At 33.7% G+C, this 72,089-nt stretch overlaps 5 protein-coding genes across 9 annotated transcripts; 3 read left to right on the top strand and 2 right to left on the bottom strand.

Moving 5' to 3' along the window:
• Window positions 1–3,748: 3,748 nt before the first annotated feature.
• Window positions 3,749–7,550, bottom strand: LOC147393612 (TraB family protein). 3 transcript variants are annotated; one of them, XM_086456933.1, is made up of 7 exons: window positions 7,086–7,550; window positions 5,978–6,093; window positions 5,781–5,890; window positions 5,633–5,707; window positions 5,365–5,475; window positions 4,532–4,627; window positions 3,749–4,191 (listed from the first exon to the last, which is right to left on the bottom strand). In XM_086456933.1, exons 1-7 carry the CDS (start codon window positions 7,499–7,501, stop codon window positions 3,925–3,927), a joined length of 1,191 nt encoding a protein of 396 aa, XP_086313059.1. In that variant the 5' UTR covers window positions 7,502–7,550; the 3' UTR covers window positions 3,749–3,924. The 3 variants fall into 3 exon arrangements, with proteins under 3 accessions (XP_086313059.1, XP_086313060.1, XP_086313061.1); XM_086456934.1 differs by having other exon boundaries at window positions 5,978–6,106; window positions 7,086–7,224; XM_086456935.1 differs by having other exon boundaries at window positions 5,781–5,869; window positions 5,978–6,106; window positions 7,086–7,224.
• An 11,613-nt stretch (window positions 7,551–19,163) lies between these two features.
• On the top strand, window positions 19,164–20,266 carry LOC147393611 (ethylene-responsive transcription factor ERF027-like). Its single transcript, XM_086456999.1, has one exon. The coding sequence runs from the start codon at window positions 19,195–19,197 to the stop codon at window positions 19,891–19,893; it is 699 nt and encodes a 232-aa protein (XP_086313125.1). The 5' UTR covers window positions 19,164–19,194; the 3' UTR covers window positions 19,894–20,266.
• A 22,436-nt stretch (window positions 20,267–42,702) lies between these two features.
• LOC147393610 (dehydration-responsive element-binding protein 1B-like) lies at window positions 42,703–43,659 on the top strand. The gene has a single exon (XM_086455443.1). The coding sequence runs from the start codon at window positions 42,822–42,824 to the stop codon at window positions 43,503–43,505; it is 684 nt and encodes a 227-aa protein (XP_086311569.1). The 5' UTR covers window positions 42,703–42,821; the 3' UTR covers window positions 43,506–43,659.
• A 337-nt stretch (window positions 43,660–43,996) lies between these two features.
• LOC147393609 (5'-3' exonuclease family protein) lies at window positions 43,997–53,250 on the bottom strand. Of its 3 annotated transcripts, none has more exons than XM_086455440.1 (8): window positions 52,909–53,250; window positions 52,643–52,819; window positions 50,113–50,283; window positions 47,903–48,084; window positions 47,580–47,826; window positions 47,328–47,463; window positions 46,320–46,795; window positions 43,997–44,481 (listed from the first exon to the last, which is right to left on the bottom strand). In XM_086455440.1, the coding sequence occupies exons 1-8, from the start codon at window positions 53,101–53,103 to the stop codon at window positions 44,212–44,214; spliced, it is 1,854 nt and encodes a 617-aa protein (XP_086311566.1). In that variant the 5' UTR covers window positions 53,104–53,250; the 3' UTR covers window positions 43,997–44,211. The 3 variants fall into 3 exon arrangements, with proteins under 3 accessions (XP_086311566.1, XP_086311567.1, XP_086311568.1); XM_086455441.1 differs by having other exon boundaries at window positions 46,320–46,792; XM_086455442.1 differs by having other exon boundaries at window positions 50,140–50,283.
• Window positions 53,251–67,515: 14,265 nt separating this feature from the next.
• On the top strand, window positions 67,516–71,496 carry LOC147393608 (UDP-galactose/UDP-glucose transporter 2-like). The gene is made up of 7 exons (XM_086456520.1): window positions 67,516–67,871; window positions 68,510–68,538; window positions 68,635–68,836; window positions 69,466–69,708; window positions 69,819–69,920; window positions 70,837–70,944; window positions 71,062–71,496. Exons 1-7 carry the CDS (start codon window positions 67,746–67,748, stop codon window positions 71,296–71,298), a joined length of 1,047 nt encoding a protein of 348 aa, XP_086312646.1. The 5' UTR covers window positions 67,516–67,745; the 3' UTR covers window positions 71,299–71,496.
• Window positions 71,497–72,089: the final 593 nt, after the last annotated feature.

Genomic DNA, 72,089 nt, shown 5'->3' with positions numbered 1-72,089 from the left:
AACCGTAGATAAGTTGCCTCAGGATACACAAGAAAAAGATTTATGATTATGCGTGTCCCAAGGTAATTGATCTATGATTCTATGAAGGGGTGTTAGAAAATCATTACACTCACTATGTGAAAACTGGAAAATTCGACATAAAATTTTGATAAGCCAAACCCCATGAATTTTAGAAATTGAATTTTGACGGTTTAGGACCGTCGAAATTCTTGATATTCCCAGATTTGACAGCTTAGAGCTGTCAAATTTCTCTCATCCTTCATTAATTTGATAGTTTCAACCCGTCAAAAAAAAAAATTGACAGTGAAAAATTTAACGCCAATTCGACTTCTTGATCCGTCAAATTTGGGTTTTTTTCACATTGTGACTATTTTATATATATGTAGAGAATGACAATAGAAAATCTTACTGAGAGAAAAACTCTACGTCATTAAATCTACTCTTAATCTAATATTTTATACACCTTTTTTTTTTGTTAATGGGGTTCCAGACCGTAGGCCCAACTAGTAAGAACGAGGCAATGGACTCTTAGAGCACCATATCTCACCCAAATCCCTTGGGTACATACAATACCCCACAAACCACAAATACCAGATAAGTAGGGAAAAATCCTTGTGCGTGGCCAACGAGCGGGTTTGAAATCCAGACCTCTTCCTTTTTTAAGGGATGTCTTGGCCATTGTGCCCAATGCTCATTGGTTGTTTTATAAACATTATTACAATGCATCATAACATAATATGGCATTACACTTCAATGTTAATATATCTCATTTTGATGTGAAAAATTAAGATATCCTTTTAAGAAAGACTAAGTAAAATCGTATAAAGTATCATTACTCATAAATAAAAGTGCTTGGATCCTTAGAAACTGTATTATGGTAATGAATAATTTAATTAAGGTGTTAACATATCTATTTTAACTTCTCATCTTTTTGTGAAGTAGATTTTCAATCACCTCTCTTAGATTTTCGTGTAATTTGTTTCATAATACATACTTCATATTTGACTATTGAAACAATTTGCATGTCTAATTCTTCTTCCGTTACGTTTGTCTCCGACTTTTAAGGGAATAATAAGCTTTCACCTAATAATAATTTCTAAATTAAATTTTTGATTGTATTCATGGAATTTTTATTTTCATATAATCATTTCATTGTAGTCTAATGTCCAAAAGCTGGTGTCTCAAACACGTTGCTATCATACACTTGACACACGTGTGTCTAGGTATAACACTGATGAGCACCTTGTTAGTTTTAAATTTCGTCCGAGACCAAGACCATGATGGCTCACCCGAGTCATCTCGATATCGTCCATGAATGAGAAGGATAGATAAGGCACCACATAAAAAATATCACAAGACAAACAAGATGACTCAGACGATATTTTGGAAATCTTGGTTGAGTCAGTTAAACTTGTCCAAATCAACTGGGATTTTGTATATTTTAATTAAAATAATTAATTTTTTTAAAATTTTTTAAATTTATTATCTAAATAAAATATGATTTTATGATTAAACATTCTCTGATCCACCTAATTTATAATTATTTTCATCTAAATATATATACGAATAAATAATTTTAAATAGAGTTAAATGGTTTGTCTCATCAGAGATGATGAGATGACTCGTCTAAGACAACTCGGTCTCATCCATGAACGAGACAAGACGTCAAACCAAGTTTTGAAACCATGGTCATACATCGAGTGAAATAAAGTGGCAATATCAACTTCTTTTGACCTGATTATCGAAGAATCATGAAATCATGATTATTTCCAAGGGATTAATGTGATCTTAGAGATGGGAGAGAATCTTATGATGTAGTTGTTAAACTAATTCTATTATCCTTTACTGGTTTGCAATATCATATTCTTAAATAAGACACAAAAACTAATCATTATAAATACCTCATAAAGAAGAAAATTTTAAAACTAATAAGAAAACTTGGATTTTTAGGAATGGGAGGTGTTCAAGGAGGCCGACTTTGAAGGAACCCTCCTCGTTATCAGACATGTGGTGTTTTGCATTTATTTCACACCCCTATATTTCCACCAAAATTTGAAACACCTCATTAGAAATGTCACGTGTAATCCAATGGAGAGGGTTGCTTCAAAATTTTGAAGTTGGCTGTCCGCTTCAAAGTTTTTTCCGTATTCAATAGCCATATGCAAAACCAAACATTGCCCCAAAATAATTTAATGAATTAACTCACAAAAGTGGTAAAAAAAAAAAAAAAATTGAAGAAAAACTTCTGATTAGAAGTTTGGACTTTTGAAAAGAGTGTTCATACTCTAATTAGAAAGTCTTCACTCGATCAATACACGGCTGGCGTGTTACAGACACAGAACCATAAATCTGTTTTATTGGGATACACAAATGCACATCTTTTATAAAGATGTGCATTTGTGTATCCCGAGAAAACAGATCTATGGCTCCATATCATTAACATGTCAGCCGAGTATTGACCGAGCACAGACTTTCTAGTAAGAAAATCATTATTCTTTTGAAAAAGATGCCTAAGATTTTTATTTAATTTTTTTTTTTTTTCACAATTATTCTTCAACTATGCGTCTTTCGTTTTGATAAAGAGCAAAAAGCCTTAAACAAAGCTCGAATCTGTGTGGGCTCGGTTGGACCTTGGAAAGATCAAGCCCGATAGAGGTTTGGGCCGGAAAATTCAAGCCCGATTGGGTTAGGACTCAACGAAGCCCAGCCCCAACACACAGTTTGACAGCCCTACTGATCGTTAGAAAAACCTGTGCTTTTGACCGTACATTCGATGTTTTTTCAAACATAGTTGAAGATTTAAATGTCCAAGAGTCCAACTAGAATGATCTTCAGCATCCACGTTTCAAAACTCATAAATTTACTGAGTGTTTGGATGCAGGAATTGCATATGCTGATTAGGACTTAAAAGGGGTCGGATTTGGACCAGATATGAGTACATCCATATCCAAATCCAACAAGCTAAACCATATCTGAATCATTTTGTGTTTTATCAAACCCATACCCAGATCCGATCCGACCAAAAGTAATTGATTCGGGTCAGATAATTCTGAACCATTCAATATTATTTCAAGAGAGGCCTTGGCCATTGTGCCCAACACTTGTCGGTTGAAAAAAAATATACCTTGAAAAATATAAATAAATAAAATAACTTACAAAGTAATATATCATTCAGATCTAGGAGGATATAGGGATGCATCTATCCAATCCTGATCCGACTCAGGTCTAGGGATATCAACCCATATCCAACCCATTTTTTAAATTCAAATATGCTTGATAACCAAACCCACTAAATTCCGATTCGGATCACTTGCATTTCAGATAAAATCCGACCCAGTGTAAGCCCTAACGCTTATCATAGGAAAAATATATAAATGAAATCCAAGCTTCAAAAAGTTAAAGTTTTATATAGCATATAAATTTATTAAAAATATTTTCAATTTATATTACAAAATTTATTAAATTTATTCTAATTAGTAAGAAATATCTTAAATTAATGAATAGAGTCTAAGAGATACGAAAGGATGTTTCCGAGCGATTACAATAACTAAGTAAAAAAATGGTCAATTATTTATCTTTCTACTATTACAAGAATCAAATGTTTCATTTTATCCCGGAAAAATCATCTCTCTCTCTCACCAATGTCTTTGTCATCTGATTCAATAGCATTTCGTTATATAAGAACAGATTTAATAAATACCAATAACCCACAAATAGAATATAAGAATAGGAATAAGTTTCGTTCCAAGATAAAAGAGAAATAACTTTCGAAAATCGTCACCATTCAATGGAAAAAAAAAATTGTAAATTTTGAGTCTCCATCATCATCAACGCATTATCCCAATTACTACATAATGGCTAATAATCTGATTTCCATTTAAAACTATAAATATACCATCAATCATATTATCGAAGATCAATGATCTATAGGCCAGTCTTCAGCTGCTCAAATAAAACCCACAAAACAATCCCAATTACAGTGTCCCTAACCAAATTCTTGAGAAGAGTATCAATCCAACCATTAGAATTGTCATTGGATGCTCTCTTACCAACAAGGTCGCGGAACCGTAAGTCTCCTAGATCCGATATTAGAGCATATATCACTCCATTCATGTGACCCTTTCCGATAACTCCCACTACTTTCTTACAGTTATTCACAGCTTTGCTCCTCTTCAAAGACCATGCAAGATACTGAAAGAATGGTGACACACAACACAAGCCATGCAATGCAACATGTTGAAATATTAAGACATGCGGGAAGATGATAAGGATAAAATAAATAAATAAATAAAAATGCACGCTTTGTACGACTTCATCTATGATGAAATAAAACATAAGTAATAGAAATCTCCAAGGATTGTTTATCGGGGGAACGGAAAAAAGAAGGGAAACCCACTTGTGTGACGCCATAAGGATTTCTTTATTTCTAGACAAACTCTTCTTGAAAAGAAATGTTTCTCTTTTTACATAAACAACATATTATACGAAGAATAAAGTGATTGATATGAAAAACATGGGGAAAATAAGCTACCGTGTCACGCTCATGTATAAGAGGCAGCAGAAGTGATGGATATGAAAAGCTCAGCTGTCGGTATAGATGAAAAGGACCCTCATCTATTTCAGGTTCCTACAACAAAATAGAAAGGCAATTTATTGTCACATTTGTTTTTTATGGAATAATATGATCTGTAACCATGTTGTATAAATGAAAACAGTTATGTAACAATGAAAGAACATATAGCTCAGACTTTAATAGAAGTCTAGAAATGCATAAATCAAAATTTTTTTTTTTTTTTTTAAATAAAACTGATTCATTAGAAATGGTGGCCGAGTAGGCCAACCCGAAAAGATACATAAGAGAGAATTTCAACCCTATTTTTCGTTCTGTTTTTTGGTTGGAAATGCGGTAAAGAACTCACAACCTCGTGGTTGTCATTGATTCTTCAACATTAGTTCAAAGTGTAAAGATATATGATCACCTACACTTAGTAGATACCTAGTTGTACTAATAGTTGTTGGTTAGATAAAACTCAGATTAGTTAGGACTTTGAATTATTTCTCTGAAGCTTTTGGTTGAATTTCCTACAACTAAGTAGATTGTATCTATTTAAACCTGATTATCTGCTCAGCCAAAGATTGATCTCAAGGTATATGTAATCGGGAAGTGAAAATCACCACCACATTAAATATCTAAATTTTAAATTAGTAAAACAAGATTATAGAAAGCATGTAGAAATCAGAAAACTAACATATTGAGAAAAGTCTTAAATAAATAGACAAAATGCATGAACTGTTTTCATCCCAACCAATAAATGTTGCATCTAACATATCCACTTTGATAGTAAATGTAGAGGAGAGAGAAACCTTCAACGTGCTCCTAGACATATCAGACGATGGAGAAGTTATTCCACGAAGAACCAAAACAACCAAGCTTAGTTTCTCATTCCATTTGAGACAATTCCAAGCCCGTTGAAGCTGCAAAAAATAGAATAGCCACATGTCACTAAACCAATCATCTTGAAACTAGCTGTGGAGATCAATTTTAAAGAATAATCACTCGTTCGTGCTCGGTATTTAAAAATTCAATTAATCAGAAATACCCCAAAATCTTACTTCGTGAAAAAGTACATACAGTTATCTCAATTGGCCGATCCCCCAAAACTAGTTGAGCTCCAACCTCTTCAGAAGCTTTCCGAGCAGCACGAAACTACATATTGAGTAAAGAAATTCCATTAAAGGCATATTGAATAACAAAGAAACCATTGTTAATAAATGAGCACCTCATCCCCAAAAGACCGATTGGCATCTGAAGCAATTTTTGAGGAGAAAACTGCCAAAAGCAACCGTAATGCCAGAGCAGTTTGTCCTCCTGTCAACGTTGATACAATAACTATCACCAATTTCAATAATATAACATTGTCCAAGTTCTCCTATTATCATATTTTCACTAAATTTGAAAAAAAAAATTAACACTTACCCAAGTTTATGCTACGACCAATTGCACCAAAAAATCCAGACCCACTCAAAGAGAACATATTCGACTTCAAATTTGGGCCGGTCTCATCATCATTTGAAGTGTACATAATCCCAGCTCTGAAAATAAACTCTGTAACAACTGAACTTAGGCAGTGGGATTTAAAAAGTAGGACTAATATACAGAGAAGATCAATCCTTTTTGGCAGTATATTATCCACTAGTCTTCACTGTTGTTCCACTAATTTAAGTTTTTCATTCTCTAAGAAATTATAACAAAAAACCGATTCTTCAAACATTTCATGTAAATCACACGGTTATTTTGGCAGCATTTGATATGGTGAAAATATGGAAATTGATACAACTTCAGGTCAAATTACGTAATCAGATACAATTTCAAAATATTTATGTATTCAGATAAATTTATACATCCGTGTAAAAACTTTTGTAGTCAGATAAATTTATTTTGATATCTAAATATTTTTAAAACGTAACCCATTGCATAATATTTTAGGATGTAGGACAAGTCGTAGAAGAATTCATGGAACGCTCGGATCACCAAAAGTTCAAGCAAAATAGCTGAACGCAATAGAGGAAATCATGGGTCCACATTGACTTTTCATTTTTAGGCCAAATTCCTTCGTTTAAACCACTTTTTAGCCAATTTTCCACTTTAGGACTATTCCCATTTTGGTAATAAATTTAGTTATAGAAGTAAGAATCACTCACAGTCAGTTCCACCACACTTATAGGGTTTAAGCTTAGTTCGTTTTTGCTATTTTTTTAATTTATTTTTGGATTTTTTTCATGTTTTTATTAAGAATAGAACTTTTTTCTATAAATAGGATTGTAGCTGCAATGCAAAGACATCTCCGAATTATTAAATTTCTCTTTAAGAGTTCTCTTTTCTGGTGGATTCCAATTTTAAAACAATCTTTGATAATCTAGAGTTCAATTTTGCTAATTTATTTTATAAATAAAATTAACTAAGGCATTTGTAATGTAGAGAATGGATTGAATGCTTATCTACCACACCAAAAGATTATCAAAATATAAATTCTTCTTCATTTCCGAAAATTGAACTTAAACATATAAAATTAAATTACTCTTGCCTGCTTCGACAGAGCTCAACCACGATATTGTCTGGCTTCACAGCTCGAATTACTCTCTCAACAGCCATGGCGGATTCTTGGGAGATATGATTGGTCCCGATTAACCAGATCTCTTCTGGTTCAACAAATTCGGTTCTCCATATAGGAACAGGACCGAAATTCCTCTTTTCGATGAGAACTAAGTTCCCATTCTCAACCAAATCCAGTAATTCTGGATGCAATTTTGCAAATTTGGTGATGGAGTCATTTGAGATTTCTGATCTGAAATCGAATTCAGGTGGAGGAGCTTTGATCGAAACGCGGGGGGTTTTGATAGCTAGGGTTCTTGGGAAATTAAGGAGATGAGATTTGAGGGAGATAGAACGCTGGAAATTATAAAAACTGAAAAGAGAGAAATTGTAGGTCAAGGTTTCCATGAGAGAGAGAGAGAGAGAGAGAGAGGGAGCTCTGTGGTACGTATGACTCATAAGTATCAGATAATGAAACAAACTCCCAACGGTTCTGGTTTGATCTTTAAGAGCTGCTAATGGCACTCCAAAATTTACTTATTACACCCTAATAGAATAAAAATGTAAATGGATGACAATAAGTAAAAGTGGGTGCCAATAGAAAATCCTTTTCCATTTTTTATACAGATGATTTCTATTTGTTTGATTTTGGATTTTCTATAGGCATAATCCTAATTGTAAACTGTTAGAATGATATGACACATCATATATGGGAGTCCAATTTATGCACTATATAAGAAGAAGGCAACCAACACTTTTATGACCATGGTTTATAGGTGAAGTTCTGCCTGTGAGTTTGCTTCTGGGCGTTCGGTATTTGTTGATTAAGTCATCTAGGTCATATGATTTTGTTTGTGCGCTTCGTTCGGGATTCCTTCTCTAATGATCACAGTTTTGAGGTTGTGTTAGGCCCATGGACCTTAATATGGTATCAGAGTTAGATCCATCAATTTATGGATGTGTAGAAGCATTTTTTTGGCTTTGCACGTAGTGTCCCACGTGAGGGAGAGTGTAAGAACGATAGTCTCACTTCGCATGGGAGAATCCAATCCATGCAATATATAAGGAGAAGGCACCTTATGACCATGGTTTATAGGTGAAGTTCTGCTTGTAGGTCTACTTTTGGGTCATTCGTTGTCTATCTAGACTAATTAAGTCATCTGACTCTATCTATGCATTCCGCTCAAGTTCCCTTCTCTGTTGATCATGATTTTGAGATTGAGTTAGGCTCATGGACCTTAATGACAATTATTGAAATTATTTGAATGTGTTATAATGCTTTACAACGTTGAAGTACTAACTTGAAACAAACATTTTTAATCTTTAAATGGATGAGTTTTAATCTTTAATTAGGGTGTGATAAATAATTTTAGAAATAGGGATGTAATAAGCAGAAGTTGGGTTGCCAAAAGGAGCTTCCTAACTTTTTGGTTTTTTTAGACTCCCTTAGAAATGAAAAAATTGGATTTCCCTCCTTGAACCTTTGACTGCCTAGTCAACCAAGAGTTGGGTAACTAACTTACTACCTATCATTTTATAAGCCACTTCATAATAATTTGGGCCTGGGAATACTTTACAAGCCAATGATTATGAGACATCATTGAAACAAGTTAGATTTTTGATGTGTAGGTCAATTGAAGATGGGCTACATAGCCAAAAAGCCCATGGATCAATAATAGTGCATGGGGAGTAGTAAAGAAGCTACAAAACTCACGAATCTAGATTCCTTCATTAATTGGGTCTGGACTCCTTACATGATTATAACTTGAGGGAAAATGCTGAAATGACAAAAATAATTTACTGCGATTCTCACAAGTCAGACGTGGGATGTGCATATAACCATAGATGTATTTTCTCGCAATACGAGTAAAAATCATCTATGGTTATGTATGCATGTCCACGTCAGAATTGTGAGAATCACAGTAAATCCTATGTCACCCCAACGCGACTCTAACAGGTGTTGTGCTGAGGTGACACTGGAGATACGATTATATGCGCACCTCCATGTCAGAAATGTGAGAATGGCAGTAAATCCAATGTCACCCCAGCATTAGTGTTATAACTTATGTTACCTAGTTTCTTGGTTTGCTGCGATCAAATTTGTGTTCGTGGTTCATGATTTATCACTGCTATGGTTTGCAGAGTCTGATGATAGTAGTTAATAAAAGTTTTCTCTTCATAGTGGAATGGTTTTTGACCTATTGGACTTCATCTTCTACACACATAAAAATCCAATGTCTTCTACTTCATAAAATCCATATCTTGTTTTTGAGGTTTGAAGGTTGTTGGAGATAGAATCTCAAGGTTGAATAATAGGATATAGATTTTGTCCTATAATTAGTTGAAGGTGTACAATATTAGGGAGAAAATCAAGGGTTTTTCAGTTATTGAATATTGAAGACAAGGGGTTTTTCTCTTAGATAAGATTGAGGTTAAGGGAATAAGTCATCAATTTCAAAACGTTTGGGTATCAAGTTCACAATTTCAGTACATGATCTTGCATATCTAAGCCCACATGAACTCCACCTTGCAAACAATCCGAAGACCAATTAATATTTCATTACAATGTAGTTTAAGCTTTTATTATAGGAAATTAGGTACCCCTCTTGGAGCTAGTTACATGTGTAGATTTTCATACTTCATAGGCATGATATGTTGTTGTTAGCTAATCGTTTCATTTTTCTCAACTGATACTTGCCTACTTTATGTCATTTCTCGAACTCATTGTCTCTAGGAATACCAGGATACATGTCAACTATTGAAATAACCCCTTTTGAGAGCATGTACAACCCAATGCAAAGTGAAAATTTTATCGAATGTTACAGTTGCACATATTTGTCTATGATGTTAGACTACTAGTTCTATCCCCATATTTATAGATTTGGGTGTTCGAGCCAGATCGATATTTCATCATAATCCAAGCAAGATGGCCCCACTTTTGACTGCATCGAATTGTTTTGTGAGTGTAGATGATGCTGCTTAGGAATATGAATTTGTAATCACTACATGAAAATTCAAAAATTCAAGAAGGAAATTCAACAGGCTAAAGGCCACTAATTTTATAAATCGAATTTCGATATTCCAAGGTCATTGAAAATTTGTATGTTCCCCAGATTCAATGGCTTAGAACAGTCAAATTTCTCCCATCCTCTATTAATTTGACTGTTTCAGCCAATAAAAAAATCGTCCAAGAAAAATTCAACAGTCCAAATATAAGATCTTTTCACATTGTGAATAGTGCTCACCACTAGTGGTGGTAATGTTCACCAAAACATGGGGGGGGGGGGGATATTTCTAAATCATCCTTCTTTCATATTTTTTTTTTTTCGCAGTTTTCCTTTTATGGAAAACAATATGTATTATACAATTGGAATGGCAATCATTTTCTAAGATAATGCTAGTCATAATAATCCTTTGAAACTTGAATAACAATCTAAAATTTAAATGAATAAAATTAATTTGTACTCATTTTAAAATGATATAATGCATCACAATACATTTTATTATGGTACATTATACCTAACTGAAGTGACTGCTTAGGACATTGCATTTGATGGCATGGAACTATAGATGCTTTTCCTCGAGATATGATTAAAAAGGATCAATGGTTTTGTGAACATCTCCACGTCGTGTCCTAAGCAGTAACTATAGGATCTCTCTAAATTGAGTGGTCGGGTCGAGCCCAACTTTCTCAATCCATGAAATAATACCTCTTAAAGATAGGGATGGTTTCTCCAAATCTAGGGATGGTTTTAGTGTGAAATGAGATTCAACCTGACCCGACCTGATTGACCGACCCAACAGATTTGAATTGGTCCACCGATGATAAAGATTTGGATCCGTCTTTAGCTTTATTAGCCCCCATAAAAGACGGCTTGTCTAGTAACCACTCCTGTATTGATCCTTTTTGGGCCCTTCAGAGTAGATTTGTCGAGAAGGATGGGGCCAATAGATTTAGATTTGATTCTGTTCTTAGCTCGATTGAATCAACTCATCCAGTCAACTCAGATATATATATATATTTTGAGTTTATTCGAATATGAACGAGGTTAGAAACTTAAAATACATTTTTATTCAATTTCTTTTTCAGAAAAATAAATATAATACTTAATATTAAAATAATGAAAATTAGTTTCTTTAATTGTCCAAATCATCCTAGTTGACTCGTGAGTGAACATCCGAGTGAAGTGAACTCTGGATTCCGAGTTTAAAAAGGTGGGCCATGCTGAAAGATATTGTCCCAAGGCCAAGTACACAGAAAGGAAACTAAATGGGAAGGATTCAATCAAACACACCGTGTCCAATCCATTGTATAATGACTTGTTAAATCAAATAAACACAGCTTTAGTGCTTTATAACGTGACGTGTTTAGCATTATACACGGAATCAACGTCGAGCCCTTGTTGGCTTTGTTTTGTCGAAACAAAAAAGTGGCTACCACTACTACTACACTAGGGGTTTGACTAAAACCATATTTATTTATATATATTGGTTGGAATCAGTTGCCACTTGTGATAAAGATGTACTCATGATCTTGCTTGTCTACGCTGAAAGGTATTTTTATTTAAAAGAACAATAAGACATGTGGTTATATGTCACTAATCGTACACGTGTCTATCAATTTTCTATTTTCATCAATGTTATTTGCAACGGAATTGAAATTGAATTGACCTCTCTATACTATCCCAAGAAAGAAAAAAATAATAACTTGCACATAAAATACCAAGATTTACGTGATTCAACAATATGCCTACATTCACATGTTAAATCGAAATTCAATAATTATATTCTTTCTAAATTACAACCTTAAAGATCTTGAGCAAATGAGAATAAGTGAAAAAAAAAAAAAAAAAAAAATCCTAAACGATTTTCAAAATAAATAAATCTAATGACTAGACTCTGGGCCTCAGCCCTTCAAGTCGAATCGATGTCTACTCCACTTATGAAAAGGTCCCTTTTGATTTTGTCTAAATATATTTTTTTCAAATTCCAATCAAAAATCTCTAAATTTCTCCCAAAAATCATTCATCTTCATGTTGTTCAAATGTACAATTATAGTTTGCCCCCACTATAATAAAATCCTGGCTCCGCCCCTGGGGTTAACCATCTATAATCAATTTTCCCTCCACATGGCATGCTCAGGAACCTTAATTAGTAAGGTTTCTAACCTAACAAATTAACATAGTCATGCTAGAGTTCTTACTTCAAATAACAATCTCTTTTCCTCTCACTCAACGACAAATTAAGAGAGAAATCAATTAGAATTTTTTTTTTTTTTTTTTTTTTGTGAAGAAAAAAAAAGGGGATATCTTAATTAGAGAGTTTTCAAAATTTAACAACTAAGGAAATATAAATTTCACAAAAAATAAAAAAAAGGAAATAGTTCTTGTGGGTTCGACCTAGGAGGTAAAATGATTTATTCTCTGTCAATTCATATTAGTTATAGGGTTGAGTTTTTCTAATTGAAAGTAATAGTTACTTTAAATTTGGTAAATCCTTTAGTTCCTTTTATTTTTACTAATTTTTTATTATTTACTTCAATATTTTGTAACAAAATTAATGTAGACTTTTAAGAGTTGAATTTTTTTTATAGGATATGTAGACACCCCATTTTTGCCTAAACCAAACCCAAGAACAAAAACTTTTCAAGGAAGGGCTTGCCTTAAGATAATCTTTCAAGGAGTTCAAAAATCACATTTTCTGAGTTTTTTTAATAAGTTTTGTTTGGTATGGGAGTAACCCACAACCAGGCATAAATTGTTCTTGATCCATGGCTAACCCACAGCTAAGCATAATTTTAACTTGGTCCAAGAATGACCCACAACCAGGCATAAATTTTACTCTGGCCATGGGTCACCCAAGGCCAATTCTGTTGAACAAATTCTTTAGCCCATGTGTACTCAAAATTTGTTAGGGTTAATTACATAGTAACCCTCCATTTAGTAACTTTTTCCACAAGAAAATATTATTATTTTATTATCTTACCGTACTTCAATTATCCAAATAATTCTTTCATGTTATTTTTAAGTAATTCATCAAATCTTATAATAAAGACCTTAGGCAATGTTTGTTTGCTCTATTTTTCAGCGCTTATTGTTGAAAAAAAATTAAATTCAGCACTTTGGTCAAAATAGCGCGTTTGTTTACTCTATATTTTCAACGCTTATTGCTGAAAATAAGTGAAAAAATTCAGCACTATTTTGATGCTGAAAAAAAGTGTTGAAGCGGCAAGCATTTCGTTTTTTCAACACAGACAAGTATGCCATTTATTTTTTCAAGCATAGACAAGTATGCCCTTATTCTTAAAATGATATTACCTTTTATATCACATGGATAAGTATATAAACACCCCACAAATTAATAAACCCACACCAAAGCTAAATTATTTTGTCTTATATGAGTTAAAAATTTTGGAATGAGTTGATTTTTTGTGAGGATGATCTCTACAATGAAGAGATCATCCTCACCAAAAATTAGCACATCTTAAAACTTCTAACCCTATCAAAACAAGTTCAAGAATCGTAAATCATCCCTTTTTTTTAAAATTATTTTTGACGAGTTAGAAGTTTCAAAATGGACTGATTTTTTGTGAAGATGATCTCTAGACCATATAGATCATCCTCACTAAAAATTTGCTCATTCCAAAAACTTTACTCATATAAAAAAAAATTGACTATAGTGTGGGTTGCCCTTACTAATTCATAGGATACTTTTATAATTACACATCCTCCATTTCATCAAAAATTATTCATTCAAAATTGAGTTCTTTTAAAGTTGATTTCAAATTTTGGTGACTTGTATGACTTTATTATTTTTAATTTGAAATTTATGGGCTTTTATATATAAAAATTATTATTTATAAATTGAAGATTTGAGTATTATTTATTATTTAAAAATAAATTGTATTTTAATTTTATAAGAAATAATATATTTTATTGTGTTTGCTAATAAATAAGCATTTGAAACATGCAAACAATGTATAATATGATTGTAAGGGTAACAAAGACAATTTACCAGTTTCAACAATGTGTAACAAACATGATTCAGCATCTAAACAAACAACTTTTTCAGCACTTAAATTCAGCGCTTAATGCTATTTAGCACTTATTTTTTTCAGTTTAACAAACAACACCTTAGTCTTGTTTGATCCCCACTAGAGGTCATTTACCCCATTAACCTTGATTTGTTGATAATTAACAAGAACAAATCCCTTTTCTACCATTCTCATATTCTTCATCATTCAAAGAATTTCTATGGCATTAAATATAAAATGATCAAATTCCAAAATCTATGACCATTTCGTCGCTCCTAAAGAATTCTCTAGAATTTATGCCTAATGACCAACATATCCCTAATTTGTTTGAGATTCTTTCAAAGTAAGTGGCCAAATAATCCAAAAAGCTATCATCCAATTACATGTCATTTTGGTTGTTTATTTCACAATTGACTCAAGGTCAAGGTCTTAGGATCATTTTAACCTTCATCAAGAATTCTCTTTTGAATGTTTACCATCATACCCATTGATGATCAAGATTTACAAAATCCAACAAAAAAAAAAATATCATCAAGGACAAGGTTAGAAGGTAGAATTAATATTTTTCATAAATGATTTATTGAGAATATTGGGAATCCTATAATTTAGGACAAGTTTATCCCTAAGAATTTTTCAAAATCCTATAAATAGGATCCCCATCCAAAGAAGAAAAAAATAAAAAAAAAAAAAAAAAGAGGAAGAAAAAGGAAAAAAATTCAATAAGCTAAAATTTTATCCAAGTCTTTTCTTAAAGCTCTCTAGCCTACCAAAATTTTATCAAAATCCATTTTCAAAACTCCAAGAAATTCTAACCAAGAAGAAAAATAGACCAATATGGGGTGTTAGTATATATTTTTAGATTTTTTTTCATATAACTCCCCATCTAGTCTTCCCTCTTTTACCTATTCTCTCCTTTATATTTTGTAAGTCTATTTCATTTTTCTTTTTGTTTGTAATAATGTAGATAGTTACTAGCTTTGGTGAGGCAAGGAGGTAGAGAGTAAAACCTCACAGAGGTAATCTCCTCCTATAAGCTCTCAATAATTTGTATGAGCATTAAAATCGATTAGTTACTTATTTACTTTCTTATAAGTTTTAATTTCTTAGATTAATTGTTATTTACTTTTCTTGCAAATTTAAATTTCTAAAATAAAGATTTTGTTATTTTCTTCTCTAATGACTTAAGAACTAGAGAATAATGTCTCTTTGGAGGTAATATTCTCTTTCTAAGTTCATTACATGCGTACACAACAAGCACACACATCACATATTTCCTTTAAAATAGCTAAGGGTCAAAGATGGGAATCTATCTAGATCTACATCTAACTCTCTAAGCTAACAAAAACAATCTCAAAGATGACACATCGCATGCGTAAGGTCTCTAATCTTTCCATTGTGGTATCCAACTCATGGACACTTCCTAAAGGCCAAACTACAAAAAGATGCTCTCAAGTGAGCACATAACCTCTAAAAAAGAGTCTTGGGATTCAAAAAGGTGAAATCCATATGGATTCTCACCAAAATCCTAAGCTCATAAAAAATTCTAACAATCAACATTTTTGTTTTAGTTTGCTCATTTTCTTATTTTATTCATTTTTTAAAGTTAGACTGTAGTTTATTTTTCTCTATTTTTCTTTATTTTTCTCTATAGTTTCCTTTATTTCTAAAATCCAAAAAAGAAGTTCTAATCTTCACCTATGGTCATTAGTAACCATCTTAGGATGGGTGGAACAAGATGCCTAACACTTTCCTTGTCCCTCAACCGTACCTTCTTATCTTAGATTTCTAGGTAGACCATTTTTTCTTTATCTTTTGGATATGTGAGTTAATACAAACTAAAAAATAGAATTTAAAAAAATCTTTTTATAGTATCCATTTACACTTTAATTGAATTGTGACAATTCCTAAACCAGTATAGATGAACTCAAAATCTCCCCAAAGGTTTCAAAGCCTACGTATTTACAGGATACATTTGAATAAAATAAGGTATGTGAATTTTCCTTTAAATTTTTTTTACAAAAATTGGTTGGTTTGTTTTTCCTTTGATGACTTACATTGTGTTTGGGTAGAGCTTCTTAACGCCTTCTACTCCTGTGGGGAGCTAGCAAACATTTAGATAGAGCTCATTGACATTTTTGTTCTTACGTGGAGAGATTTTTACTCTTTGGTGAAATTTTCCAAAATCCTATTTTTACACGGAGAGATTTTTTGCTCTTCTGTGGAGAGGTTGGGCTCTTGCTCTTGCGCGCAGAGGTGTATCCACACAAGCCTTAACTTTTAAGAAATTTTTTATTTTATTTTATTTTTTTGGGACTCAATTTTAAAGAAAATCATTTGAGTCAAATTGGGTCGCGAAATTTTTACTTTTTACTGATAGTGGGTAATTATGAGGAGGGGATTATATTTCTTTTTTCTTTTTTCTTTTTTTTTCTTCTTTTTTGCAATATGTATTAGTTTCTCTGGAGAAAATTTGATTTAAAACTAATGTGTTTTGTTTGAGTAAAGATGCAATACAGATATTTATTTGGGGTTGATTTATGGGGTGTTGCAGACTAGATATGGATTTGAGTTCAAAACATTTGTTATTGATCATTTGAAGTGTTGGAAGAAAAAATTAGATGGCTTTGACAAGAAATCACGATTCTTCAATAAAGATTAGATGAAAACTTGAGTTTCGATCATAAGATAATGGATTTTCACCAAATGCTCTAGTTCTTTGAAGGTAAGAGGAAGGAATTTTTTAGGATTTGAAGTTAAAACATTTTTTCCTTAAACCTGATTCTGTGAACAAAGAATGGATGAAGAAAATAATTCCTAGACTGCTTCAAGGATTATTTGTAGAGATAATTTGGAGTGATTTAAAAAACAAAAAAATTGGGGGTTAAAATTTTATATAAATTTATGTTTGATTTATTTACTACATTAGAATAGACTTGGAGTACTAGTGTCAAGCAAACAATATGTAAACTAAACCCATATTTTATTTTATTTTATTTTTTACTAAACAAGTAACAAAATTTATATTTAAAAAAGAAATTACAAAATTCAGGTATTTGGAAGACTCATTTGATCTCCAACAAACACCTTTCTAGCAAAAAAAAAAAAAGGGAGATTTTGTACAAAGTCAAAAAACTCGGAAGAATGAGACGATAAGGCATAAAAACTCGCACACTAAACCTATATTAAGATCAATGCCAGATATACAATATGAAAACTAATCTGACTATGGGTTTTCAACACAAAATCAAAGAAAATCCAATGAAAGATATCTGAAAAGAAAAATGTTGTGGCCAAATGGACTGGTCGAGTCTGCCATACATCATAAGTACAAGTTAACCAAGGTAAATTTTGATTATAAATAGTACAATATTTAATCACATTAAACTCTTGAGTTTTTCTTTAATCTTATTTTAAACAAGATTAGTGGACAATAATTAACAAGTTAAGGTGTCTTTTGAACCGAGATCTTGGTGTTTTAACTCCTACCAACTTTTACTAACTTAGCAAACTGGCCAATCAATGTGGGACAGTTCACTATGTAGCTACTTTCACTATGCTACCTTGTTTTGGGCCTAGGTAGCTTCCTTTCCCTAGATAGGTCACCACTTCAATTGGCGCCCTTGAGGACTCACTTTGTAGTGACTTTCACCCAATTTGATTCGAATCTAGTGAGTTTATCAAAACCAACTAAGCATTTGTTGTGCAAAAAGTTAAGCCCTTCCCTCTTTGGGGGTGGGAAACATATCTACTGTTAGTTGTTTTCTAAATTCAATAAAATTAATTAGAGGGTGAGGAAATTATAAAATCTCATGAGTTTGTTTGGTAAGTCTAGTTGACTCAGTTTGACTTGGTTGAATTTTCGAATTGAGAATAATAATAATAATAAAGATCGAGGATCCAATACGGTGTCACGTTCGTATAATAAAAATAAGTTGTTTACATGACACGTTTTTGTTGGAGTTTGAAATACCTAGAACTCTTGATTAAGTAAGCCGTGCACATAGTCCGATGTGTTTGAACTCTAATAGAAATATGTCATGTAGGCACTTAATGTTGTTATAGGAACGAAAACCATTTTGGATTGTGATTCTTTAAAAAAAAAAAAAAAAAGAGAGAGAGAGATTGACCAACTCATACACGAGTTACATAGAAATTAGTGGGATATTACATAATCCAAAGGATTTATCAAGACCCTAATTAAATACCCCTTCCTGGCTCTTGAACCCAAGTGATTGAGTCAAATCTAATCGACTCAAGACTCCATCAGTCCAGTTGACTTGAGTAGTGTCAATCCAATTGATTGGACTTGGTCCAGCTCAAGAGTCCGATCAAAATCAAGCCATTTGACTGAGTCGGGTCAATTGATCTGACCCGAACCAATTAACCTGTCCTCAATCCAACCCATTTGGTAAATATCCATTTTTCCCCTAACATAAGATGTGTAAAAAAAAAAGTTAAATTTGTAATTACATCAAATTAATACCAATTAAAGACGTTAACGATATTTACCAATAGTTTTTTACCATTTAAAAAATAATAATTATTTATCAAAAAAACATTTTTCCCCACTTAGTAAATAGTTTGAAATTTGCACCATATCCCGATAAACAAGATCATTTCATTGCATGATTTGATAACTCGTCCAATTATAAAATAACCGATAACCAAATTAGTACTCAAAACCCATTGAAATTATTGAATCGAGTCAGCTCAGGAATCTTTATAACCATGTTCAAGATTTTTAATTAGGGCAAGCGTCAAATGACGACCCATATCACTATAATTAAAAGTAACTAAAACAGTAGTAAAAAGTTGATATAATGAGGTTTTAATAACAAATAGGACTTTGTCAAGTATGTATAGATGGCTTAATGGGCTTTGTTAGTCAACAACTAAATGCTAGCTTGCGCTGTATGCGTGTTCGCTCTTTCCCTAACAACTGTAACCCACAACGGAATCCGCGAGTCACCCACGCTTTATATGTACTCTTTTTAAAACTCAAAACAACTACTATCTCTATATATCCTTATTAATCTCACAACTTTATATCGCAGACACTAATGCTAACATGCGCCAAGGTGACCAATCACCAATAATACCACAAGTAGTTCCTGATGACCCTCCTCCCTCCTCTGATACTGTTGTCCCCCAACATTCATCTTCAATCCACACGTGCGAATCAGCTTATATTCCCACGTGCGAAAATCCATCACCAAAAACTAGCATGACTTCTGCAGCAGCATCTGGCAGTGGTGGAGCTACTAAGTATCCAACGGCCGGAAAACATCCGATTTATCGAGGAATTCGATGTAGGAGTGGAAAATGGGTGTCGGAAATACGGGAGCCACGTAAGACAACACGTATTTGGCTCGGCACATTTCCGACTCCAGAAATGGCGGCGGCCGCCTATGATGTGGCGGCACTTGCTGTTAAAGGTACCGATGCTGTTCTCAATTTCCCGGACTCCGTTTCTTCGTACCCAAATCTAGAATCTGCGTCACCATCCGATATCCGTGCAGCGGCGGCGGCAGTTGCCGCCACGAAAGTAGCGAAGAATTCGGAAAATAGTGAGAACCAGCAAGGGATGCGAAATGATGAGGTTGATCCGACATCAGAATTCATCGATGAGGAGGCACTATTCGACATGCCCAAGTTACTAGTGAACATGGCTGAGGGAATGCTGATTAGCCCACCGAGGATAAACTCACCGCCATCTGACGACTCACCGGAAAATTCTGATGGAGAGAGTCTGTGGAGCTATTCTTAACAAAGCTTCTTCAACCTCTATCGATCAAAAGATGAGAATTAATAGTAATAAATCATGAAAGTAGGGATATAAAGAGGTTTAAATATGGACTAATTACTACTTTGTCGGGGTTTTGAAGTAAATTAGAAAGCTTACAGTGAGTGATGCTTAGTGTTTTTGTATTTGATAAAGTTTTATCTCTCTCTCTCTCTATATTCTTCTCTCTTTTTCTATTTGCTTTTGTGTTTGAGAGAGAAGAAATGATACCTTATTATCAGTTACAAGCGTTTGATGATCATTTTATATTATATTGAGCTTTTGATTGGGACCCATTATATGGGACCCAATGATCTGATCTTACAGGTGTAGTCCACGTGTCCTTTGTTTTTTTTTTTTTTTTTTTAAAGATATAATAGCTATAAACCCTAAAAGTTCGAACAAACACCTGGTTTCAAATAAATTGAAAAACAAAAAAGTCTAACTTTGGTTAAGTAAACGACCATGTCAAATTTTCTGAAAATCAAACAAGTTCAACTTCAAATATCTATTTTTTTTTTTTTTAAGTCCTAGTTTTGTTAATTAAACGACCATGTGGTCATGTGGAGTTTTCTAAAAAAATCAAACCTAATTCACCTTCACATCTCTCTCTCTCTCTCTCTCTCACACACACACAGATACCCCATGGTCACGTCTTAATGGTAACATTTTATGATACAGCCGAAACTTTACAAAAAGTTGAGCAATTTTTTTTTTCTATTTTTAGACCGATTCAAAGTGTATTATACAACGAATTTTACAAGAAGTTAAGTAATTTTTTTCTGTTTTTAGACCATCTCAGGAATTCATACTCTCTAGAGTGGATAGCAAATCAAACTACATAAAATTAAATTAGAAGAAGAAAAAAAAAGGACTTCATAATAAGACTCAAGTACTTTTAAAAAATTTAGAAATTTTTTTGACAATTTTTCCAATCTAATATCTTAATTAACTATTATAATGAGAGAAGAATGGGTACTGATCATGATTTCATAAATCGTTGAGTCACCTCAGTATTGTTCGTGAGCAAGATGAGACCGACGTATCCAGATTTCTTCTTCTTTTCCGGTTCTTCTTCGCTTTCTGGTTCAGCGATCTTAGGGTTTTTATATCTCATCTCGTCCGAGGTGATGGTACCGATACAGAAATCCAGGTTAATTAACTTTTTTTTAAAACTATACAGAAACTCTGTCTTATAACTACCACAATTTTGGATTGTAAACTAGGGATTCTATCCCAGATGTAATTTGTTCTCAATATATTCTTTGCTTATTTAGCAAAAATAAAGAAATAAAGGTTTTCTTCCAATTATCTCTATATCCCAAGCTAATACACATATTTTAATTAAAATGGTATTGCTCTCTCTCTCTCTCTGTATGTATAATTTATAGGATTTTCTAAAATCTGCTGATAGTGTTGGATCAGCAAAAAACAACAAATCCGAAATATTTGTTGAAGCTTCTTGCAGTTTAATGCTCTACTGCCCATCTTTTCTAGAAATCAAATTGTATGTGATCTTATATATTAAGAAACTAGACCTTATTTGTGAATAACTCAAAAAATAACTTTTTGGACAAAACTAAAATTTCTGTGTTTTTTTTGTTGATCAAGCAAGGTGAATTGTATTAAAAGAACAGAAAATTCACGAAAACCTCGGGTTAAGACTCATTCGGTCGATCTCCAACAAATGGCTTGGGGGCCAAGAAACGAGGATACTCTACAGACTCAGAAACCTCGTTAGATAAAGCAGTCGAGGAAAAATTTGTGAGCGCATCAGATGTTTTGTTTGCTTCCATGAATACATGCCTGATGTCCCATTCAATTTGATGAAGAATAACTAAACTCTTGGCAATAATCAACAACAAAGCTAAACTATCATAAGATTTTAATTTTTATCAATTTTTGAATAACAAATCCAGACCATGGTCAAACTTTTCTTTGGCCCAAATCTTTTTTTTTTTTTTTGCTATATTGCCAAGAATTGTATTAATGAGGAAGAATTACAAGGGCAGCACCCTTAATTTACAACCCGAAATCGAGGCAACTAAAGATTGTCTCCTATCAAACATTTTCTAGAAATTAGGGGAACATTGGAAGAAGATTCAAAGGATTGAGAAGACAATCCAAGAGCTACTACATTGGCTAAAGAATCTGCAACTGAATTCTTTTCTCTCCAATCATGCTGAATCCGCCAAATTAGAGAAGATAAACAATTCAGCACTCTAAGCATTAACGGCTCTAGCTTCCATGGAAATTTGTCTCCCAATAAAGAGTTACCCAAATCTATAAAACTCCTGAGTTGCTTAATTGAATTGACCATTAACATATAACTTTCGGTTTAAGTCAGTATGTGTTAGAAATAGTATTATCAAATGTAAAATTACTATATATCTTGATTTTTCTAATGTTAGAAATTTTATTAATTTATTTTTCTTTTTATATTTGAGGGGTGGAGCTCATAAAAACACACAATCCCGACAGTTGAAACATAAAATCCAACCGGATAGAACAATATGTATCTCAAGAATTTATCACTTATATATCTCTAGTAAATCCAGACGAGCCATGCCAGGGTGACACAGGATTTACTGCAATTCTCACAATTCTGTCTTGGAGGTGCGCATATAACCATAAATGGATTTAACTCATATCATAAGGAAACACATCTATGGTTATGACCGCACCTCCACATCATAATTGTGAGAATTGCAGTAAATCATGTGTCACCCCACCATTAGTGAATCCAAACATTAGTTGGATTTTATGGTTACATAGTCAAGATTGTTATATGAGTGACGATTTTCTGACTCCCCCGTGTGACATATTCAAAATACTCTCCTGACTTATTCTATGCTTCGGGATACATATATGCACATCCCCGTAAAATCTATGCAAATGTGCATCTTGAAGCATAAAATCTATGGTTCTTGCACATGCCACGTCAGGATAGTATTTTGAGTATACCATGTGGGGAATTCAGATTATCACAACTCTTGATATATATATCTATATATATATATATATATATGCTATTCTCTGGAATTTGTGGCCATTGGTTAATTTAAAGAATGACCAAGGATTTTCTTGGTGGCCTGTAAATCTTTGAAGCTTCAACATAATCGGAAATTTTGAATTTGGTCTTGTATTGGGTTTTAATTTGAACATCATTGGTCTTGGAGACAATATTCCACTTTAAATAAAGCTCTTAAGCAAATTAATCAAATCGATCATGTTTCTCTAATGATATTGTCAGACTGATATATGTCTGGTGTCTTTCATTGGTTTTTCAACTTTTGAGACTAATGGGTCACAAAATGATGGCCTTATCTATCAAAATATTCTCTCAATGATACACTTCAACTACCATGGCATATCCTGAACCTCCTTAAGTAGTACTTACTGTTAGAGATCTACATGTACAGCAAAAGTACAATAAAAGGAAAGTTGGAGTATAATTCTAGTTCAACACTTAAACTTACATGCAACAAAGTCATAATGAAGGGCCAGATGATCATAGCCCTCCGTTAATAGCTAGGCGGCCGCTACAAAATATTCAAAACTTACCGATAGTCAAGGTTCATCAATTAATTTAAATGTTTTTATAGAGAATAATGATGAATGCGCGTGATTTTTTGTACGTGGCTGACTGGCAAGGGCACAAAACCACAAATCTTTTTTCTGTGTATCTCGAAGAAAAAGATCTATGGTTATGTACCCTTGCCACGTCAGCCGCATACCAAAAATCGCGTGCATTCATCATGACTCTTTTATAGATAGTTTGAATGATGTAAAAAGGTGATACAAAAATAACAAAAGGAGCAAAATTTCCTTATATAAAATTTCCCTTACTTTCCTAGTAAAACAAAAATAAAAAAACAAAACAAAGCCTCAACCAAAAGACTAGGTCTTTTGAACATGCTTTTAAAACTCGTTCAAGACAGAGGCGTATCATCCGAGTCGTCTCGGTATTGGACATGAACGAGACGGATGGACAAGTCAATTCTTCAAACAAGATTTAATATCCCACGTGCATTTTTTAAAATTTTGGACATGACATCTCAAACGTATAGGAAAACTCATCCGAGATGACTCGGTATCTAGCATGGACGAGAAGAGACACGAAACCCAATTTTAAAACCATGCTTCTGAAAGAATCTTGTTCTTCCAATCCACTCTACCCAAAGCCAAGTCTTTTGTTATCAAGAGTAAGTTCATATCTCCATCCAAGTTCTTTTGGTCCATATTAGCAAATTCTGAACAATCTAAGACACCAAGGTCTCATTTGGAATGTGGTACATTTCATAGAGTGGTTCCAATTAATATTGGATGCACTTTCCGTGGAAGCACTTGGGCTAGCATTTAGGAGGTGCTTTTTGCAAAACAACTTCCAAGATTTTTGTATAATTACTAAGAATCTCAATATTTTTAGTCACTAATTTAGAGTCTTGATAATTTGACTCCCCGACGTAGCATACTCAAATTACTCTCCTGACATGGCATGTGCTAGAACCATATACTTTATGTCTCGGGATACATAATTGTGCATCCCCATAAATATGTGTAGTTGTGTATACCGATGAAAGAAAATCTATGGTTCTGGCACATCCTACCTTAGGAGAGTATTTTAAGTATGCCACATGGGGGTGTTAGATTATCATTACTCACTAATTTAAGGAAAATACTACCTCAATTGATGTTTGGAAAGGAGTTTACGAGAAGATATTGTTTGGACTCCCTCAAAATTAAATGAAATCTCCAAGAAATATTTATGATAGCTTGGAAATCTATTATATTTTCCTCTCGTCTCATCCGCTAAGTTTAACAAATTGTCTCAAACCTCGTTTGATACTAGAAAATTCCTTAATTTAATACCTTAGAAGCATTCTAGATAGATATTTTTTAGTCATTAACTAAAATAAATAAACAACATTATTGTCTAAATGTTTTTATAAACACTAAAAACAGAAAACTGGTCCAAACAATTCCTTACTTCTATCAACCTTAACTTCTGCATCTGACAGAAAAGACTTCTCAACTCTGTTACAAAATGGTAACTGGAACCCAAAATCGCTTTTGAGCTGCAAAATCACCAGACCTAAGCTAAGTTAAATATTTAGTATGTAAGCAAGGATGCCAGAAGGCATGCCTATGATCGTATGTAATATTTGTTCTTCTGGTAGGGGGTCCGCCTAATTAACTCCCCCATTAATTAATCTTTAAAAAAAAAAAAAAAAACAAACAAACAAAATGTGACTGGACAAATTCCTGACCAGCTGAGATGGATAAGATCATGAGCTGGCATTTATGTAGGAGGGATGTATATATGGAAACGTTTATAATGAAACAATAAAAAGAAGAGATCACTGGTGGGAAGTCGGCTGGGAAAGTTGAAAGGTGTTGTGGGTAGTCTTATTTTGTATCTTTGTTGATGATTTTCATTGAAGAAAAGGTATAATCATGATAAAGGAGAAAGGGAGAGGTTGGTCTGTCTCTCGCATAGATTCGGAATGAGAAAACCTCAAAAAATCCACAAAAAAGTTTGAATGATAGAAGAAAGTTTGACTGCCGTAAGACATGCATGGCCGACAATACCCCATGCCCCACACTCATTCTACCTCTAATCATCCATTTTGTGACAATTCTCTCTCTCTCTCTCTCTCTCTCTCTCTCTCTCTAAAAGAAACTAAGGAGGAATCTAAAAGCTTTTCTTTTTCAGAATTTTTTAATAAGGAAAATGCGGCAGTAACATTGAAATTGACATAACCCCAAGGGGTTGGCCTAGTGGCAAGATGTGCACTTGACATACCATTGAGGTAGGTCATATGTTCGAAACCCATAAAGCTATGAATTTCTTAGGGCCACTCTCCAGGGTCATGTTGACCCTTGACTCAACATGTTGCACGTAGGATTTTCTGAGAAGGTGGTGCGTGTGACCGTGGGAATAATCCCATCCGAAGGGTGGGGACACCCATGATATCAAGAAAAAAAATTCCAAATATACATCGTTTCACTTATTGTTGACATGGATTTCTATACATAACCATAGATGCTTTTCATCAGATACAAGTGAGAAGCATCTATGGTTCTGTCTACACCACTGTGTGAAACGATGGCAATTTCAATGTCTCCAGCATGACTCATTTAATAATTATAATAATAATAACTCCTTGAAATAAGTGGTGGTAATTAATGAATAATGAGATTCAAAATATTTAAAAGAATTCTAGCGGCACACCCATGAATCCATTCTAATGATCAAATTAGTTAATAATTTGGTAGAGTAATGAGAAGATTTTAGTCAAATTGCATGCCTTTACTTTTAGTGACACACTCCTTTTTATAATTAGTTTGATTGTCTATCTGTCAATACTCCTTCTAAAGCTGATCGTGCTTGTGCGCATTGTTTGTTTCATTTTTTGGATATCATGATGATCTTGCCTAATAGTATAGAGTAACCAATCCAAGAAAAATAAAGAAAATAACAAAAAGCAAGACGCAAACACATGAAAAACCCGAAGATTTTACATAGTTCTCTCAAGATTGGAGCATGTACACAGATCACATTAATTCTACTATAAAGAGAAAACTCGTAGTTCCTGATTACACCCTTCCACCAAAGAGAACTACATACCTCAAGAAAACCTAATTAAGATTTTACATAATACTATTGAAATACCCTTGGAAAATGTTTCTTACATATTATACCTCTCGACCAATATGCATTGTGTTAAATGATGAACAGTAAGAACTTATTTCTTACCAATAACATCAAGCATCACAAATCGTAACAAATAGTACTAGTTCTTGTTTGTGTACAAGCTTCCTCAAGAGGGATTCTCTCCTTATCAGATATTTTACGTGTCCTTTGCATTTGTGATCACCTTGTTAGAGATTCCCTCAGTTGGAGAAGGTACTATTGACTTATCAACAAGGGCGGAGCTAGTAAGGAGCTGGTGGGGGCAATTGCACCCACAAAACTTTGAGACACCCCTATATTTTTGACTAATTACATGCCCCATTTGTCCCCACTCCCTCACCTCTCTCCCCATTTGCCCCCACACCCTCACCTCCCTCCAATTTTTTCCCTCACACCCTCACCTCCCTCCAATCATATTTTCCAGCACAAATAATTTTCCCACCATTCAAGTTCTTCAACTATACAACGAACCATAGTTTGCCCCCACTACAAGAAAATACTGGCTCCACCCCTGCTTATCAAGATGAGTCGTGACAATATGACTAACCCACGTGGCACACACATTCGACTCTCCTAACGTGACAAGCTCGGAAACCGTAGATCAATATACCTCAGGATACACAATTCTCTCGAGAAACACTTTTTATGAGGAAATGCAGTTGTGTATCCCTAAGCGTACTGATCTACAGTTCCAAACTAATCATGTCAGGAGAGTCGTTGAGTCTACCACATGGGATAGTCAGATTATCACGATTCTATAAAGAAGGTCCCAGGATCCTATGATGTCGGTACATGATGCATCTATTATCCCATCTTGAATATGAGTATTGAGTAAAATTTTGACTTGCATCTCGATGTAACATATGTTGTCTCTCTATTTTGATATTTTCTTAAAATCCACGCCCATCATCATCATCATTATCATAATAATAATAATAATAATTTTTTATTTTTATCTCTACATTAATTTGATGGAAAATCACATGCATATGTAAGCATAAAGTTGTGTTTTAGGCCTACAAATAAATAAATAAATATACTAAATGCAAATTAATCGGCCGACTTCGGGCTTGGATCAAATTATTAGCTCAAATTAATTGGGATTGGGTATGGCAAGTATACATATTTCCTATGTCTTGTTTTAATCAACAATTCGTGGATTGTTCCTCTGACCATGAAATTTAATCTATCATTTTTCTTTTCCTCATGAAAGATGCCTTAGAAACTAAAGTCAAATTTTGCAACTTTTGACAGGAGGGTTGGTAGACCGACCTTCCGTTGTCCTTAAATTTGTTGGCCAACAGTCAACTTGCTTAAGATTACGACCAATCGATGCTACTGCTTCACACACTAACAAGTAATATCTACTCCACATTTTCTTACTTTATTACATGGAAAATCAAGATTTTAGCTAGGACATCTATAGGAATGTTTGGATGCTTGGGTTTTGCCAACCCTAGTCACAAGTGCTCAACCCATCCTTCATTTTTTTTTTGATTGATAAGTTGGGGTTAAAGGGACCCCACCCTGAAACACTACTAACGAGTGTAAGTACAGATTAAGTCTTCCTCAACAATTGTCAAAACTTCTTGAGGAACATTACATATATCTTCAATAACGAAAAAACCATCCTTCATTGGTTTCAAAGCTATCCCTCTTCAGAGGATTGAAGTATATCAGGAAATGGGCCAAGCTCGTATTGTTCCCCACACTCCAACCAAGAAAGAAAAACGAATGAAAACTTTAATATCTCATTTCGGGACATTGTCTTGGTCGATCAGGAGTAAAATCGAGATCATCTCGACTGATATACATTTCCAAAACATTATGTTTTGGGGTGAATATTTCATTCGGGTCTCAATGGAAACATTTCAAGACAGTACAAAATTTATAAATTACGTAGTTAAAGGTACTCATTATTGAATATATATATTCCATGGCCTTTGCGCAAGCTCTAAGGTCTCAATGCGGATTTTTTAAAAAAACTTAGTGGTGAATTCTATTCATCTTTGCCAATTGAAAGTAAGAAGTCGATTAAGGGAGATCATGATGGTTTTGCTTTAATTTGGATTTTGTAATCAAGAGATGTGCTCCTTTATACTTGTATATTTCTTATTCTATGATTCCACTTGCTTGTTTAGCTAAAAAATAAATAAAAGTGAAACTTCCATTGCCTCATTTAGAAGCCCACATTATGATGGCTTCCTCAGGCTTGACTTTACAGACTTGGGTCGGGCTTGGTCTTCAATTGTAGACTCTCAATTAATGCAAGAACGACTGACCTAATGGGAGATCGACGCCTATTATATATAATTATAAATATATTTTACACAATGAAGTGTTCATTTACACTACATGGTGTGTCCCAAGATCAAAGTCAGGAAAATGAGCTTCATCTAGGGGATCATCTTTCTATGGAGGGTTGTTTATTGAGTCGTGATAATCTGATGCCCCCTCTGACATGCACCCTCATCACAAAACCGTAGATCATTTGCCTTGAGATACATAAGAAAAGGATTTATAATTCTACAAGGGGGGGAGGGGGGCATCAGAAAATCATTATTTTTGTTTATTTGGACTTGAATTGGGCACATTGGAACCAACATTCAAATTAAATTGGGCATGGAATGGATTCGAATAATCTGAAATTTAGGTTTAGCTCGGACTAAAACCCAATCCAACCAAACCAGCCCAAAATCCCCCCCTAAAGCTAGACCTAATAGCCCACTGGTCCATCTAAAACTACCAAATGAGTGCGAAATGTCTACATCAACATGATCATTTATTGATTTAACTCTTGCTAGTGGACTACTGTTTAAAATTATATTAATCATTTTGGAATCTGTTTTAACAATTATTCCATCTTTCTATTTTTCAAAAAGAGGATGATTGAGAATGATCAATATAGGTATTTCCAAATGAGGAGGCGAGAGCCATCTAGTATATTTTAAAATCTTTTTATATATAATATACAATAGACACTAATATTGTCTCATTTTTATAATTGGCAATGGTGAGAAGTAAATTTCACTTGATTGGCTTGATACATCAATTGCTTGGTGTAGGTAAAGATTCTTACAAAGAAGAAGAATAATAAAATAATAATAAATTAATAATAGTGGATTAAATTTTAAAGGTAGCCCGAAAGAGGGGGGAACAAGCACCCAATGTGAAGACATAAATATCTACTAGGAAAAAAAGTCGGTCTCATAATACAGATTAAGAAAGGCTTTATTATTTTCTATTAGAAGAAAAAGTATTCAATGGTCATGATCCTTTAGAGGTGAGAACAAGCACCCAATGTGGTCAACATAAATATCTACCTCTTTTGGTGAGGATAAAGGAAAAGAGTGGGTCTTATAATACAGATTAAGAAAGGCTTTATTATTTTCTATTAGAAGATTAAGTATTCGATGGTCACGATCCTATAGATTCAACAGTAGAGGGAACACGCGGGCGCCAACATCGAATATGCTGGTCTTGATTCATTAGGTCAAGCCAAGGTCACGGTCTTAAAGATCGTGTTAATTAAATGACCATGACAACGAACCATGTCATGGTGAACAATTCATAGTGGATGTATGAGGAACCTCGCTAATTTCTTCCCCATGGCACTCAATGAACTTAGGGATCCATAAGGAATAATGAAGAAACTCTTTTATGCTTGAAAGTTGAGAGCATGTATTTTAAGACCTACCCAGAAAATTCAATGTGATTGATGATGATCTATAGCTATTAAATTAAAAAAATTCTCAAAAAAAAAAATTCAAATCCATTATGTCTATGATGTTTGGTCTACCTTGATGAACCTACACATCAAAGGTCAATAAAAGATGATCATGTTTCTTGTCTACCTTGAAATCTATGAAATAAGATGATAATATAAATAACTTATATAATAGAATATTGGCGATATAAACAAAATTACACCAAATCAAGGGAGCGTTCTCATATGATTAATGATCGAAATTTATAGCAAGACGAAGTTTGATCAACATATCCCATAGTCGACATAATGATTAATTTGATCAGGAAAAAATGGTTGATCAATGTGTTCCTTGACTCACAAATAATGTTTGTGATTGATTTGAAGAGGGGAGAAAAGGGTCATTATTTTGGGATGACGTTATGGTTCGTTTCTCCTCTCAGAGCTTCTCACTTTATCATTGAGAATGATGTTTCCTTTCAATTCTCACAAAATCGACTAAGAAGAAGATTTCCTTCTCCTCAAGGAGAATTTACGACATATATTCTTCTTTAAAGGCTTTATGTAGCTTTTTCTTCTTTTTTGATCTCGCGCGGCTTTTGATTAAGAAAAAGACCTTGTTTCTAGAAAAAGGCTTATGGGATTGATCTTCGATGGAGGATATTTTATCTGTAGAGAAGAATTTGCAAGCTTGGATCTTTTTAAAGGCTATAGTCCAAGTATTCGTAAGAAAAAAGTTGATATTTAAAAAAAGGAATGAGATATTTTTCTCAGAGTTGGAGAGCCTAAGTCCTTTAGTAAAAATGATCCAAGGTCCCCTAATGGCTTTGGCTTTGGAAATTTATAGATCAAAGACTAGGCTGACTGTCTAATTATACACGTGATTTAATAGTAAATTGGTCTAACAGTCAAATTGATCTCATTTCAATTTCGAAAATTACTATAATAATATTTTTGTTATGGGCCTCATTAGTAAACTAAGTCTTAAAATGACCTAGTTTTATAGGTTTATTAGCCCAATTATAATTTGACCCATCTTAGTGTCTGGTATGAATCAATTGGACATGTTTGATGCATAGGTTTATCTATGGAGACCCAGGCCCGAATAATATTAAGCCCAGTCAGACCCATTTATGGTCAACAAAATTGTGTATTGAGGTGAACTAGTGATTAAAAATCACATAGTATGATTTGAATTGTAGAGCCCCACTGAGTAGATTTTGAAGGTCAATGGTCAACCGATGTGGTCGTCATTGGATCACCTTAACCTGCTGACATCTGTACTCTTTTCCACATCAGCTATCTGAAACTGGGCCTGATTTAAGGCTCAAAACTTTCCCTGATTTTGTGGTTTTTTAGCTGTTTTGGGTTGGGATTTTTTCTTCATGGGCTTCATGCAAATCTCATAAATGAAAAAGGCTCAAAATCAAACAGCTAGAAATTGCCAAGTTGTCCAATTTTGGTAGAAGCGGAAATAAACATGTTTTCAATAATAAAAGACGTGGCTCTGACCATGGTTTTAAGTCTCGTCCGAGACTGAGATGACATGACCAAGTCATCTTGGTCTTGTTGGGCAATGAGATGGATAGACATTGTGTCTTAGACTCTTAGCATTCACATCATCTCCCGAGATGAACAAGATGACTAAGACGATATTTTGCAAAACTCGGCCAAGTCAACTGGGATTTTGATTAAAATAATTATATTTATTAAAAAAATTAGAATTTAAAATTTTATTATATAATCAATGTTATTTTATTAAAAAAATTATAATTATTTTCATTTGAACATATATATAAATAAATTATTATAAATCGAATTAAACGGTTTATCTCGTCTGAAACAACTTGGTCTAGTTCATGGACAAGACGAAACGTCAAACCGAGTTTTGAAACCATGATCTGAACAGAGTGAAATGGAGAAACAAGATTCGTTCGGACGACACTACATCTTTGGGTTAAAACTTTGAGGGTGAGAATGTGCTGCTTCTCCATAGTTTGAGAGCATATTTGTTTTCAAGCTTGAGCTGGGCTTCAATCTTGGGTGCGGGCTTGGGCTTACGTTAGGATACAGTAAATTTTAGCTTGTGACTAGTAGTGTTAATGTGGGCCCTATGACACCTAATTTGAACAGGATGACTGGGTCGGGTCGGATGTGACCTGTTCAAAATGTAGTAAAATCAAGACCTGGGCTTGGCCCACTTAAATCCCTACTAGTAAGTTATGATGGGTTGAAGATGGTCACAAGCATGGAAGATGATGGAGTGGGCCTTCTCGAAACATTATCCTTGACCCGTTTTCTTAGCAGTCGTATAAGGGTTAAAACTGTCATTTTAAGTAAGGTCGTTATTTCGACAGTTGAAATGAAGGAACCTCGGCGGAAGGTACATGAGAAATGACGGATAAGATGGCAGAAAGAAAAAAAATGCAATATTCCCTAGGGATCAGAGTAGATTTCATCGAGATCTATCCTTTCATCTTCAAGCAATAACGATAAGAACATTCTGTGGGTCTCACTGACCACGTCAGATTTGATTATCTCCCATGCGCCTATGAAAATAGAAGTTTGACCAAAAAATGAAAAACAAGTGGCAGAGAAATACTATATCTTATCCACTTGGTGTACCATTTCTCATTTATCTTGAAAGATTATCCACTTTTAAAATTAAGAATGTTTTTATTTTTTTTTTCCAACTTTAAAAATAAGGATATATTTGTTTTTAATTTACTTTTTTCCATCACATTTTAAGTTAAAATACAATAAATAAAAAATTCATTTTTTATTTTTGATAGCTAGGGACTCATCAACCCTTTAAATGCAAAATCCAATGATTGAAATTTATCATCGGGATAAGTATCTCCGAGATTTGTGTTATCAAGATATTCATAAATCTCAATCATAGGATTTTGTGTTTAAAGGGCTGGAATCATGTGTGTTTTTCATGAGTCGTCTTTTGGAGTCCTGTAGATACAGATTTTCGCACTACTTCAAGATATTTTCTTCGAAAAAATCCTAGCTCGGGAGGTATCTGTAATAGGACCACTCCGACAATCAAGTTAGAATTAGTGTCGAGTTATGAAAGAGTTCCCAGAGTATATTTTTTCTCACCTTTAACTTGAATTGACCTTGGGTATTTATAGGAATCCTGATTTGTGATTTTCGTTTGATAGCTTCGATGATTTGGTTCGGAGTAGTTAAACTACTATCTAATTTGTCAGCTGCAGAGGTTGTTACAACTACCCTGACAGACCTGAAATAGTTATAATCAATCTGTCAGGGTATGGGTTGTCACATATGTTAATCAATGGTAGTGTTGTCACGTCTGTCTTTCCGACCCATGTAAATTGGTGATATCTATGAAGTCTAACTCCGAGTTACTTGGTAGGTCGGTAACTATTCCATATGAGCTACGTGTCGGCATATCCAAGAATTACCCTCCACAAGTCCATAGATCCCAACCCATATATATATTATTTTAACTTCACGTATCAACTTTGCTTATAAATATAAACCCGAGATCTCACAATTCTCTACCCTAATAATGATTTATATCACATTATCCATTCATATTGATGATACTCTCCACAATATTATTTTTCTCAACAATTTATTGGATATCTTCAATATTTAACTCTCATGACGTCCCGATAATGACTATAAAGTTAAAATAAATAAAATTTATAGTTTATGCATTGGTCTACGACTGATCAATGAACATCAAGAAAATGGATTTGTGCAAATCTCAAGAAAACTATTTTTTATGGTCTTGTTATCTACATATATATCCTTGAACCTTAGCTTCTTCGTGTTTCCAATGTCAACAATTAACCATAAATTAGATCAATAATCCGATTTAAGGTCCACTTGAGTCTGATTGATTCTTATAACAAGGACAATAATACATAGCCGCACAATTAATTTGTCACATATCAAACATGTCAAACGCATTGATCAATCTCAATCATTTGATAATCTAAAACCCAAAACTTGGCCCAATTTGTGTTTTCTAACCATTAGATTTGGAGACTTCTTTTTCATCATGAGCCTTTATTGATAGATATGTGGATTTTAAGCCCGTGATTAAAACAATTAGAAATCATCGTCTAACTTCTGATGTATAGGTCCTCCAAGGGACATGATTGTTATAGAAGATATTTTTCACTGGGTACCAAAGGACAACACGTGACACTTGGAGATTCGAGTTAGGCATGAAAATCTCAGCTAAGTCATCCAAAGTTAAGTTTGGTGGCTCGGTCACAAACTAATCATGAGTTCATGTCTCAATTGGTCGAAGAAATATTGGGTCAATGATGCATAGTAAGATAGTTTAATCAGTACAAACTCCTAAAAATCATGGATTAGGTCAAAAGTGATTAGAATTTTAACAAGGAAAAGTACCAAAAAAGAATTAGTGAATAAAGATAAAATCTTGATTTAATACATTCCAAATCAAAATCCATTTTCTAAATCGAATAAAGATGGAATTGGTAAACGAGACTCATGAGGATTCTAAGATTTCATCTCTATAAATATATTGACAGATACACCAAAAGGTATGATTTTTCTATTATTTTTTGTACTTTAATCTGACTTGAGCATCATACAAGTATTGTTGCAGACACACCCAAAAACATAAGAGGAGTAGATTCCAAGAGATCTCAAGGAAGTGCAAGTTTTTTGCATCCATAGTTAGGACTGTCAATGGATAGGTATCTGATCGGATAGTATTATATCTGAATTTGAATCCGAAAAAAAAAATATCTGAATTCAAATTCGAATCCGATCGAATATCACTAACCAACATTCGAATTTGAATTTGAAAAATATATCGGATATCCGATAATATCCTATCCAATAAAAAAATCCTACAAAATACCATGATCCTCAATCAGTTGATCTGTAAAAAATATAAAAAAAAATAAATCGATTTTCTTAATTTTTCAACTCCAAAAATGATAATCTTCCACCTATTTCAATCCTAAAATCAAATAAAATGAGATTTTACTTTTTTATGTGTGTGTGTGTGTGTGTGCGAGAGAGAGAGAGAGGACGTATCTTTGGATGCTCGTCGGCCGAAGAAGACGGTGGTTATGGAGCTCGCACAGTAAAAAAAAAAGGGTTTTACCGAGAGAGAGTGAGAGAATATGTACCTAGATGCATATCGGTAGGAGAAGGCACAGTCGAAACCACTTTGATGAAGACGGTGGTTATGACTGGTTCTTCTTGTGTTTTTGGTTGGGAAAAGATAAAGCTTTAAAAGTTAAGTTTTATTGTATAACATGAATATACAACGTCATATATGTATATATAAAAATTTTGTTGTGTAACATGAATACATAATATACATATTATATAAGAGCGGATATTATCGAATTAGATTTCGCAACATCCGAATTCGTATGCGAAACTCATTTGAATTTTAAAATAACATTCAAATCCGATATCCGAAAATTTCGAATAATATTCGATTTTTTGAATTCGAATTTCAGCTATCCATTGACACCCCTATCTATTGCTATCACTTGGCTATAGCTTGTTGGTCGGCCCTCAAGCTTGGGCACAAGGCCGGGTTGGGTTTATAATTTTTGTCTCTTGATGGGTTCAAGATGGGTCAGGTTAAAACCCGGTTCACATTCTAGGATCCGATTCACTACATTTGCCCCGTTTTGATACAATCATTTAAACGGACAATAACTGTCATTTTGAATATAGTCGTTATTTGACAGTTGTAACTTAAAAGGACATTCCTCATAGAAAGGTACATTTCACCATGTGACGGAAGTTTCCAACTTTAAAGTAGACACCACTTGTTTATAATCTGGCATCCATTATCTTTCTTAGTAGTGAGTATCATCTATGTGACGTCATCATAAAATGGTAATTCTATGGGTCCCACTCCCTACCGCCTCACATTACAACCTACGTGGGTTGTCTGTCTACCTATTGTGTCTATTGAAAGGGACGTCCACACTTCAAGAAATAAATATCAAAACTCATGGCGGAGAACAAGTCTCATCTTATCTTCCTAAGTTGGTGGGCCAACTTTTTTTTTTTTAAATAATTTTTCAATGGTGTACTACACATGTTTATTAAAATTCTATTGAATTAAGAGAGTAGATATTGGCACCTCAACTTTTACTTATTATATTCTATTTAAAAATAAATAAAATAAGTGAATGGTTGAGATCCGATTTGTGACTCTAGGTTCTGAGTTTGATATCTAGTACGAGCATTAATTTTTCAGGGATCAATCGCGAGAGCACACCGTCACTTACCTGGTGTTTGTGATGTGCAAGCATTGTACGTGCTTCAGGACTAGTCCTTGGACAAGATCATATAAATTGGACAAAGCCTTAATATGGGCCCAACCCATTGTTTATAAGGATATTCAATAATAAAAAATAATAAAGTTGGTGATTGAAAATAAATAAAAGTTGAAATGCCAATAAAAATTCTCTTTTTTCTTATAGATTTCTAGTTATTGGGTTTAGGATCTTATATAAGACTAATCATGATTGTAAATAACTATTGAAATTTGTTTGAATCACAGTTTTGGTGTGTTGTAATGTTCAGATTATATTTGAGCAAAACCTTTGTATTATTTTTTTTTAAAGGGTGTGTTTTAATCTCTTTAATTGAGGTGTGATAAATAATTTAAGAAATTGAGGTGTAATAAGTAAAAGTTCAGGTGCCAATAGTAGTTATCTAAATTAATGATCAATCATAGTCCATGTTAGATCCTTCGGTCTCACCTCTATTAGTTTTAGTAGCAAGATTTTCAACATCAAAGAAAGCAATAGATGGGTATTTATGTGTTTCACACTAGTAACGTACCATTGGACTAAGTCTTTTCTACGAGAGACCAACATAAATGCCATCATCTTCAACTTGAAAATAATTGGATTTTGTCTGAAATCTTTTTTGCATCTTTAAGTTAATAATCATTAGAGTAAACTGCTTTTAACTTATTCAATATGTTGTAGAATTTTTTTGTTTTTTTATTTTTTTTTTAACTTAAAAATAAAATTTCTTTGACATCTCCAAAAATCCTATCACATTCTTGAGGTTTCAAGATTGAATGAGATCAAATTTTAAGGGTGAAGACAAAGGTAGTGTTAACCAACCAATTACTCCAAAAGATCGATATGTTGGAGAGGGGGAGAACAATGACTATAAGAGGGTCACAGGACTTAACTAGGGCATGACACACCCGAGAGTGGAGGAAAATATAAACCCAACACTCCCCCTCACCCATAAGACTCTGGTATCATGTTGACCAACCAACTATTCCAAAAGATCGATTTACCTTTATCGTAATTACCATTTCAACAATATTGAGATTTAAAGAAACGTATTTATTTGAGAATATTTGAAGTACTCCTATATTTTAAAATAAATGACATACCCTTAATTATAGTCATCTCTTATTAGATCAATGAAAATAAGATTAATACAACAATGATGATGGTTATCATCATTAAAAAAGTAATTCGGTCTATGTATATTAGTTTTATTAAAATATATGATCTAACTTGAATATTAGAATGCAATTTATTTGAAGGATCATAAAAAATAAAAATTTGCAACATAAATCACAAAGTATCGTCCTCCCCTCCTCTTTTCCAATCTGACTCGAAAAATTTTCACCTAATCTATACTCGATCAATGTAGCAAGTTCATAGAACTATAGATATTTTCTTCGGGATATAAAAGAAAAAAAGATCTATGATTCTATGTACTTGTCACGTCGATCAAGTATAGATCGAGTGAAATTTTTTTAGCCAAATTATCATTAGTCTTAAATTAATCTCGCAATGAAAATGGAATCTCCAAGTTGGATGATTTGTTTTGAAAGAAAGGAAGATTGATCAACAAATCAAAGATTAATTTTTTAATTTGTTGATTAAATCCATTGACCTTAATTGAAAGAATTTGTCAAAATTTGACATTGACTGGTCAAACGGTCCCTAGGTCAATTGACCAGACCTAATTTTGTTCCAGAAGTTCAGTGACGGTTGAACACCTTCGTGGCTCAAAACTTAGCTTCTAAGGGACTAGTAAGAGAGACTTGGTAGCCTTATGTGTCCCTTATCGTAACTTCGTACGGAGGATCTAGACACTCTCACTACTTCGTCGAAAGGAGGAAACAATTAAAATCGTAGGACCACAGTACTTCCCAAAGTAGTAAGTGGTGATGGCCGTAACGCGTTTTTTCGTACGCGTCCGAAACGTGTATAGGTTTTAAATGGGATAGATCATTCCAGAATTCATCTCGAAAAAGGTCTTTCTTGTCTTATTTGCCACGTCACGTCGCTATTCTTCTCTATTTCCTCGACCTTTCCTTTGTATTATGGATAAAAGATCTATTCAATTACTCGACGATCTTTCACGGTCTTTGAAAATCCCACGTGGCACTGTCTGGTCTACCTGTTTGATTGGTGATTGGTAATCAATGATAACAAGTTTGACTTTTAACCTCTATTTCGTTGATCTGACTCATTTTTTCCAATTATGGAGGCTTAGTTGTGTAGAACCTTTGGGTTTCAAAGTTATAAAATGTAGAATTAGTCAAGTCAATATATTTAGATAATAAGTCCATCCAAGTATTGCTATGTAGAGGAAAATTTAATCAAATATTTAAAAATTCAATTGACTTGCACTAAATTTGTCAAAGAGTCATGTTAAGGTGACATAGGATATATTGTGATACGCAATAAATTTGTCAAAGAGTCGTGTTAAGGTGACATAGGATATACTGTGATTCTCACAATTCTGACGTGGACATGCATACATAATCGTATATGATTTTTACTCGTATCGCAAGGAAACACATCTACAGTTATGTGCACATCCCACGTTAGACTTATGAGAATTGCAGTAAATACTTTTTGTCATTTTAGTATTTTCCTTTGCCAAATGACATATTTCACCAACTTATCATAATTTTTTTAAATACTTTTATTGAGGAAGAAACTAGGCACTTAGTCTCTTGACTATAGGACTTAGATCTAATTGTTTAGATTCTTTTAAATAATCTAATTTTCTGGATAGATTATTTATTTTAGTTTTAATATCAGCAAATTTCAAATCTGATATTTTCTGAGTTATTCTATTAGATTGTTTTGATAGATTCTTTGAGTCTATAGAAGCTATTTTTAGTTCTAAAACTAACCGTTTTAACTTTTTGTTTTGTTTTAAGGCTTTGTTATGACCTTACAATGAAGGTAAAAGTTGACATCATAAATACACAAAATTCTCATCAGATTTTAAAGTTTGCCTCTAATCGAACTATTTTGCACACCTCATTTGTTGTCCATGTTTAGGATAACATATCTATTTGTTGATGCGTTGAAATCGATGTACATAATAAGATCAATGCTAGAGTGTCTAGAACTTATACTAGATTAAAACTTGAACAACATATGTTTAAGTGTTACGTACTATGTGTTGTGTAAATGTCTTATATTATGTTGCACTATGTAGAACTATGAGGGTGCAGGGGACAATCATGTAATATTTTTTTAAAGATTTTCTATTTTTGGGACTTCTATTTTGACGAATTTTATATGTTTCGGTAACTCTCAGTTTTATAAATAGAGATTACTAGGGTTATAAAACTGATGAAAAAAATAGGGATTGTTTTTATTTTGTTCCGTAGATGTAGGCACACTGCCATTTTTTGTGCGATTATGTTATCTTTGCTATTTCGTTTTTTCACACTATGTCCACTGACACTAAAACCAAATTAGTGTGATACCCTATTACATATGAATAAATTTTCGTGATATAACCGAAAAATATATAATAAAAGTCAAATGGATGTTTGGTTCAAAAGATTTGGTAAGCATGCTAATATGGGATTTTTCCAATTTAGGAACTTTGTGTGCATGGTTATTTTGATCAATTTCAAATTTGATAATTCGTCGTATATTTACAAATTCTCTCTTTAAAAAAAAAAAAAAAAAAGGGTTCATGTTCGTTAGTTTCTATTTTAGAGAACTCAAATTTATCATTTCTATTTTAAAAAATCCATATTCATAAATTTTTATCTTTGGAAAATTCCTATTTGCAAATTACTGAAATTTCATACTCGTATTTTATATTTTGAAAAGTTCATGATCAAAATTTTCTATTTTGAAAAATTTGTATTTGGAGCTCCCTAATGTGGAAATTTTATCACTTTCTATCTTGAAAAAATTCATATTCATAAATGTCTAATTTAGAAATTTCATATTTTTATAATTTTTCAATTTAAGAGTTTTGCATCTAGAAATTCCATGTTGATTTATGATTTGCTAATTTGAAAATTTTATGTTCTTTTGAAACTTTCAATTTTGGAAAATTCGTATTCGTAAATTTCTAATTTTGGGAACTCGTCCTATATTTGTAATTTTCTATTTTGAAAATTTTATCTTTTATTTCTAATTTGGGAATTTATCATATATTCATAGATTTCTACTTTAGGAAATTTCAGATTTCTAATTTAGAAACTTCATAGGTTGTCCATTTAGAAATTTCACATTCATAATTTTCTAATTTGAAAATCTTTTTCACAAATTCTTATTTTATCTGATTTGAAAAATATTTGCACATGTGAATTTTTAATAGAAAAATATTACTGCGTGAACTTTAGAACATGATATGAAATTAAGATTTTTTCAAAGTTTTCTCCTTTTGTGCGAAATTCGAGGAATCATTTAAAATTGAGAAAATCTTAACTGAATAATCTGTTTAGCAAATCCAATATAAATTGATGATGATTGGACTCTAGTATTTGTATGTTGACCATAGGATAGTTTTAGATTGTAATAAAGACCGATCATTTTGATAGGATGAGTTCAGTGTCTAACACCTTCTGAAACCTCGTAATCTTATCCCTTACCTATTTCTCTTATATATGGATTGATCCAGATCCATTTTTGAGTCATTTTGGTTCCTAGACCTAAACTAGGTGGCGACTCCTAGTTCTAAAAAAATCTCTCATTTATCAATCGATTTTTCCTTCATTATTTAGTGAAAAAGAGTCGATGCGATTTCACAAAGATTTTGCATACTATGCCTTTTTGAGTTTTTGTTGGTATTTTGGACTTGGATCAAGCTTTTGGAATCATTTTTTTAGGTAGATGTGTGCAATTTAGAGTGTCTACACCACCCACAGGGATTATCCCGACTTATCTGGTATGGGTGGTTTGTGGGGGGTATTGCATCTACCATGGGGATTTGAGTGATGTATGGTTCTCTAAGAGAAAGTGGAGTTGAATTGATTCAATGTCAAAATTTGAGCGGCATAAATACCCCCACTTTTTATTTATATTTAATATAATGAAGATTATTTTGATATATATATATATATATATATATATATATATATATATATAATAAATAAAACCATAATTCCACCATCCTAAAATTACGTGAGTTGGTTTTTAAAATATAAAAAATATCCTTTTTTTTAACTATGTAATCTTCAAACCACCTATTAATTAATATTTTAAATTAGAAATAAGCCCTTCATATACATATGCGTTTGTACACACCACCTTCTAATCAATAATAATAATGATGTATCTGATCATTTTAATATTGTAAATTACTTATTTCAATTTATCAGAATCCAAATTCTTACTTATTATTTTGAGGAATTCAATACTCTAAATTTGAGTATTGTTATTGACGACTTAAATATTAGAAAAGTTGTGATAATCTGACTCCCCCATGTAGCATATTCAAAATATTCTCCAGACGTGACATGTGCTAAAATCTTAAATTTTATGCCTCGGGATACATATATAAATATTCTTAAATATGTATAATTGTGTATCCCAAGAATAAAGATCTATGATTTAGTGCATGCCACATCAAGAGAGTACTTTGTGTATGACACACACACGTGGGGTAAGCGAGAAGGCACGTGGCTTATGCGACTCTTCTCCTACACTAAAGGTACCTTTTCAATCCTTTAAGATACGATTTACTCTTCACTTGCACCAAGGGTACTACCTTTTCAATACTTTAAGATACGATTTATTAATACAAAAAATCGCCGAGGATTTGGTCTCCTCTTTTAACAACATCGGTCAAGGTTTCGAGTTAAAAGATATGCCTCCCTTCTGGAGAGAGTAGTATATCCTTTTCACCGAAAATAATAGAAAATGTCTAGTCAAAGTTCTTAAGTCCACGTCATCTAAAGACACGTGTAGAATATAGACAGTCCCAAAATAAATTTGTGGAATAATTTAAGACAGCTGGTGACCAATCATCCCCCAACTTCAAATTTTTTTGATGGTTGGATGAACCGTGGTGTTCCAGCTGGTGCTTTAATGTATTGTCCGTGTGCGCGTTTTTAACTGTCACACGCCTTGTACTATATAAGGCGTCCTCACACTCTCTCACCCTCTCATTCACACAAACTCCCTCAACACCAACACCAACACCAACAAATCTCAAACTCAAAAAACAATTTTTTTATTTTCTTTGGTCTACTAAACAGTACAAAGCCCCTTTTCTCAAATGCAAACCTTCAGTCACTATTCTGACCCACAATACTTATGTGGGTCAGGTGACATGCCGGAGTCGTCTTCATTGTCGGATTCTAGTACCCGTCGATCTATCTCTGATGAAGAGGTCTTTTTAGCATCAAATCGTCCGAAACGGAGTGCTGGTCGTAAGAAGTTTAGGGAGACTCGACACCCGGTTTATTGGGGTGTGAGAAGGAGGAATACTAATAAGTGGGTATGTGAGTTACGCGAACCTAATAAGAAGACTCGTTTATGGCTTGGAACGTTTGCAACCGCTGAGATGGCTGCACGGGCTCATGATGTTGCTGCATTGGCACTAAAAGGACGATCTGCTTGTCTAAATTTTGCGGATTCAAAGTGGCGGTTACCCGTGCCTAAGTCTATGGATGCTAAGGACATAAGAAAGGCGGCATTAGATGCAGCTGAAGCATTTCGACATTCAGAGACAGAAGAGGAGGTTTCAAAGGATGGGTCTAAGTCCGATGATGTGATGATGTCCTCGACAACGGAAAATGTGTTTTACATGGATGAGGACAAAGAGTTCGGAATGCGAGGATTGCTTGCCAACATGGCAGAAGGGTTGCTACTCTCTCCACCTCCAACTATGGAAAGTGGGCTCAATTGGAATGACATGGAATATGATGCTGACGTGTCTTTATGGAGTTACTCTATATGAGTTTATCATTGCTAGACATTTACCTTTTTTTTTTTTTTTTTTGGAGTGTTTGATGCTTGTACCCTTCTATTTAATTTTTTGGCTAGGGGGTATAAATAGTTGTCTATAAAAAAAATACTAGATTTTTATATATAAGAAAAGAAGTTTAACTTAATTGCATCTCTTTGGAAAAAAAAAAAACTTAAATACTGTGCAGATGCTGAGGTGGCACTGAAACTTGCCAAATGTAATATGATTGAAGGGTAACTACCCATTGGGCCCACCATATCGGCTATGGTCCCCTATCACTTGTGTACATCACCTTATCTCTCTGATCACTAATAAAAATAAATAAATAAAAAGAGTTAAAACATATGATAGAATTTGATCATGAACAACCGGACGTGGTCGTAAGGCAAGTCACCTGTATTAGCAACTTAAATAATAAGACTAACTGCATAAGTAAACACAACAGAAGAAAATAGAATACAGAAGGAAGGCTAATTTCAAGATGAGGGGGTCAACCTTGACACAAATTTTGTCTTAATCATAACCAAAAGAACCTTCCAATCTTGATCATGGTCAAGGGAAACATGAATTCAAGGCGAGAAGCCAAAAAAAAAAAACAATTTACATATTAATTTAGAAACTTTGACCTTTACATGAACATTTCATAATTACATAAGGAGAGTGGTGAAGGATGGGCATGGGACCACATTCACCTGTCTTAGCCAAACAAAAGGCGACGCCTTGCTGATTTGGATAAATTTGAACTTGACATGCTTCTCTTTTCTTTCGAAAGGCCTTTTGTCTGATCCTTGGGATTTTTGGCTGCTGGATCATCTCCCTTCTTTGCCTGAACCGATACTTTTTTTGAGCGATAAAATTCTGTAATGCTGAGCTGGACACCGCTTGGTTTTGGAGATTCTGAATTTTCACGGTCACCACCTGATTTCAAGCTGGATTTCCTTCTTCGTGATTTTGATTCTTTCATTTCCTAGAGAATTCATAGAAACAGAAGAATCAAGAGCATGGACATAGCAGGTCATGGAGGACTTCGCTTCAAGCAATTAACCATGTGCACGATAGGGAGCAAACTTATTCATAACTGGCAGTAATGTTGCTACTAACCACACCAACAATGTTATTTGACTATCTTTTTCAAACATGCAGGTATGGGTCTCCATCGACTTTTAAAAGGAGAGTAACAAGATGAAGTGTGCAGTTTCATAGAGATAACAGCCACCAAAAAAAAAAAAAAAAAGTTTTCCATTTATTATTTCACGCTATGTTCATTTCAACTAGGCCTCTGGGAGGGAATTTATTGTGGCTCCATCATCACCCATGTTCACTACCTACAATCTTCAAGACTGCAAAAAACTAGGGCTTGATGAAGAGTCTTTATCCACAAGAGTAAGAATGTAAAAAGAGAAAATGGAGATGCCCAAACCTATCTACTGATTAAAAAGAGAACCCCAAAGGTTATCTTTTTTGGCTTATCATGTGTATCCCCACCCTTTTCGCCCACAGTCACAAGCACTGCTCCCTCGGAAAGTCCTGTGTGCAACTGGTTGAGTCAAGGGGCAACAGACCCTGGAGGATGGCCCCAAGGAATTCATTGCTTCGTGGGGGGTTTCAAATACTTGACCTACCCTTCCTGAGGAGCTTATCAAGGCTCGGCTTGCCACTAGGCCAACCCCTTGGGGTATCTATCAGAACTGAAAGCAATCGGGTCCATCAAGAGAATCTGCTTTGAGGGATAAAGTTGTCTTTATGTACAAGAGTATCTGTTTTGAGAGATTTCTGTATCATCCTGATGAAAGAAAACCAGAAGTTTTGAGGCCAAAGAGTACAAGTAGTTAACAAAAGGAAAATTAGATTCCTCATTCCCCAAAGAGAAGAGTCTTTCCCCAGGGTAGGAAAGTTGAGAGACCTTAGTTGAAGGAAAAAAGGCACATAGCAGGAGCCACTTGTCACAGGTTCACCGTGCAACCAGAATTTTTTCCATTTTTAAATGTTCTAGAAAAACTAGAAACTTCTAGAAAGGCCTGGAAAACTCTAGAAAAGTGTGGAATACTCTGGAAGAATCTAAAAGGTTCTAGTAGTGTTCCATATTGTACATAGTAGATAGTGCCGTACGTGCGCTAGATAACAAGGGGCTAGGTCCGTGCTACACTGCAACATTCACCTTTTTGTTGCTTTACGGGTTCACAACCTGCCTTGATGTATTGGATTCTTAGAAAAATACCTGAATTAACAATTTGGTGCATTTTAGTATGAGTACGTGTTTCTGAGATCTTTGTGAGAATTGCTAACAATGCATGGATGATATAATTATTTATTCTTTTATCAGTGAAACATTATCTACAATTCAATACCCAGTGGGTGTTGTTACATCCTCCTCTTCATTATATTTTGTTGCTTCTGATTTTATGGATGGACTAGAGTTTGCCTTTGCCGTTCAGGGTCAAGGGGGGGATACAAAAAAAATAAAGTTGAAGGGGATGAAGAGGAAAGGCAATAAAGTGGGGTAGTGTGGACCCCACTCCATTGTAGCTAGAGTGGGAAGTTTATACCCCACGAATGTAACTGGGTAAATCGGACTTGAACCCATGACCTCAGAGGAGTTATTCCACATTGGAGGCCTCCACTGGCCATGGGCCCAAGTTTACCACTAGTCAGAATAGCTAGAAGAATAATCTCGAACACAAATCGACAATTCCTTCATTAGGAAGGAAGCTAGATTTCTTGCCTTTAAAAAACCTCGTCTTCACACTTAAACCTATAAAAAATAACTATATAATAACACTAGAAGTGGAAGCAGAAGAGGAATACCTTTTCCTGCAGAAATCTGTCAACTTCTTCTGGAAATGCAGCCTGAACAAGCTCCATATTTTCATCAGTCAACAGAAACCAGCCTCCGTCATCGACAAGAATCTCAGGGCCATCGGGCTCAGCCAATAGATCGATGGACTCACTCGCTCCCAAGAGCTCTTTCTGTATATCACTCTGTTCAGTTTGGATTGAATAGCTAGTACTCTCCGCAGCAGGGGCAACTTTCTTCCACTTGACCAAGTAACACAGGTAGCCATATCTTATCTTCACACGCTGAATAGAATGGAACTCATATTCTCCATGTAATAACAAATCCTTGGTTGGGTCTGAAGCCATCTCTCTTAAGAAATCTGTCGACAGCAGAGGAAGCATTCTCTGCCGTATGTATGAAGGGTCCCACTGCTGATGGTACCCTAAGAAGTCGATCAGCGCTTCAACCTTGGGTTTGTCCCACAATAGAGAAGGGCATTCATCTTCTGCAGGACGAACAGAGGATACTTTAGTGGTTGTTGACAATATTTGAATAAACAAAGAAACAAAAAAACAAAACAAGACATGACAAAAAATAATCCAAGTCCTAGACATGCACATCAAGAATGTACAAATTCAAAACTTGGACTAATGAATTTAATAAGCCTTGGTTGAACCTCAAATTATATGCTAACATGGCCAAATCTCCAGAGAAAACCAAAGGAATGAGCAATGAAGGTTTGTGATGCAGCTATAGGAGTAGTAGTGTACCAACTCTTGGCAAACCAAGTTGCCCGAGGAGTTGATACTATCAGCCAATTGTTGGTAATTAGTCATAAAGTTTCTTATTTGGGTAGGTTTCTAAATCAGAAAAGTATCTTCTTTGTAAGCCTAATTTGTAGGAGGTCAGGACTCAGAAGATTAGGAAAGAGGTATACTTCTCATGGGATAGTGTAATGGCATTTTTGCAATTGCTTTAACATTCCAATGAAAATCCTAAATTTCACACAAAACGGTAGATTCCAATCATAAACATACCACTGAAATTTCCGTGGTTCTGGTCCATATACATTTCAATGATCTCATCGTTAGGAAAATTCTTCTCCATGGAAATTTTGCTGCAAATGTTAATTTGCCAACTTTCATGTTTCTTCTGTTCTTTAGTTTTCCTATCCTGCCATTTGAAGCCCCATACAATGCTGTTATTGAAGGAAAGAGATGTATTGAAGATGAGCAGTGAGTAAGAAAAAAAAAAAAAGATGAAACAGTAAATATCAAATAAATAAATACCATATTGCAAGTAGAGCATTCACATTTAAACCCCACTGGTTTTTGCATGCAATTTTTGCTGCCATTAACTTTACAATACTCGCAAGAAATCTTGAGATGAGCTCTCTTGCTGCCTGGATGGCCACAGTTAGAACAGTGAGGAGATTTTATCTTTGGTGAGTTCTCCTCTGAAATGGGTACATCACAATCCCCTATTTTTCTAGCAATCTGATATACTGGAATATCCCCATTGCCTACTTCACGTAACCTGTAAGAGAAACAACTGTTGTAAATATAAAAAGTGAAACATTCAGGTCAGAATCTAATTAATACAACAAACCAACCTATTCAAGATCTCTTCTTCGGGAAACATACGAACAAAGCGTAAAGCTGTTTCAACCCCAATCCCAGAGACCCCACTTAAATCATGGTCATTCCCCACCAATAAAGCGATGGCAACTAAGTGTGCTCTATTCAGCCCAAGACCAGCTTCAATATCTGACATGTGGTAACATTCAAAAGGTTCCTGCATTAAATGTAATAATGCTTATTCTTGCTAAGGAAGTGAAAAATTCGTTGAATGGTAATTCAATCTGTACATGATCATCATGAAAGAAATGGAAAAGAGTAAATATGAAGATCTTGTGGAAAAAAAATAATCATAAAAAAAAGGAGAAAAGAGAGGGATTTGAAAGGAAAATAACCAAAGAGAGAATCACACACATGGCAATGAAAGAGGTAGGAGCCCAAGTCTCTATTACAAATCTCACATTTAGTGCACTTTTTTTAGACAAGTCTTTTAACGGTTTTGATAACTTCTCAGTATAGACAAACTGTTTATTTTCTTTTGTTCAAACTATTTCTTCCAGTACCAGTTTTTCTAATTATATCACTTCTGAGATAAACCTTTAACCAAGTGATATGGTAATCTTCTTAGAGAATTTAATAGATCGTCACTAGTATCTCCAGTTGTTCTCACTCTTATCTTACTATCAGTTGCTTTTACCTTTTTCTATGTACCAGTTTGGTTTCTCTACTAATTTTTCCCCTTCTCTGCATGTCAAATTTCATAAAATCAAACCTCATTCGTATCACTCTTATCCTTCTTTCAACATGCCTAAAGCCTATTTATTTTCTTTATTACATCCTATTTTGTGCATTGATGACAGCATGATCATTGGTGATGATGCTTCTACTAAGCAACAGTTGAAAGACTATTCATATAGGTTTTCTGATATCAAAGACCTGTGGACCCTCAAATACTTGCTCAATATTGATGCAACTCACATGAGAAATGACTGTTATTAATGGGTCTCTCAAAGATGAGGAGATCCATCATCTCAAAGTTGATGGCAATCCACCTGTCGGTTGTACCATACGTGAAGACGCTAGAAAGTAGATCTGTAAGCCAAATTGATTTTGGACAGGAATGTTCTTCAAATTTCACTCTACAACTTCGAAGGAAGTTTATACAGAGGTCTGGAAAGCAGAGTTGAAAGACTCCTCATTGTACACCAATTCTTCCTCAAACAGAAATAGCAACTAATCTAAGAATCGAGAACCTTTTCTTTACACACATTTCTAATTACATACAATTCCCATTAGCAAGTCTAGTACAAATAGAAACTAACCAAAACCCAAGACTTCAAAATAAAAGGCTAATTTTACACTCAAAATCATCATCATCATCGAAGCCTGCCCTAAAAATTTGGGGTCGGCTCAAATAGACTGAAACAGGAACCTAGCTCAATGAACTACTAGAAACACAGCTCGAATAGGAAACTGAAAATATGATGGGAATGGGCCAAATTAAGATGGATGTATGGTACTGCGAAAAAACCCATTCTGAAAGTGGATTAACCCACGTTGTGAATGAGCCCATTTGGGATTGGACCAGATCATATAGCTTAATTGGACCTAATAGAGGCTAGAAATTATCCTGATTATTCTGGGGTCAGCTCTTGAATCAAGACATTAAAGTCACCATCATGAGAAATGGCATAATTGATGGTATCAGATTGCCAGCTTAGTTTATGTATATCATATGGACCACACAGCTTAACACAGTTAACTGCCTACTAGGAGTATATATATATATATGATTGGTAAAAAAGAACAAATTTATTAATAGAAAAGGAGGAGCAAAATAAAAGCAAAGGCTCTAATGAGAGAGCTCATCACTAGAAGGAAAAACAACAAAGAAATATTGCTAATTACATATAAAAAAATCCAATCTAAAACCAAAGTGTTCAAAACAACAATCACTAAACTCTGGCATGAACGAAGTCCAAGCAAACAAAAGAGCTCAGATTTTCAAGACAAAGGCTACAAGATCCTCCTCTCTCCATCAAAAAGTCTTATATTCCTCTCCTTCCCCATAGACCATCGCACACCAAAGAGAAGGTAGAGATATTTTCAAAGGCACAAAACTGGAGGCAATAATCTCTTACACAACAAAATATAGAGATAAGTAAGATCATGAGATATTATTGCAACATAGAAAAGAAAATAAAATTTGGGAATGCCAATGAAAATGCTAAAATCAAGATCATACTTTGGAATTGGGACGAAGGCATTTTACCACACATTTGGCCCCAAATAGAAAAGCATCACTGTCAGCTGTTAGGCAAGCATCTACAAGACCTTCACTATTTAATTGGGCGCAAAGTGCCTCTGCTTCGCATCTTGCTTTTATTACCGGCATCCCAAGGAGTTCGAGCAGCTCCTGTCAAGTCAACATTAGTCCATACGTAGACTAACTATTCCAAAAATGTAACAAACAAAAGAAATATGTACGTAAATAAAACTAAAAAGGTGCTCCAGTATGATGGTCATCACCCTAACAAATATATGAAATGTTGTAACAAAACAATAAAACGTAAAAAAATGCGAAATTTTGAATTATGCATGGATATATGAAATGTTGCAAAAGATAGAAATTAACATAAAGAATTAGAAATATACCTGCCAATATTGGATAAGTGTCAGGTACCATTGTGCAAAGTGCTTTTGAAACTTCAACATGTGTGTTTTGACAAATGAGGAATTATATAAAATAGAAGCTTGATCCAAAGGAAAAAACGAAAAGGCCGGAAACAAAAAGTCATATCGAGGGAAAGATTACATACACCAGCTCTATATGAGCACCATACTCAAGGGAAGTGTCAGTGTGTTTGCCTCTCCAACTATGTGCTGAAAGGGAAGGCTCATTCACTTGCAGAATCTGTTTTACCCTCAAACAATCTATCGAGCCCAAAGTTTATTTCCAAAATCCACCATCCAAATAAACACATTCTTGAGCCTCAGTCCACTCATAATCACAGCCTTTGAGTGTGCTACGAACTTGGGGAAACTTGATAGCCATGAGAAAAAGAAATTCCACTTTACTAGAGTAAGTGATTCCATAAAGTTTCTATGTGGTAATATCATAGACCTGGGATCAAAACCATACCTAAATTGGTTTTCTAAAAGAGGTCATGGGCTCAAAGTTCAACCCTTTTTATCCACATTTTGACAAGGTTTGTAAAATAAAGTCCAATAGGGAAAAAAAAAAGAGTAGACTTTTAAGAGCTCTCAAAATTTTACGGAAAGGAGGAGAATGGCAAGGAGCTTATAGAATAGTGGAGGGACTCCAGTGGGTGAGTTGTTTTTCACCTAGTGTGCGGCACTTGCAAACTAGCCCCCAAGTATGGGCGTCGGGTGATTGAGGTGCACTTTGCACTTCACAGCTACACATCATCATGAAGTCATTATCATGGTTGTTGCTCCTAGACACTTTAAATCACACAAGTCACTAGGCTACCCAAGAGATTAACCCAACTAGAGCATCTCTCTCGGAGCATCTAACACTAAGAGAAACTCTTGATATTTCCTCACGTGAAAGATACATGGGAAAGAGGGCATTTATATAAGACAACCTAGAGCATTCAATAAGCCATATATTCAATATCATCAAGAGAAAGTACTAAGTTGTTGAAAATGGCTGTAAGGTCTGATCTCTTGAAGACTTATTCAATGACTCTATCAAACTTTGGACTCAACTTTTGCTTTCTTTTCTGCAATCTCTATTAATAGATGTGCTCTTTCCAAAGCAAGTTCTTTGTATATGTTCTTTCAAACAAGTACATCTAGTATGTTCTTTTGAATAAGTTTCTCAAATACCCATTCTATGTAATGGATGTTCCATTGATATTTGTCTCTTAATAGAATTCACATCCTTGTGTTGTAAGTCCTATTTCTCAATTGAGACAAGGTCTTGTGTCTTATTCTAAAAGTAGACTATGTTCAAACAAGTTAGATAAGGTCATTTAAGCATATATCCAAGACACATTTGGGAAATATATAAAATAAATATGCAATACGGTCTCTAGAGGATGCACAACCCCTTTTTTTCCTAAGCAAGCAAGTTAGTGGTTAGTAATTAGTAGATAAAGGTGGGTTTTTGAACCCAGGTCATGATATCAACACTCACAGACTTTAACCAAGTTAGCAAGCTGGCACCTTGCATACCCATTAACCCCATTGAAATATGTACGTCATTGAAACTCAAAATAGAGTAGTTAGATTCCCTTGCATATCATGGGAAGCTCCAAAACTATCATTGAAGGAGCAATAAAAGTTCACATAAAATCAGACAGTTTCCTTGCATATACATAAAATTGGGTAGCACAACTTGACACAGTAGTGCAATTCCCGAGCCAACTCTATTTCCTCGGGAATGTAAATAACTCTGTCGTTTACAAAAAAAAAAACATGATTTTTTTCTACCCTTAAAAACCAAGTTTTTCTTTGATATTTTATTAATTATTCTCGTGGGTATTTAGACTCTAAGGATCCTTGTCTCAAGTTATTCAATTCGTAGTTCATTCCACAAGTTTCTAAATTTAACAAAAAATTAAACAAGAAAAAGGGAAAATGGCTTTATTTTAACACTTTGTTCCATAAATTGGTTCACTATTCATGAGTCTTCCACGAACTAAGTAATAATAAAGAAAAACACATAAACCCTATAACATGATCACTAAAAGGAAAATTCAAACCCAAACAAGAAAGAGTGAGAAATAAAATTGCTCACAACGACTCACCACACACTCTCGAACGCATTTCGTAAAAGCCCCATTTCTTTCGACAGAAACCCCATCATCCGCCTTGGGCAAACCAGACAAATCAATCCCCGAATAACGGAAAAATCTCTCGATCCTCGCCCGAGCCTTTAATGGAGAGGGTACCCCATCAACAACAAATACTGGAAATGCTCCAAGCTGCAAAATTTTACTTCTTTTTTGATAAATTCGAAACAAATGTCAAAAATTGAACCAAAAAATGGGGGGGAAAAGAAGGAGATTCGAACCTTGGAGAAGAGATTAATAGTTCTGAAGAAAGTGAGTCTGAGGTGAGGATTTCTTGCTTTGTTCTTGAGAGCTGTTTCGTGTTGAACGATCCAGAATGAGAGATCGACTGCTACTCTCTTGTTTCGAAGGAAATCGAATCCTTCGTTTCGGGTGTAGGGTTTTAGCAAATCCCAGAAGTTCCCTCCAACACCCATATTTGCTAATGTGCGCCGATTAGATAATTTTAGAAAAAAAACCTAATTAAGAGAGAAAATGAGTTTCGTGAGTCTCTCTGTTTCGTCTTTCATCTCTGCTAATTTACAGGAGAGTGGAAGACGAGAGGGCCTGGAGAAGGTGGTTTGTTGCCGTTATGGGTTTATATTTTATTATTTATATCTTTTGGGGTGATTTAGATATACACCACCACGTTATGGTGAATATTTGAGATGCCCCTAAAGTTTTTTAAATTGATGAAACGCCCCTTGACCTCGGTATTATCTTATATACTGAAATAAAATAACCGGAGGGTATGTTTGTTAGACTTCGTATCAAAAATTGTTGGGAACCCCATTTTTCCATGGAAATTTACATTTTCCTATGTTTGATTTGATTTTCTTTTTTCATGAAAATAAAATTCAACCTTACTCTTCTTCTTCAGCCCTCCTCCTTCTCATCTTATAATAAGAGTCACCAAGTCGAGGTTCGGGAATAAGTCGGCAAGAGAAAAATTCGAAATATATGATAAATTCAGAAGAAAAAAAAAAAAAAAAACCGAGCTAGGGTTAGGACCGTATAATTGTTCCTACTAGGTGGTGTTCTCATATTATTTAATCAAATACCATGTTAAATTATAATAATAAATCATCAAACCCCCGTATTAAATTACAATCATGAGTGCAAGTTAAGTTTCATTAAATCAAGGTCATCTTCTCTTACTAGTGCATCAAGGACATCTTTTATTTTGTCTGATTTAATCACAAAGTTTACGATTTAATCGTGAAGTATGCAGAAATCAAGATTTAATGAAAAAGTCGTGATTAAATTGGTGAAGAAAAATGTCACAACTTTTTCAATTAGTCGTAGATTTTGGTGAGTATGATTTCTCATGCAAATTAAGATAATAATGATTCCCACCCAAACTTAAAGTTTTCATGATAAAAAGAATGAAAAATTACTTAATGGGTCTACGGAAGGGATTTCTTTCTAAATATCCCCTAACTAGGGGTATCAATGGGTATCCATTTAACCAAAACCGAAACCGATAAGATAGCTCTGGATACCCTATTGATCGAATTGATTAGAGTCGGATCTCTTGGAACCAAATCAATTGAGGACCAAAATCAATAGGAACAGATAAGAATAAAGAATGAGAACCAGAACCATTTAAAGAGAGAATTTCTTACGGTTTGGATTTTGGTCCAATCAATTTGAGAATTAAAATTAGAGTCTATCAGAATCATGGTTTTAAAACTCGACTGCGGCGTATCGCCCGAGTTAACTCAATATCGGAGCTGAATGAGACCAACTCACAAAGTCAATTTTTTTACCGAGATTTAGGATTCACGTTCAATTTTTTTATTTTTTGAACGAGACGTCTCAAACGTATCAGAAAACTCGTCCAAGATGACTTGGTATCTGACTTGGACTGGACGAGATGAGACGCGAAACCAAGTTTTAAAACTATGATCGGAATTGGAACCAAGAAAATTTAACAATTCTGGTTATGGTTCCTTTAGGAATCTAATTGGAACCGACCCCATTGACACCCCAACTTGCAGGGGACAATATTTGTGGGCTTTCATTAACTCGCGCCCAAGTCAGATAGACTGGAATGAAGGAAAATAATTCGTCTAGCGGACCACAAATCTTTGGGACACAGCTTTGTTGTTGTGTATTCAAGCCCAACCTAAAAATGGGCCTAAACTAAAGTTCATGGGCTCGAATGTTATCTCCAGCCCAATGGACTCTTGGGGTGTAGCATGGACAACACCCACTAGCTTGTCTACAGTCTACATCACCTTCTATGGCTTCTCAAAAGATTAGGACATGCCCTGACGAACTTAGGGCTAGCCCAACTAAAATAACCAACATGGGCTAGTATTTTTTACAGGCCCAGTTATGATTTAAACAAACTTATTATCAGTCATAGTGGGCTTGGGTAGTACACGAAATGGGTCCACCCATAATTGGGCCTTCATACATCCAGATCCAAATCTAACTTTTTTTTATTAAGTTATATATTTCATTAAAGTGTGTGTTTTCAAATATTTCCTAACTATCATTTGCTTTCCCCATTTTAGGGCGTTAACTTTACACATACTTTTAAATCATCTCAATTGATTTTTCATTAACTTATCATATATTGCGACTAATCCTAGATTCATCAAAACCTCCCAAAAAAAGGAGGTGATTACTATGATTTTAACACTTTATAGCAATCTTTTATGTTTTCTTAGCCATATTAGGGTTCATATTTTAAGTGGATTGGAACATGTCATGTCATCTTTCTCGGTGGATTCCATTTTATGAAGAATAATGATATTCTGATACCCCCCCCCTCTGACATACACACCCCTACGCCCTCATCACAGAATCGTAAAACATTTCATCGGGATACATAAAATCACAAATCTTTTTCTTGTGTATCTCGAGACAAATGGTCTATGGTTCTGTGATGGGGGCTTCAGATTATCACGACTCTTTTATGAATGTGTGTGGGCATGATCTATTAATGTCCCTTAGATCCATTAAAATCAATAACTAAATGAAGAAAAAATAATTATCAATTTAAAATATCTAAAATTACTTTTGGCATATCTTTTTTAGTATTCTAAAAGTAATACTCGAATGAAGATCAATTATAGTTTAAGTTGAAAGAAATATTTAAGTTGAAAATTCTAAAAAAGCAAGAGAACGATTAAAAAAAAAAGAATGTAAATAAAAATAGTGAAAATAGATATTAAACTCATTTTCGGAAGTAAAAACCTTAGTGGGTATGATATAAGACGGCCAAATCAGATAGATTCATAAATTACATATAAATCAACTATTACATGACGACGAAATAAGGGATCAAGTAATTAAAGTGACGAATCAACAAATTAATCTATGAATATGGTAAAATATTTACCCCTTCACCTTCAAAATTTTACTTTCTTTAATCCTCTTGTATCTCAAGAATAAGATAAAGATTTTAGGGAGGTTGAAGATGATGGGTTTTGGTAAGAAATCCGAAAACATTATTTTATATATTTTATTTAAAAAATTCCTATTTATTAACGAAACTTTCTCAAATTTATCCGAATTAAATCAATCGAATATTATTCGATTCTGAACTTTGTTACTCTGCTTCCCACGTGGCATTATCTGACTAGGCCAACAGAGGGGACAAATCTTTTATAAATATCAAAGTTATAATCAAATTGTAGGTCCCACAGTGGAGGCTGAGTGCTATTCAACGTCGAATTGATCACGCCATTAGTGACTCAGGGTTGGAATTATCAACAAAATATTATTTTATAATATTTTTGAAGTTTTTGGATCGCACACCATTTCATTAATTTGTGAACCACGTGCGAGAAGGTTTGCAAACATGTCTTAATCAAAATTCTAACAAAGACCTTCCAAACATGCCACGTGCGATTCTCATTGAATTTTCAGTCAAATAAACATAATAAATTAAATTTTGTAAATTTGAATTTTCCCATTTTGTCAAGGCCGGCTCTACTATAAGTCATGAGACATGTTAGGCAGTTGCCTAAGGCCCCACTCGAGATAAAATCCCCTAAAACTAAAAAATTGTTCATAGGTCCCCTTGAAGGGAAGTGGATCTTCTGTAGCACATGATTCCTGTAGCAACCACATCAACGATAGAAGAAGATCTCACAACTTAAAATCTGAGGAGAGGAGTAGTTGCTCATTTTTAATGACATGGATACTACATAATAAACTTTTTATTTTTATTTTTTATTTTTTAATCAAATCTAATTCATGATCGTAAGAGTTTGAGATGTTAAATTTTTTTTTTTTAAATACCTCTCTCATCATTTGAAATGTGATAGAGAGTTGCTACAGGAACCATGTGATACAGAGGATCTGCTTCCCCCTTGAAGTGTCGTCCAACACTAAAAGGTTTTTTTATTTTTTTTCTTTTGAAAGGCCGGGGGGAGGATTACTTTTTATAAGTTTTCATAAAGAAAAAAAAATTTGATCTTCACATTGGAAAAAATTTGTTAAGTCTCCCAAATTTTGAAAGTTAATGAAAAAATAGTAATTTTAACATACCCCATGATTTGGTGAATATTAGAAATACCGCCAAGTTTGAAACATACAAGAGTTCTTGATAGTCTAATATAAAAAATACTTATTTTACCATTGTCTTCAACCTCTAATCAAAGCCAGTTATTTTTCTTTTCAAAATTCATCATCATCAAGTTCTTCAATATTTATTGTGCTAGGAGGTGGTATGTGCAAATGCACGTGTATTATAACGTGAATACTAATGTGATTTTAGGGACATGAGAATAATGTGATTGCAATTTTATTGATCATTGACAAAAAAAAAAAAAAGACTTTGATAGAATGAAGTTTAAGTGTAAAGGTGGGGGGCATTTTTGGGATTCCAAATTTTAGTGTCCAACCACTTATATTCGGTCTTTTCTCATGAGCCGCGATTCAGAGTAGTGGTTCATTCCTATAACAACATGAAATGCCTACATGGCACGTTTTGATCGGAGATTAAACACATCAAACTGTGTGCAATGAAGAAAATATGCCATGTAGACATCTGATGTGTTCCATTAGGAGTCCAATGTGTTTTAAACTCGTATTAAAGTGTGCCACATGGACAATGTATTTTCTATTTTATAGAAACATGACACGTTACTTATTTCAATTCTTCTCATATAGCAGGAAAGACAGGTGATGTGACATCATTATATAGTAAATGATGTGGCAACATCAAACGACAAAAAAAAATAGAAGAAACCAACTAGCATTTTATGTAGGTAGAGGATAATTTTTAGTCTACTCAATTTTATTTTCAATTCATCGTTTTCAAACTAACACTAATCCTTTAAAGGAAACTCTAGATTTTTTTGAAATCCATTGAAAAAATATAATAAAATTAATTTCAATCTATTTAACTTTTTTTTTTTAGTCCATCATTTTGTATATTTCCTTAACCATTGTACAAATTCTTAAATTTTTCTATCCAATATTTCATCATTTTATCGTTCTGTTAAAATCCTATTTTGACTTGAGATTTGAAGGTTGAAGTACAAAGAATCTTAAGATTGAATATGAGGGTTAAAATTTTCATTGAAAGAAGTAGAAGTTGACCAGTTTTGAGAAAAAAAAAAAAATTTTAAGGGCTTTTGACTAGATGTTGAAGACGAGCGCATTTAGGTCATTTTCTATTAATAAATAAGCAGTTGAATTGAAAATGAATAGAAAATATGAATTATCTATGTAAAGAAAAAGTGTAAAAAAATAAAGACTTCACATTATCTCTAGATTCTATATTTAGTTGAAGTATACTTACTTTTAGGTATCCTTTGATTAATTATTTATTATATTACTTTAATGCTCTCTTATATACAAGTTATAAGTTAAAGAAATCCCCTAGTCGGATACAGAAGGTCCCTAAGATGCCCATCCCACCAAACTAAAAAATGATCAGATCCACAATGATGGACCCAAAATTGATGTCGGTACATCAAGCATCAGATAACCAATATCCATTTCGATATCATTATACAATAATATAGATACATGTGCATTTTCCTCTAATCTATCTAGTCATCAAATTTCACAAATGAGGTTAGAAAATTTCAAAACTAACACAATCGATAATTTTTTTTGATAACCAAGTATCCCTATAAACAATAGGCTGGATTCGTATATGAGCTTTTCCCAATCCATAGACCATGGTCTTGTCCAAACCTGCACATGACACACGCTAGGTAAGTGAGGGTCCACCTCACGGTTGGCCTTAATGAATTAATGCTCATACTAGATATCAGACTCACGACCTACAAACATTTCATCGCTTGTCAGTTCGAAATTGCCATCGAGCCAATCCCTCGGGGTTAAAACGATAACTTCTTTTAATTAGATGCTAATAGTTTTCGTGGATGATTGAAATTGAGGATTTCTTTTCTGGTACCAGAATCAACTAAAAATAATAATCAATCCAATTGATTTTTTATGGATATGTTGATCATCAAACATGATATAGTCAGTTGGGACGTCTTTATTATCAAAATTATAATAAAAATATTTTTAACTTATTCTAATTAGATAATTAGTATAAACTATATTAAAAATCAAGTTGGCCACACTTTAAACACATTAAATTTCTCATTATTTATTTCAAAATAAATTAATGATCTTAAACTTGATGACAAAATAATATGTAGTTTTCCAATGAGAATCAGCCATTAATAAATACTAAAGGTCAAAGTATTATTAGGACCTCTTTGGAAATAAGTTGTACAAGTTGGCAGCTATGTTTGTTGTCGGTGGAAGTTGGAGTTGGAGTCATATATGGTAACTGAGCAGTTTAAAATTTTGATAAAATCTATAGTTTCATTCATTAAAGAGTTCTGATAAAATGACTCGCGAGGTGGCATACTCAATCGAGTCACTGACGTGAACAAGTTTGGAAACCATAGATCTTTCCGCCTTGGGATATAGGGCTCCCTTAGGAGACACTTTTTTATGGGGAAATGCAATAGTGTAGATTAAGGCGTGCAGATCTACGATTCCGAACTTGTCACATTAGTGAGTCGATTGACTAAGCCACCTAGCGAGTCATTTTATCATGACTCTTCGTTAAATTCTACCATGAGTGTCAATGGGAACTAAATCAAAATCATAATCATAATTCCTGATTTTATTTTATTTTTTTGAAATTGATAGTATGGTCTCTTGAATCATTTAAGGAGAATTTTTTTGAAATTTCGAGTTCTCTTTTGATTATTTTGAGAATTGAAACTAATAAAATTTTATGGTTCTAGTTTTGGTTCTTTTAGAAACCGAATCAAAATCAACCATTGAGGAGAATTGATCCCATGACCTAGGCTCAAGTCCAGATGAACTCATCTTCAATTGCTTTTCTAGTTAATAAGAGCTAAATAAATAAAAATTTTGCTTACCTACAAAATAGATGGGGGGTTTGGCTTAGGGTCAACTAAGCTAGGGCTGGCCACAAGTTGGTTGGATATCAAATCAATAGCACTCCAATACCGATATGAAAAATTTTAAATTTGTACTCAATTCAATCGGATTAATGAATATGTGAATCAACTCTGATCCGTCTCGTTTTCATTTCATCACCCTTAATGCGAAACCAATCCAATCTGATCCGGACAAATGCTTTATTTTCAAAGAATAATGTTGAAGTGACCTCAGGCTAGAACCTCATATCGTACTTCTTGACGAAAAAGTGTATGAAAACCATATAAACTTTTAATCAAGGTACGAATGAAAAAACATCTATGGCTCATATCCACTCTTACATGAAGAAGTGTGATATGAGGTTCCAGCCTGAGGTCACTCTAGCACGACTCATTTTCAAATTATCAAGCCTTGCTCGATGATAAATGTAATCAAACAACTTCGTAATAAAAAATTCAACTAGTCGACTGAGTTGATGAGTTAAGTTACTTCCATCTATTTTTGGAGCCAAATCACCTCGATTTCAATTGAGTTGATTCGGCCGAGTTTCAAAATTATTTTTTTAATAAAGACGTCAAATATGCATCGTGGGAAAGTCTTAGGGGCCATTGACCTTATGAATATTTTGCTCATCTTATAGGCTCATACAAATTAAAATAAAAATCAGCATTATTGGTTACTTGCACTCATTGGTTTCAAATTATTTTTAAGTATATATTTATATAAATCTCAACATCATTAATCAATTTGATTTTGATGGATAGGTCCATTATTAAACATCCATATCATGGTTAATACATCTTTATCAAAATCAATTACCCATAAAAGAATCTTCTTTTTTTTTTAATTCTTAAAATATATTATTCCCTATTTTTGGAAATTATATATATATATACACACATATACATATAACATTGACAAAAAAAAAACTCTATTACATTTGAGATTAATTAGAAAATTTCTACATTCAAAATTGAAGTTGCAATTCGCTTACCCTTGAAAAATCCTTTTTTAAGTTGTATTTGGATTGAGAGAAATGGAAAGTAGAAAAGAGAAAATAAATGAGTTTCTCTCCACTTTTCTTGTTTTGATTGTTAAGTGGGGAGAGAAGAGAAAATAATTGGAGAGAAAAATAGGTGAGTTTTTTTTCTGTTCAAAAGTGGAGAGATGAGGAGAGAAATGGAGAAAAAATCTTTTAAATTATTTTATAATTTCAACTCTGCCCTAGATCTCTTTTAAGATATTTTAAAATTTTAAAATTATCCCCAATTCTCTCCTATCAATCCAAACATGGTTGGAGAGAAATTAAGGTTCTCTTCTCTTCTCTTCTCTTAATGAGTTTCTCTTCTCTCCACTTCTCTCAATCCAAACATAGCTTAAGGAATTACATACGGCTCTCCTCTTATGGGTAGGAGTTATAACTTCTTATTAAGTGAGAGTTGATGACTCACCCTAAGTTCAATATAAGAAGTCAAATGATGATGATGAAATCTAACTATATTTAGATATATTGATGGAAACATGAATCCGACGTATTGTGGAATATGTTTTACTCTCCAAACGATAAATAGAGAAATCATACTAGTTGTCGATAAATCTACACCACTTGATCTTTGTGGCCCTGAAGTTTATTTAAGGATTTACAATGCCCATTGAAAAAATAACTTAAATTGATAAATATTGAAATTAAAGTTTTATGCAATTCTAAACGAATTCGCATTGGTAACAAAACAATAATTAACTCGCAGAAGTTGAACTTCATATCTCGAACTCTCAAGAGTAAAACTCTACGATTTAAGCAAATCATATTTCTTTTATTTAGTTACTCTATAGATCTATTATTTTTAGTTACTAATAATTTTCTTGAACAAATTAAGTGGAACAAAACCAACCTCAAGTATTTGTATTAAGGCACTATCGATTTACTGTTCATATTTTATAAATAATTAAATATACACTACATGAAAATTGGAAAATTCTACGGACTAACGACCTCAAATTTTAAAAATCAAATTTTGACAAATCACAGTCGTTAAAAATTTTTTAAGTTCTTATATTTGACAATTCAAAGCTGTTGAATTTCTCTCATCCTTCATTAATTTGACCCATCGAGAGAAGAAAAAATAATCAACGTCATGATCAATCAAATTTTGTGAAATTTGACTATCTTGATCCATCAAATATGAGATTTTTTTTTTTTTTTGTCTTCTTATAGTCACATCAAATGGTATCACGTGGCACACTTGGGCCCATCACCTCATGACACTGTTAGAAATAATCACCCATGAGGTTTGATCTTATTTGTCCTTAATGATCAGTGAGGCCACCTGATCAAAAGCATTCCCACGTGGCAGTGTTTGGGGGAGGCTGATAGGCTGGGAATATATTTGTGATCAACAACAATGGCAGAACCAATTGTAGGCCCCACTATTAATATATAAAAATAGGGGCGGCTTCTAGAGGGGTTTATATGTTCGAACATCAATGGAGCACTCCAATAGAGACTGACTTCTTGAACGGTCGACTGTTCTTACTTTTAGACTTTTAGCTCAGACCTCACTATAACCGAGTCATTGAGTCCATATTTCCTCAAACCATGTCAAGTGGGATACTATTTGAGTCTATTTTCATGAATATTTGGCCCACAGAGTGAACCTAACCACAATAAATCAGCATAATTAATAGCTTATGTTAATTAGTTTTATATCATTTTTGTTGATTTCTATCGATCAATTAATTTATTTTATTTTTATCAACGTCATCAATTGATTTTTAGTCTTGTAGTCTGACCTTATCTAATATCCCTATCAGGCCTAAGTCGGCTAAGTCCAAACTCGGTCCTAGTCGATTGGTGTGATTTTCAATTTTTATTTTTTTTAAAAGGTGCGCTTTTGTTACCACACCAATTCATACGTAAATTACTAAAGAATTGCACAGAGTTGGTGTGGCTTTAATAAAAGTTGGTGTGGCAATAGTACCTCTAAAAATATTAGAATTATGCATTTTTTTTAAAAATTATTTGGTAGTCATTCGGTATTATTTTCACCACAATAAATTTTCAATCTTAATTGTAATTTAAAGAATAATTAGATATAAGAGTAAATTTATTATTTAATAATATATTTTATTATAAAATCGTATATCTAAGCATACATAATTTACATATGTATATTCCCTTGGATTTGATAGGTAGAATTTTTTTCAGTCCAATCCTACCTTCGTCTGCTCAAGATTAAAATCTTAACCCTTGTTTTTCTCACCCATCTGATCCATTAACCCATCATGACCAATCAATTTGATGTATTTGGATTGTCAATGTCATTTAATAAGATTAAAAATACATTTAGTACAATTTATGGAGCTCATGTGAGACTTTCCATCTATAATTAAAATAAAAATAAATTAACTACTGTAAATCATTCCTAAGTTATACCCCTTTTGAGATGTATTAAATTTCTCATTACTCATTTAAAAATGAATTAATGTTCTAAAACTTGAGGAGAATGGGATTTGGGGTTCCATGCCCCAAGTAATGGAACCGACCATTAACAAATATAAAATGTATTATAAATTGCAAAGAAAGTAAGTCTGAGTTGGCGACAACTCTTCTCATTTGACTGCAAATGCTTGTCATGTGGTTTTTAAAAGTTGACTCTCTCTAAAATAAAGTTAAAGTTGGTTAACTTCAAATATAACTTGGATCCTTGAAAAAGCCATTGATTTTTATAGAATCCTTGATTCAATCGATGAATAATCAATTATTGTGAGTCATTTTAAAATATAAAATTTTGAATTATTTTCTTTTCAAGTTAATATATAATTTTGAGAATAGAATATATCTTTTTATTATAAAAAGATTCTTTAATATCCACAACGGGTTTGCTTAGATGGTAAGAAGCGATTGAGTGCATTGCCTAGGTCGTGACTTTGAATCTCTATATGTACCCTCCATAAAAAAAATTGGTTATGTTTAACTGGTTTCACGTAATAGGGTGGGATGGTGCATGCACGTTAGTCCTGTTGGATAAGATTGATTGTTTGGGTTTGGCGAAGTTCCATGGATCAAAAAAGTTTCTTTAATATTAAAAAACTTTAATAATTCATACTAAATATTTTTGTCCAATATTGAGCGAAAGGTTTCAAGAATTGGATCCCGTCGTAAGATTCAAGCAATGAAATTAGTTCCAAAATAATATGGGGTGAATATCGACGTCATTTGTTTAGATAAATTATATTACCACACCATTTCTGTTATTATACATGTTAATCGATGGTCGAGGTTCTCCATCAGACAGTTGAGATTAGTGGAAAAATATAGATTTCCTAGAGATCAACAAATGTTCTAGAGATTAGTATTAATTTATATATATATTTCTTGGGAATCCCTAACATCTCTCGATCAGTATGACGGAGGACCACAACTTCCCTTAATAAAATTATGTATGACACCCTAAAATTATAGAGACACATCATTGAATTGAAAAGCCAAAAATGTAGACATCTAAAATCGGTGACAATAAAAGTAACAAAGCGTGTGCACACGCACAAACACAAACACACGTTATTTAATTGAATGACTCCCTTTTAATCAGAGCATGTATAAAATAATACACAAAGTTGTTATCGTCAGCGATAATCGATTATTTATTTTTGTTCGTGTAGTGAACATCCAATCAACGATAATCGAGTAATTAATATCATTGATTGGAGTATTAGGGAACAATTTGGTGTGGCAATATCATTATATATGAATTTTTCATGATTGCATGAAAGTGGTTTTTCTCCAAATGTTACTCTTTTGGATAGCTAATAAATCCAAAGGAATAATATTTGAAAAAATATATAAGAGTTTTAAAGTTCTCCAAACACTTCCCAACCACAAGTTTCTAAACATGTGGCCTCCTACATTTTGTTTATTTTTTTCTTTGAAAAAATTGTATCGAAATTGACTTTCTCTCTTTAAATTTTTTTTTTATTTGTCATAATATCTTTCCTAAAAATAAAGAAAGATGGACCATCCTCTTGGTGAGATCATTTTAATAATAATCATTAATATTAATAATTTTGTATTAATTTATATCATTTAATTGTAATAATAATAATAATATTGTTATTATTCATAAAATCAACTTAATTGATGTGGCTATTTGAGAACCATGTGCACCCTTTACACCTACACCCAAATTTCGATAAATTTATCAAGATGTCATATTTAATGTCATAGCTTGTCGAGTTGAGCCAATCTCTAAATAAAACTTGACACGTATTGGCCTCTTCACCAGTTAGACGAAACATGGTCACTTTACTAAGTTAGATTATTGAATTTTTCCCAAATATCCTAAAATCCCTCGTAACTAAACGAGGAGAATTCTTTTACTCACAAGACTCTTCGCGACATAACACGTAAAGCCTCAACGACTATGTTGTTTTGTAAATTGGGAATGCCCTTGATACATGCAGGGTCATTGGTTAATCCTGAACCCTATGATTGTTGTGAGCAAAGATTTTTTTTCTACAATGAGCACATCTTGTGAAAAAACGAAGTAGTAAAGAAAATAAAAAATCGCACACAACATAAGAATTTATGTGGTTTGACAATGTGCTTCAGTCCACAGATCATATAAAAAATAATAACTATTTTTCTTTTTTTTTTAAGTTTACAATCCTAGAGATCTTTATTTAAAAAATCAAGAGTTGTTAAATACATCTATCTCCCCAAATATAGAAATTCCTATAAAGAGACTAAACCCTACAACCCCTCTTAACTCAGTGTACAACCAACAAAATACAAGACATTTACACAACACTTCTAACATTGTCCATCGATCGACCACAATGATCTCAATATTAGTTTGAGATCACTTTCGATTGAATTGGTAGGCCTCTAAGTTCCGTAGATTTAAAACATGGACCCAAATCAGAACAAGAAAGTTTCACATTGGCCCATGTAGTAGGTTTGGGAATGGTTTAAAAGTCAATTATGGGGGAAAACAAATGAAGTTTACTAACTAATGATGAAGCCCTTCAAATGGGTTGGAATTAAAAGAAAGAACTGACGTTACATAGGATATCCTACTTTGGTAAGTGGGCCCTACTTGAAAGCTCATATAAACCGTGTGTGGCATTAACCGTACTTACCAACCCTTCTCTTTACCTAACTCACGTTGTTGGCGTTACCACCAATGTAACCATTGTCCAGAGGAATGATCTAGTGCTACGTATTCGTATCAAACCTCAGAATTAAGTGGGTCCAGCTCTAGGATTGGCCCATTTGCTAGAATAATATAATTAAATTAACTGGTGGTTGGTTCAAGTTTAGAATCGGTATCAATTCTAAAAATCGTTCGAGATTGAGATGACTCGGCTGACTCATCTTGTTATTGAGCAAAATTTTAACCTTAATGCTAACTCAACAAAAATCCTATGTGATTTGTTTGAGCTCAAGTTCTGAATCGGCATCAATTCTTAAAAAATTGTCCAAAATCAATGACTCATCTTGATATCGTGCAAAATGACAAAGACCATAAATAACTTGTCTGAGTTGGGTCAATAAAACTCGATCAAATCATTCGAGATTTATATATATATATTTGGAATTTTTCCCTCTGGGAATCCTAGATTTTTCTCTCGGGATACATGCTATGCATCCCTATAAACATGTGCAACTATGTATCTCGAGGGAAAAAATCTATGATTTTTGCACATGCTACTTCAGTGAGTTTTGGAATTATTCTGTCAAATTGAATTAGAAAATCAAAACTCAATTAATCAATTCTAATATATATATATAAAGATAAAGATACGATAAAAGTTATGGTCGGGCATCTTATAATTTAATTTATTAATTATTTAAATACAAATATATATTTAATAAATAATTATATTATTTAAGAGAACTACACGTCAACTCTTACTTATTACATTCCAATTAAAAATAAAAATAAAAATAAGAAAATAATTGCAAATAAGTAAAAGTGGGAGTGCGAATAGAGACTCTCTCTCTCTCTCTCTCTCTTTATTTTTCTAAATTTTTATTTTTTAGATTTAAGATATTTTATATGAGCCTAATCATAATCGTAAACAATTATTAAAATTATTTGAATAAGTGTTATAATATTTTGTAACGTTGATATAATAGTTTAATGGAGTGTTTTGATTTTTAATTTGGGTGCCATAAATAATTTAAAAGTTGGGCATCAATAGCAAGCAGCTCTCTTGTTTTTCGCTCACGAGATGACTCGGGAGAGTCAACTCGATATCCGTGGGTGTCATTAAGTTATATTAATGATCAACAGTAAATAATCTCTCAACTCTACTACTCTTGTGAAAGAATCTCCGTAAATGATCCAGTACATCTCACCTATATGTAACTTATATATGTTGATTTGGTGGGCCACTAATTCTAAATAACCTTCTCTTTCTCTCTCTCTCTCTCTCTCTCTCTCTTTTCCCCCTTGAAAGCCTCTTCTTCTTTCAGAAGCTGACATCAGAAACAAATTCTCTCTCTCTCTCTCTCTCTCTCTCTCTGTGATTCCTTTCTTCTTCCTTTGAAAAATCTCTTTAATTATTCCTCTAAAACAATGGCAACATAGACACAGTGATTCTATCTCTTCTTCGAGTTTGTTTGATTTATTTTAGTTTGATCAGACGGTCGTGAAGAGAGAACAGAGACAGAGAGATGAAGAACGGAGAGCAGTCTCGGTCTCTTTTTGGGATTTCTCTGTCTGATAAACCGATTTGGCAACAATTTCTCATCTGTTCTTCTGGGTTCTTCTTCGGTTACCTCGTTAATGGCGTCTGCGAGGTCTCTCTCTCTCTCTCTCTACATATTCTTAAAAATCGTCGTTTTGGGTTTGTTCTTGAATCTCTAACGAACTCGCATTTTTTTGCTTCGTTAATTTTGCTGGGTTTGCTCTGTTATTAAGTTGTTATATCTTACTTTTTCTTCTTCTTCTTCGGGTTTCTTAATGTGTTTTTCATTTGCATGAATAGTTCTTCTGTGTCTTATTTATTTATTTAGGGAAAAATATTGGAATCTGAACTTTTCTCGGTTTCTGGAGACGATTTGCAGACTGATGTGATGGAATCTCTTCTGGATTTTTTTTCTGCTTGTGATGTTTTTTATCACTTATGTTTAATGTCCTAAAAAGCTTGATAAATTAGGGGGTTTTTTTTCTAAATATTGGTGTTACAGATTCTTTTAGTTCACTGTTATATTGTTCTTGGCTAACTCTTTGAATCTTTTTAGAAGAAATTTCATCAAGTTAGAATTTTTCTCTCTAAAATGCTCTAAAAAAGCTTATAATCAAATTGCCCTAAAAATTCATGAACTGAAATTAAGATTTTTTATCTTTAATTCTTTAGTCCTCAATTAGGGATTTTGATTTTGATTTTTTACTCTCTGTAATTGATTCCTGACTTATTGTTTCATCCTTATTTCAGGAATACGTGTATAATCGTCTCCAATTCAGGTTGGCTGACCTTCTCATCTACCCAAAATTTCATTTTTTTTTCTTCTTCTTGGTTCTTGTTTTTCTGATGAAATTGGGTTTACTTGTTTCTTGCAGCTATGGTTGGTACTTCACCTTTGTCCAAGGCTTTGTCTATTTGGTACTAATTTACTTTCAAGGCTTCACCACCAAACAAATGGTGAACCCTTGGAAGACTTATGTGAAACTCTCCGCCGTTCTTATGGGTTCCCATGGTCTAACCAAAGGGTCTCTCGCTTTTCTTAATTATCCGGCACAGCTCATGTTCAAATCCACCAAGGTAAACTATGTCTACCATTCTCTGCTTCTGATTATAGTAGTAATCGAATTTCCACATTCTGTTTTATTAATGTTGTCGAAGCTCTAACCAGATTGATTTGATTCCAATTGAACCCAAATCAATTTTGCAAATTTATGAACTATGAATTGCTCATCACCGTAATATATATAACTGTGGATTCAATCTGGATGCCATGGGTGCTTTTCGAATATTAAAATTATAAACTTGAATGGTTTGCTTCGATGAATTGTTGTTTTGGAGAAATCTGTAAAACCACCCAGTTCTAATTTTATCGAACTTAGCCCAAATCAACCATAGTTTCTTCCTATTTATGAGTTTTTACAATGTGGGTGATCCAGGTTATGCTTGTAACGGTGACAAATTGTTATTTTGGAGAAGTCCTTGAAACTACCAAATTCTAATTTTATAGAATTTAGCCCAAATTGGCCATTCTTTCTTCAAATTTACGAGTTTTTGTGATGTGGGTAATCCAGTTTTTGTTTGTAACAGTTATGAATTGTCATTTAGGATTAGTCCCCGAAACTACCCAATCCAAATTTTATAGAATTTAGTCCAAATTGGCCATTGTTTCTTCCAATTTACGAGTTTTTACAATGTGGTTGATCCAGGTTTTGCCTGTAATGGTAATGGGAGCCTTCATTCCTGGTCTACGACGGAAATACCCAATCCACGAATACCTTTCGGCTCTACTCCTTGTCGTGGGTCTCATCCTTTTCACCTTAGCGGACGCTCACACATCTCCTAACTTCAGCGTGATAGGCGTTGTGATGATATCGGGTGCTCTAGTCATGGATTCCTTTCTTGGTAATTTACAAGAAGCAATCTTTACCATGAATCCTGAAACAACACAGGTGTGATCAACGTTTCCTCTTTGTATGCCTTTATACATGTGTGTTTAAATGTAAAATGGGATCATAAAAAATGTGAATTTTTACTTAATTTTCTCCTAAAAAACACACAGATGGAGATGTTGTTTTGTTCAACTGTTGTTGGGTTGCCTTTCTTGATTCCACCCATGCTTTTGACTGGAGAGCTGTTTAAGGCCTGGACTGCATGTTATCAGGTAAAAGGAGATGATCTTTTATTCCCCCATTTTTTTGTTTTTTAGTCACCAAGTTATTTGTTAAAAATAGCAGATTTTTCTTTGTGACCTGTTTGGGACTTGTGGGTAATTAATGAAAAGTGGGTGCGTGTGTGCCGTACACTAACTCTCAAAGTGATGCGTATCGTGCGTACTACGCATATCCAAAGCTTATTGGAGTAATAGATGGAAGGTTCGTTAGTTGACTGTTGACCTTTTCTTCATTTAATATTTGCTCTTCTTTGGGCAATTTGGTAAATTTATTCATGAAGCTGGTGTGGCTCAATATTTTATTCTTGGGGTAATTTTGAGGTATCCCTTGGACTTATGGTCTTTTTTTTTTGTTGGCAAGTGGTTGAGGGTTGTAGTATTTAGCTCATTAGCCTCTCATAGAAGACCATGGTCCAGGGATATGTCATCAGTTTGCAACCAGAGGTGGGGCACCTCAAATATTCACTAAAGGCTGAAGGGTCATATCTAAATTACCCTATATAATATTCACTTTGATCTGTCGAGGTTTATAGATGGGTTTAGGATGACTGATTCTCATGGTTTTAAATTTCATCCGAGACCGAGATGACTCGTCCGATAAGTCTCAGTATCGTCCACCAACGAGACGGATAGATAAGTCAAAAGTATAGGATGAGATTTAAAACCACGGTTCATTTTTCTCATTGTTGAACGAGACGTCTCAAACGTATCGGAAAATTCATTAAGACAACTCGGTCTTCTTCATGGACGAGACGTCAACAAGAGTTTAAAAACCATGCCAATTTTATCATGTTATTGGACCCCATTGGTTTTATTTTGAAATTTCATTAGGTCTGGATCTAGTAGGCCTAATATTGGATCAGCTATGATCAATAATGATCCAATTTTATTTTTATTTTTGATGCAGCATCCTTATGTATATGGGGTACTAGTGTTCGAAGCAATGGCCACATTCGTCGGCCAAGTATCCGTTTTGTCCCTAATTGCCCTCTTTGGTGCTGCAACCACAGCCATGGTACATTTCTTCATATTTTTTTTTACATGTTAAATATTCTATTTGTAAATTTATATAAGTAGTGAGTTTGGGTTTTATATTTTGATTTTTAACATTGAAATTAAATATAAAACACAGATTACAACGGCAAGAAAGGCGGTAACGTTACTATTATCGTACATGATATTCACGAAGCCATTAACGGAACAACATGGAACTGGACTACTTCTCATAGCCATGGGGATTGTGTTGAAGATGTTGCCAGATAACCAAAACAAAGTCCCAAATAGAACCAACAAGAACAACTCTATAAAGTCTTTTAAAGAAGAGAAGACTCAAGTTGGAAATAATGAAGAAGAGAGGCCCTTAGTCTGAAAATGTAACTTTTTTTTTTCTTCTTTTTTTAATTTGTGGCTAGAAAAAAAAAATTGAGAGAAAGAAAGGAGGGCGATTGAGGTGTTTTTGAGGTCTCACGTGTTTCAGACCTAAAAGGTTGCTGTTGGATGGGAAAAGATTTAATTTCTTTTTTACAAATAAAAAAAAGTTCAATGTAAAAGTTGTTTCCTTGGAAAATATTTGCCTTTTTTTTATGTTTTTGTTGTCTCTTTCAGAAATTAGAAGCTAACATAAACAATTTTTTGTGTAAATTGAGGATGTTTGGTAACTAGTTTGAAGTTGTAAATAACTTGAGCATAATCAAGTTGGCATCAAATGTCCTTAAAAGGTGATTTTCAATAATTATGATTGAAAATTGATCAAAAATTGAAAATGATATTAAACCCATTTCTTGTGATTTTGAAATCTATTTATTATAAATAGTTAAATACTATAGTAAAATGATATTTTTCTATCTTAAGTGTAGAAATCAGACAAGTAAAAGGAGATTATGATTCTCAAATTGATTCTCAAAGGTAGTAAAACTGAAATAAGATTTTGCTTTCTGAAAATCACTTTTTATAAATTGAAACTTAGGATATGTTTGATTGCATGGAAAGTCATTTTCCATGGAATTTGAAATCCATGAAAATTTAGTTGTGGAAAATAGGTAGGGTTGGAAAATCAAATTCCATTGTTTGATTTCACTTGGATAAAATCATGAAAAAATATGAGAAAAAAGAAGAAGAGGAGAAGGAGGAAGAAGATGAGTGGAGGGGGAGAGGAAGAAG

The sequence above is a fragment of the Akebia trifoliata genome, chromosome 10 (assembly GCF_017979445.1).
Source record: "Akebia trifoliata isolate Shusen 1 chromosome 10, ASM1797944v1, whole genome shotgun sequence".
Taxonomy (NCBI): domain Eukaryota; kingdom Viridiplantae; phylum Streptophyta; class Magnoliopsida; order Ranunculales; family Lardizabalaceae; genus Akebia; species Akebia trifoliata.
This window is presented reverse-complemented; position numbering and strand designations above follow the sequence as displayed.

What these genes read in the sequence shown, in the direction of transcription:
- LOC147393612 (XM_086456933.1), bottom strand. Translation starts at nt 7,501, where the DNA reads ATGGAAACCTTGACCTACAATTTCTCTCTTTTCAGTTTTTATAATTTC. An exon ending in TGGTCGTAGCATAAACTTGG is followed by an intron (nt 5,891 to 5,977) that starts GTAAGTGTTAAT and finishes AATTGGTGATAG; the next exon opens with TTATTGTATCAACGTTGACA. An exon ending in TGTCTAGGAGCACGTTGAAG is followed by an intron (nt 4,628 to 5,364) that starts GTTTCTCTCTCC and finishes ATTTTGTTGTAG; the next exon opens with GAACCTGAAATAGATGAGGG.
- LOC147393611 (XM_086456999.1), top strand. Translation starts at nt 19,195, where the DNA reads ATGCGCCAAGGTGACCAATCACCAATAATACCACAAGTAGTTCCTGAT.
- LOC147393610 (XM_086455443.1), top strand. Translation starts at nt 42,822, where the DNA reads ATGCAAACCTTCAGTCACTATTCTGACCCACAATACTTATGTGGGTCA.
- LOC147393609 (XM_086455440.1), bottom strand. Translation starts at nt 53,103, where the DNA reads ATGGGTGTTGGAGGGAACTTCTGGGATTTGCTAAAACCCTACACCCGA. An exon ending in GCCTTCGTCCCAATTCCAAA is followed by an intron (nt 48,085 to 50,112) that starts GTATGATCTTGA and finishes CATTTAATGCAG; the next exon opens with GAACCTTTTGAATGTTACCA. An exon ending in AATGCTCTACTTGCAATATG is followed by an intron (nt 47,464 to 47,579) that starts GTATTTATTTAT and finishes TTCAAATGGCAG; the next exon opens with GATAGGAAAACTAAAGAACA.
- LOC147393608 (XM_086456520.1), top strand. Translation starts at nt 67,746, where the DNA reads ATGAAGAACGGAGAGCAGTCTCGGTCTCTTTTTGGGATTTCTCTGTCT. An exon ending in TCGTTAATGGCGTCTGCGAG is followed by an intron (nt 67,872 to 68,509) that starts GTCTCTCTCTCT and finishes TCCTTATTTCAG; the next exon opens with GAATACGTGTATAATCGTCT. An exon ending in CCTGGACTGCATGTTATCAG is followed by an intron (nt 69,921 to 70,836) that starts GTAAAAGGAGAT and finishes TTTTTGATGCAG; the next exon opens with CATCCTTATGTATATGGGGT.